The following is a 72,089-nucleotide window of genomic DNA, read 5'->3' on the forward strand; positions in this document are numbered from 1 at the left end:
TATGAGAAAACACAATCAATTCTTCTTGCAAAGCAGAATCTCTGATCTGCCTGGCTCGCCTGCACCTTCATGCAAACAGCTGTCATCTCTCCCTGGTGACAGCAATATCCATCTCCCTCTTTTCCTCCTTCTCCCATCTCTTCCCCATCCTGCAGCCAGGGTAACAATTATTATATCTAAATGCAATCTCTTACCCATGTCCCATGTTTAAAAGGCTTTGGAAGCTTGGCAATGTACTTCAAAGAAAATTTCCCCTTTTGACCAGGGTGTAGGGAGCCCTGCGCCATCTGGCCTCTGCCCACAGCTCCAACCCACTCAGGGACCCCCACCCCAACGCACACCCCCAATGCGCCCAGCACTCACTCTTGCGGCCTTCAGCTCAGTGCTTTTAGCTTGGCTCTCTCTTCACCCTTCAGGGCTCAGCCCAGATGTCACCTCTTCCGAGAGGCCTTCCCTGACTACCCAGGATGCCAGACTAACGATACAACACCTAGTTAAATCTGGATTTCAGGGAAAGAACAAACACTTTTTTTAGTGGAAGTCAGCCCCGGGTACTGCATGGAACATATGTATGCCAGAAATGTATTCCTTGTGTATCTGGAATTTAAACTGAACTGAGCATCCTTCAGTCTTACTTGCTAAAATCGGGCAACTCTGTCACCAGTCAAGCAGTTCCCTGAGTTATTCTCCGAGTGGCACGTTGCTTCCTCCCTTCACTCACCGCAGTCTTAGAGTGTGCATCAGTATGTATGTGTCCTTACTGGACTCCAAGCTCTTTAAAAGCAGGGCCTGTGTTCATTTGATTCACCAGTTTATACTTCACAATTAGCCCAGTGCCTAGCATATAATAGCAGCTCAATAAATGAATACACAAGTATGATTTTAGCTGACGAGTCAGCATCCTCTTTTTTAAAAAAAAAACAAACTTCCTCCCAGGTAATGTGGCAAGTTGTCACCTTTCAGAAAACACACTTCACAGACCAAAGCAGGAGCGTATGTAATCCTAATCGTTTAGCTCAGTAATTAGACCTTAATGTGACGAAATTCAGCTGACGCCGCACCGAAGAGACGAGGTGTTGAGTAACGCTAACACCACTTCGACACCTTTCCAAACGATGAAACCACGGGCAAAAATAAAATCGGAGGAGGGCAAGGATGAAGGGGTGTATGAAGGGGGACCCGCAGGGGCAGAGCGCTCAGGTCAGCCGTGCAGGGGGAGACGAGCAAAGACCGGTGTCAATAAACTAGAAAACGGAGAGCCGTCCCGCGCAAGGGCGCACCAGGAAGAAGCTGAAAATGCTGGACCACGGCAAAGACCGCAGGGACGCTTTGGCAAAGCAAGAGGTCATTAGAAAAAGCAAAAGTCAAATAAGTCATAAACCCCGCGCAGGAGTCCTGATAAATGTCACTTGTCACATCCGAAGGAAAGGCCGGCACGGGAAGACGCTGAGAGACAGAGAAGACAGTCTAGGCGAAGGGTTTCTTCGCTTTCAGAATTTGATGTGCTTGCTGGTTTTTAAAAGGAATGTGAGCACAGATGTTTGGAGACACCCATTTCCCTGGAGGGGCCGGCCCCTATTTGCATGCCCTCGCATAAAAATAAAACGCGCTAAACTCCTGGCCTATTTAACTGGAGCTTTGTGAGACGAGGCAGCAGGCATGCTCTCACTGAGCCGTGACGGCGTGGGATTTATTGTCAGATACTCGGAGTATTATTTCTGAAGTGTTCTTATCCTCGGAGGCCTTGGGGGCTGTTGGGTGGTTTCTGGGGTCCAGAGGTGGTTCCTTAACACCCATGCAGGGGTCTGACGGATGTGCATTTACAACCATTTAACCCTCGGAAGGATTTTTGCTCTAAGTCACCTGGAAGGAAGCGTTCATTGTAAAAGGAGGTGCAAGGCATATCCTAATTACATTACCCAAGATGAAACAGAAAGAGAGAATCTTAGAAGCAGCAAGAGAAAAGGAGACAGTTACCTACCAAGGAGTTCCCATAAGACTGTCAGCTGATTTCTCAAAAGAAACCTTGCAGGCACGGAAAGGCTGGAAGGAACTATTTGAAGTCATGAAAGGCAAGGACCTACATTCAACATTGCTCTATCCAGCAAAGCTATCACTTAGAATGGAAGGGCAGATAAAGTGCTTCCCAGATAAGGTCAAGTTAAAGGAGTTCATCATCACCAAGCCCTTATAATATGAAATGTTGAAGGAACTTATCTAAGAAAAAGAAGATAAAAAATATGAACAGTAAAATGACAACAACCTCACAACTATTAACAACCAAACCTAAAAAAAAATAAAAACAAAATAAGCAAATGACTACAACAGGAACAGAATCACAGAAATGGAGATCACATGGAGGGTTATCAGTGGGGAGTGGTAGGAGGAGAGAGGGGGAAAAGGTACAGAAAATAAGCAGCATAGATGGTAGGGAGAAAATAGGGGGAGGGCAAGTACGGGAAATGTAGAAGCTAAAGAACTTATGACACATGGACATGAACTAAGGGGGGGAATGTGGGTGGGAGGTGGTGTGCAAGGGGGAGGGGAATAAAGGGGGAAAAGTGAGACAACTAATAGCATAATCAATACAACATATTAAAAAATAAACAAAATAAAATGTTGTGCAAGAAAAATTTGTCGGACTCTTTTCCAGCCTGGAGCCTTCGTAAGTGCTGTTCCTTCCCTGTCACCAGGCTGTCTTCCCAGCCTTGGGCTCCTCGGGGAGGTCGCCGACTCAGGGAGGAGACTCCTCCACTTCACTGCCCCCAGCCGTCCACTCTTTTTCTCCTCAGGCTTACAATGACTCGCAATCACGGGCCAATGATTGTGTGTCCGATGTCGCCACATCCCCTGCCCTGGGAATCCCACGGGAACAAGAACGGTCCTCATCTTCACCGCTGGATTCTTGGAATCCAGCAGGTCACCCTGCTGGGCACACAGTGGGCCTGGTGCACACAGTGGGCCCAGAGACACTTGCTTCACAAGGGACTGCAAAATCCTAGGTGTAGGGGTGACTCCATGGAGCATTGATGAGGCTGACAAAGAAAATAGCTTTCAATTAGGAAACTCTAAGGTTAAATGTATAATAAATTTAGCCCTGGCAGGGTGGCTCAGTGTGTGGATCATCGTCCCACTCACCAAAAGGTGGAGAGCCTGATTCCTGGCCAGGGCACACACCTAGGTGCGGGTTTATGCCACTCGGGGCATATACGGGAGGCAACCAGTTGACGTTTCTCTCTCACATCGATGCTTCTCTCTCTTCCCTCCCTGCCCCCCCCCCCACGCACACAAGCATCAATAATCATATCCTTGGGTGAGGATTAAAGTAGAAGTTACAAAAAAATGTAAGTCTAATTACAAATTCACTGTAAAGAATTGTTCTTTATATCATTGTTCTAAACCCAATGAGTATTTCCAAATCAACATGATCATTTTTCCTGGGAACCTCAAAGACTCTAAAAACTCTTTGTGTTCATCCTCAGACCGGAAAGGTAGGCGATTCTCCACTTTTTAGAGTTGACTCATCACCCACTGAAAGACAAGCCCAAAATCTCTGAAACCTTGGCCTCCTCTGCTCTGACTCCCACCTGCCAGTGCGGAGACCTGGGGACTGCCTTCCAGCCCATCCCACGCCTCCGTCCGTCCAGCTCAGCCGTCTGACCACTGGAACGTACTTCCTGGGTGGGAACCAGACATCCTTGCTACTGTGAGGTTGTGAATTTAAAACAAATAAAATAAAAGCTACCTAAATAGTGTATCTTTTTAAATGACTTCCGTGAAAAAGAAGAAGCCACAGCCCCAAGTGGAGATGCAAGGCACTGTGGACACCGGGGAGTTACTGTCCTTTAGTAAGAGAACAAACACGATATCTGGTGCCGTCTTGACGAATGGTGCCTCGTCATCACAGAAGTGATTTTCTTCCTCTTTAGCGCGGCAGAGTATAATCCCCCAGCACGGAGGCTCTTCATTTTTCTTTCCCCCAGAGAAGCAGGAGTGATGATCGTGAATGATAAGCGAATTTGTCAGCATTTAGTGCAGCAAAGTCACTTCCACCCACCCCTGGGGGGGGGGGAGGGGCGGACCCCGCGTGCAGGCGGGAAGGGCTCTGCTGATGCCCAGGCCTCTGGCTCTGGGGAGGGGCCGAGGGGCCGTGGGTGTATTCTGTTGTCTATCCTGACCTCGCAAGAACATGATGGCTAATTTAATATATGCTAAAATATCAAAAAATCCCTCTAATTGAATAAATTCACTGAAAAGCTGCATAGGTTTAAATGGCCCTACGAGTCATTTACGAGAAAAGATTGATTTCTTTAAGAGGCTCCAGCTGCAACTTGCCTCGAGCATTGCACGAATTCTTCCGGGGAACTGATGACCATTTTCCCTTGTCAGTCTAGTTGAAAATGATACTTGGTAGTTCTATTTATCAGTGGGGAAAAACTTGTTTAAACACATTCAGAATGCTGCCCCTGTTTTTATTGAATCTAATCCTTCTGTTTCCCTTGTTAAGAAGGTTTTAATATAAACACAACCAAATTTGTTCTGTGTGAGCAGTGACAGCCCAGCAGCAACACGAAGAGCGCCAGAATAGCTCCGCCGTCATTCCCATTAGAAATGCAAAGCTGTTTATTTTTAGGACAGAATGATAATACCCAAGGAGATCAAAAGAACAGTGAGGGAGAACTCTGTTCACAATTAAAACGGACTCAGTTGAATTTCATAAGCTTAGACCTGAGGTTGCTCAGGACACAGAGCAAGCCTTAACTTTCTTTATGAACCCAGGTCTGTCCTGGCTCCCCCTAGGGAAGAGTTGATTGGCTTATCGGACTGGCCGGGGGCACAGAAATTACACTCGTTTCTTCCCAACCTGAGACACATGGAGCGGTCAGAAGACTGGAGACAAAAACAGTAACTTTATTAGAGATAATACTGGCCCTGGCTGGCATAGCTCAGTGGATTGAGCTTGGGCTGCAAACCAAAGTGTCGCAGGTTCGATTCCCAGTCAGGGCACATGCCTGGGTTGCAGGCCACTGCCCCCAGCAACCGCACATTGATGTTTCTCTCTCTCTCTCTCTCTCTCTCTCTCTCTCTCTCTCTCCCTTCCCTCTCTAAAAAAATAAATAAAATCTTTAAAAAATATTTATTTATTTTTAGAGAGGGAAGGGAGGAAGAAAGAGAGAAACATCAATGTGCGGTTGCTGGGGGTTATAGCCTGCAACCCAGGCATGTACCCTGGCTGGGAATCGAACCTGCGACACTTTGGTTCGCAGCCCATGCTCAATCCAGTGAGCTATGCCAGCCAGGGCTAAATAAATAAAATAAAATAAAAAATAACACTGAATTAGAGGGCGTGTCTTCCCCGTGTGTCTAGAGTGGCTTTCTTCGTCCTTCATCCTGAATTAGATGCAGCTGGCCCCTCGGTTGGGCGGCTCCAGCCAACTGGAGGTCCCCCTACAGATGCAGGGCCTGCCCACCAGCTCACTGCGTGACTGCAACACCCCAGAACCCACGCTCCCTGGGGACAGGCTGCTCGGCAGGATGCCCAGCTCCCTTGCTGAATCTGTCCGTCAGGGAAGCCACACCCCTCCTGCAGGGGAGGCTCAGATCGGAGCTGAAAGTGTTCCAGCTGCTTTTCCTTTCGGGAAGCAGGGTGAACACCGGAGACCTACACCGGCAGAAGCGAATGCTTGGTGAAATGGGGGAGAGATGTGGTTTTAAAATGACATGTCTTATGATCTGTACGGGCTTTGCTAGGGCTGGATTTCCAACCCTATTGTTATTGTAGCAGCCAGAGTATAACCGTTGGCAATAACCCTGCAACTAACTGAAATTCAGGTCATCACTTAGATCCACCTTTTGAATCTTCCTTCTGTGTCGATTAAATTATTGTCAAAGGCATTCCTTGATCAGACTTCTATGTGGACATTTGCTTTCCTCTTCTGTGTACTGACGTGATTTGGTATACTTTTTTTTGTAACCTGTTGCTGGGGCAACTCAGTAATTCTAAGCCTAGGCAACTATTTGAATCAGGACGCTGTTCTTTAGCGACCTTAATTGGCTGGAGAGAAAAGTCCTTGTTATGGTGCTTTCTATTCTGTTTTGGGTTTCAGAATTTCCGGATGTGTGACAAATATTACACAAAAGATCACTTTGATTTGGGCTTTCGGGCTCAGATCAAAGTCGCCATCATCAAACACTGAGGGAGAGGTGATGAAACCAGGCCGGGCTCTGCGTGGAGAAGGCAGGCGCGCGGGCGTCCAGCGGCGTTTGCCAGGGGCCCCCCTGAGAATCGGATCTGTGGGGGGGACACCTGGGTGCCGATGCTCTGCAGGCGACGCCTCCATGCTCTGGCCTTTGATTTTCATGCAGTTTATTCGATGCTGTCCTAGTGCTGGCTTCAGGTGAGCTGTGGTGGCTCAACACTGAGATACTAGAACTGTGAAAGACCTAAAGACCCCTCGAGGTGTAAAAGGCATTTTCTAAAAAAATATATAGGAGAGAAGGTAAAACCCCAGACCACTGAATTTTGTAGTCCTGGAGTTTCAGGGCTGGGGAGACTTCAGAGATCATCCAATCTGCCGCCCCCCCTAACCCACTTCCTCCTCTTACAGAGTGGAGGAACAGAAGCAAGCACGTCTAGGGACTCGAACAAAATGACCCAACTGGGGCAGGGCTAGAACTCAGGTTCTTCTGATTTTCTGTTTACCTTTATTTGTTGCTGCTTCTCAAATGTTGGAAACATTAAGCATATCCAAGAGTCAGTAGAAGGGAGTGTGCGTGCTCCTTGGTTACCTGTACTTAGTGTATAACGCCAGTTTGTTGGAAGATTTAAGGTAGGTCCGCAGCAAGTTGCAAACCCCATGTTCCAGCACAAAGCATGACTGGCCCTCGGTTCCAATAATTTTCTAGTTTTCATTTCTCTTCCCAGTACACTTCGTACTATAGCCACTGGACTCATCATCCAACCTCCACGGACGGATCCCAGCTCAAATCTGGCAAGTCCAGGTGAGAACTGGTCCGTGAATCTGCTCCCTTGCTTGAGTGGGCCCAGAACATAAATCCTTCCATTGGCCTCCACTGTTGAAGATTTATTTGTTTTAGGTGTCGTTTGGGGGGCCCTGGGGATTCCAGAGGAATGATTGGAAAGGTTTGGGCGTCAAATTTCAAAGCCTGAAAGTGAAAAGGTCAAAACAAGGGTGAGAAGGGGCGGGAGGCCCCCAGGAAGGAAGAGGCAAAGGCACCCTTCCTGCCTGCCACACAGGCTACTGAGAGTGCGTGCAGGTGACTGAAAACACCTAGGGGCATCCACAGTTGGATGAGATGTGGAAAGGCGTGAGGCGGTCTCCGTCTCCACCGGGCCTTCCAGGTTTCTGAAAAGCCCATCAGCATTGACATGGCAACTAAGAGCTGGACACCTGGGGAGCCACAGTCCCAGCTCCAGGGAGAGGAGGGCGGGAAAGGCCAAAGATGCCAACAAGAAACTCATGACAGCCCCAGAGGGGGAAAAGAAAAAAAAAACCCACCCAAAGAGGCCCAGGAAGAAAGACTTCGCCAGGTGGCACCACTTCAGTTTAATTAGACAAAGGCTTGAGGGGTGGGCTGCGAGGTCTGAAAGCAGAGACACCTGGGAGTGAAAGAGAAGGGGGAGGGTGGGGGCAAAGGTTGCGGAAAAACAAGCCACCTGGGACTCTGATTGAAACTCTCCCGCCAGAATAAGGTGTAAAGGAGGCAGGTCGAGGAGGCTGGCAGAAACCAGAGTGCAGAGCGGGGGAGGGAGGGGGCAGGTGCAGGGGGGTCCCCCCGAGTGCTGCCCACCCAACTGCCTGCTGTCAGGCGGGAGAGGTCACATGACCTGGGGATGACAAGGGGGGTGTTACCAAGAGAGTGTGCTCAGCTGGGATTCGCAAGGAGTAGATGTCAAATTAGGAGGCATGGCAGAAAGCAAAAGAGACTAACCTAAGAAATCTTTTTTCTTCCTTTTTTTTTTTTGCTATAAATGTTTATGGACAGTATGACTTCATCAGTCATGGCACATTTTTTTCTCTCCACTTTTTTTCTCTCGAAAATCTCTAACTTAGAGAAGACTTGGAAGAATAATACACTCTACACCCATACATCCTTCACTTTGATTTACAAATTAAAGATACCTTTGCTTTAGCTTTAGAGCGATGTCCCATTCCTGAGCCATTTTACAATAAGTTGCACACACCCAAGTGCTCCACTCCTGAGTACTTCAGCACGCACTTCCTGCTTTAGAGGCCGCTCTACTACGTGCCTGGGGCACTTAACATGAATTTTATTTAATCTATAGTTCATATTCACATTTCCCCCATACCTTGTTTGCTTTGAAAAAAATCCAGAATCCAAAATTCATGCAATACATTTGGTGATGTCTCATTAGATTATTTTAATTGAGGGCGGCCTCTTTTGTGTGTTTATTGCTTTTCAGGACAGTGATGTTTTTTAGGTTAACTGACCAGCATGCACTACACTCTAGATTTGTCTGGTTGCTTTCTCATGGTTAGAGTCCCACTACATAGCTCTGGCAAGAGTAATGCACAAGAGAGACTGTCTTTCCTGGGAGGAGGACGTACCTTAAAGGTAGGCTTCCGTCTCACCCACGTGCAGAAAATGCCACCATTGGAGTGGCATTAAGATGGTTCGTTTCTTTACAATTTTATGCTGATATCACAGTTTCTACCAAAAAAACCTTTTTTTTTTTTCAGTAGATGTTTTGGTCACACCCGGATCAATAAAATAGCTATTCAACATCCATTTATGAACTGAACACTGCATCCGCTGGTAAGATTCCAGGCAAAGGAATCAATCTGCTAAAGACACTGAATTCTAGGGCTGAGCTGTCCAAGTCACAGGGAACATGGGAAAAGCAGTCCCTGGACTGAAGTCTGTAAGGAATTGGCCATCAGAAACACGGCGGGCACGTTGCACCGGGCTCTGCGGCGGGAGCAGCATCCATCTTCCCGGGGAGCCTGGGTCACGGGGCTGCTGTGCGCGCGGCAGGGCCCCGCGGGCTCTGGACGCCAGATGCGGGAGTGGGAAAGCTGACAGTTTTGAAAATGGAAGAGCCCGGCTCCCACTCCCGGCCAGATGGTGCACCGCTCCCCTCACAGGCCAGCGGTGTCCTTGAGGCTCCCTGCATGTGACTTTCCACAGACAGATCCCCAAATCACAGAGAAAGTGTCTGAAGTCCTAAATCAGGTCACAAATATTCCTGAGACTGACCAAAAGATGTATCTTATTTAATTCCGAAAATGACTTGTGCATGTGATGAAAAATTCAAACAGACCAAAAAGGGTTTATTTAAAAATAAAAAAAGTTAATCTGTTTCCCAAGCAAATACCCAGTCCTATCCTTCAGAAATAACCACCGTCTTACACGTTCTTCCAGGAATGTTCCTGCAAACACACACGTACCCGGACATATTTTAATATGCAAATGCCTGGAGTACTCTGTATTTTCCCGATGTCTTTTCCTTCCCCATTAACCATGTGTTTTAAATATTTGTCCTATCAGCTTATATATAGAGCTCATGCTTGTTATGTACTGCACAGCATTATTCTATTAAATACCAAAACTCAACTGGTCACCAATTTCCAGCGTTTCATTATTATCAATAATGCCGTAGCCATCGTCATAGTAAGTACATGCTTGTACGCATCCCAAAACATTCGTCAGGTAAGTTCCTAGATTAAAATTGCTAGATCAGAATGGATACACATTTAAGACATTAATGGACAGCGTGCCCCCCGCAAAGAGCCTGCCTCGTTATTCTCCAAATGACGGGAGTACCTCGGTCCCCTTCTCTCAGCGAGCCTGTGCGTTAACAGCACTGAGCAATTTGACAGGTGAAATATGGTATCTTCTTTGTTTTTTCTAATGTGTAGATGTTTAAAAGGCTTTTGGGATTTCTTCTTCTGCCTGTTTATTGTTTAATGTTTTCCTAGTGGCTTGTCTTTTTTTTTTTTTTTAGATTTTATTTATTTATTTTTAGAGAGGGAAGGGAGGAAGATAGAGAGAGAGAGAGAGAAACATCAGTGTGCGGTTGCTGGGGGTCATGGCCTGCAACCCAGGCATGTACCCTCACTGGGAATCGAACCTGGGACGCTTTGGTTTGCAGCCCGCACTTAATCCACGGAGCTATACCAGCCAGGGCTGGCTTGTCTTCTTTTTATGGGTGTATTTAGACAGTTCATGTAACAAAAATTAGACCATGTCTGTCATACATGTTGCAATCTTTTGCCTATTTTATCACTTGCCCTTTGAGTTTATAGTATTTTTTGTTCCTCAAATGTTTTAAAAGTTTTATGTAGTCAAATACATCTTTTCCTTTATAGCATTTAGGTTTTATGACTGGAATGGAGAGGATTTCTCTGCTCTGAGGTAATTAGGAAACAAAACAGAATAAAACTCCCATATTTTTGGTACTTCTCCCACTTTATTTAAATTTTTAGTCCATGTAGAATTTGTTTTGGTATACAGAGTGAGGTGTGGATTGGAATTTGTATTTTTTCCAGATGGCATTCAGTTGCCTTAAGTCCATTTATTGATTGACCCATCTTTCCCCCGTTGCTTTGATGTTTGTTTTTCATCTTTTGAAGGTAATTATTCTCAATAAAGAGGCTAACTCAGACATCATTAAGTCCTGGTTTTGAAAAGCTGTCAGTTAGTTTATTCAATTTGGAAGCCACAAGAGGAAAAAATCCTTTTACATACAACTCTGACTCCATTCAGCGATTCGGAACTTCCTTTCCCTCCAAACTGAAGAACTCATGTATCATAAATATTGACAAGGGTTTCTCAGACAAAATTTACTTCCATTCATCTTTATTTCTTTTTTTAATATTTTATTTATTTATTTTCAGAGAGGGAAGGGAGGGAGAAAGAGAGAGAGAGAGAAACATCAATGTGCAGTTGCTGGGGGTCATGGCCTGCAACCCAGGCATGTGCCCTGACTGGGAATCGAACCTGCGACACTTTGGTTCGCAGACCATGCTCAAGCCACTGAGCTACGCCAGCCAGGGCCGTCTTTCATTTCTAAACGATATAGTCAGAATTCCACATGCAGAACGACAGGAAGTTCTGTGCGAGGCAGGAAAGGGAACAAAAACCAGGTGTATCGTGGCCTGTCATTCTTCAACAACTGTCCCTATTCCAGAGATCACTCTGGTTCTGTTTCTCAGTTTTGCTCAGGAGCATCTCCCAGGTTTCAGAATTGAACTCATGGATTAGCTAAAAGACGCACGGAGACACTGTGTGTGAGCTCATCCTCAGCCCTTTCCGAGACTGGACCGAGTCAGCACTCCTCGCGAGATAATCCCGGAGCAGCATCAGCTGGTGCTGCTATGATTAACCCGAGAGTCCTTCACTGGCGACTTCAGCTTCAACAGGCCTTTAAGAGATCCAAAATTGTTCCCTAAAAAAAGGGGGGGTGCAGGGCCTCCATGAGCCCTCCAGAGACACCAGTCACAGATCATGGCCCCATTTCTGTTTGTCCATCTTGTCCAATACTGTATCGCTAGAGTTTAGAGACGTGCTTTGCACATTGCAGGTGATCAATGTGTTGAGTGAAGGAAAGGAAGAGTGGATGGGTGGATATTGGGTTGGATCAATGGATGGATGGGAGGGCCCAAAGGAATCTTCACCAACTTCCAGGACACAGCAGCCACTGGTAATCGGTCAGTTAACACCCAAGATGGAACGCGTTTACCACGTTGTACTGAGGTTCTATTCCGGACTCATTCTCCCCGACTGTTCAGTGAGAGACACGTTAAATAAAGCACTTCAGTCAGAAAACGCCTATCTTGCTTCGTGTTCTCATGAAAATGAGTTACTTATTTTCGTATCACGATATAATTAAGAAAACTTGTTTTTCTATCTAGTTACCAGAAGACTCCTAATCAGAAGCTGATTGATGTACTCCCCATTTCAATTAGGCACCACTCAAGGTTTCTTTCTTTCTCATTAATTACAAATATAAGTCAAATTAGAATAGGAGCTCCTCCCTTCATCATGGACAATAGAGAGAGTTTTTATAATAACCACGACTGCACTACTTTAAAGTGCAGATAATTAAAATCTCAGCATGCTGCCACCCAACAGAAAAGTAAAACCTTCTTACACAGTATTTCAAGGAACCAGCCACTAAGCTCCTCCTTCTACTTCACTCTAGCGTGCATTTACTGAGGACCTGGCATGTGACACGTGACCCGCAAGTGGCAGAGAGCAAAGCGGGCAGCTATTTTGCTCTGGTCAGCGTGCGTCAGTGGAGCAGGGCACGTGCGCACGGAAACCGGTGTCTGCAGTAGGACAGGATACGCCCTCACTCAAATGAAGAAACGCAGTGAATGGAGAAGCTGGGTAAGCCCGCTTATCCGATTCAGGTCGACTGCCTGTAATTTGAGATGCACATTTATTTCTGCCTATTTCCCATTTACCCCGGCCATGGTTGTGGGGTAATCATTTCTCCTCTAGGTTCGACACCCAGTGCCTGCTGAAAATATAAACAAACGGTTATTTTATTCATTTTAAAGGGGACTCTGTTATAAGAAACTGTCACTGTTTATAATAGATATTGATAGTGACCATACAGGTCTTAATAACAATAATTTGGTCACTCATTCAATAAATGTTTGAGTACCAACTATACACCACGCACAGTGCTAGGCGTCAGTGTCGGGGCTACAATGACTAGGGGCGCAAACTCCTTTCCGGGAACTTTTGTATGTTTTTATACAATGACTATTAGACCCCTGAAGAAGGACAAATAAATGCATAAGATGGGGGTTGGCTGGAGGTCAGTGAAGGTCAGATAGGGGACTCTTGGTGGAAGGGAATGAGCAGGATTGGAACAAAAGTCAGAGGAAAACATTATTCATACAATGCTCCATCCCACGAAAAGATCTGAGGTGCCTGACAAAGATGCATACAGTTTGAAATGATTCAACACGTGAGTCGGGATCAGGAGAAACACAGATATTAATATAAAGGGTGGAGTAAACTGACCATTGAGAAATGCACACTGAAACGCATTGAATTATTCATTGAACCACTAGGCGCCAAACACAAGGGACTGCCGAACTGAGGAGCGACTTAGGCGGAGCCTGTTCAACCGGCAGGTTCACTCCACGAGTAGGAAGGACTTAGAGCAAAGACGGCTAAAAGGCATTCACACGACCACTGGGAGTCCATCAGAATCGACAGAAGGGAGAATCCCAGAGTTAAGGGGAAAAATATAATAGTAAACGCTAGGGAGTCTGTCATAACGTTGAAAGGTAAGGACCGTACAAAAGGTTAAAACAATATGCTAATATCCTAAAACAGTGCTATCTGTGCAACAGCCAATCAGCAGTAAGATGTGGGGCCCTGCCATGGTCCTGTGGCTGTAGACGGGAGAGGTGCTCTGATGTGTAAGGGACGCCCGTGAGCGGGTCACTGCTGCTCATGAGACCGATAAGAAAAAGGTTTAGTTCCAAGGAAGCCTGGCTTAGGCATCGATCAAAACACAAGAGCTGAAAGCGGTTAGAGAAAGAAGGCACCCGCAAAGAGGGAATGCCAGGATTGACTGGCCACCTGTCGGACAGCCCCTCGGCGCGGTGGGACTAAATCTTGTCCCATGCCTATGCCATGCTGGGACATTCTTCAAGGAGGCACCATAATAGGTGTCTAGGCTACAGCCAAGGTCACGTGGCGTGACCTGGAAGTGAGCAGCAAGCATCCCGGAGACAGCCAGGCTCCTTAGAATTTGGAGTTAGAATTCAGCCACTCCTGGCTGAAATCAGGTCTGAGCACCCAGGCGTCTCGATGAGACCGAGTGCCTTAGACAACCTCAGTTCTCAACCTCTGACAAGAAGCTCCCTTGCTCTGGGGGATTCACACACGAGGCCAACCTCCCCCACCCATCCTCTACCAGTGGCGAGGGGAAAAGCAAGCAAAAAGCCTCATGCTCCAACAGGACCGAAGTACCCTTCGAGGCCTAGGATCCCACAGGAGAGTCCTGGCACCCAGCTCAGAGTTGTCCCAGACTCTCAGAGTAAACCCCAGGCTCCCCCACACCCTTCCCCCAGGGTCGGCCCTGGGGTGCCCTGGGCCCGGCCTCCCTCTCTGGCCTGCTCCGCAGAGCACGGCGCTGCCGCTCCCAGAGGCTCCCTGCAGTAACTTCCCATGCTCACAGAAGAGCTCCAGTAAGCGCAGTTCTAATCAGTATTAATTCCAATCATTTTATTTCCAGTCTAGTCAAGTCCAAAGGACATCTTCATGCCATCTCGGCACAGCGACGTGCCCGGGGCAAGGAGAGAGCTTCATCTCTGGAGAAGACTGACCGCTCCATCTCAGACCACATCCTTTTCTAATTAAAATACATGGATTGTCTTCACAAACTCTTTCTGAATATTTCATGTGTTTTGAGCTTTCTTTGCTGCACATATCTTCACAGTGTGCCTATTATTCAAATGTTCCTAACAGATGGTCCCAAGTGCTACATATTACATAGCATTAAGCGAATAGCTTGGTAAACACATGAGTCAAGGATTAAAATATTTTACAGCTTATAAGTCATGAAAGATGTTCAATAACAGCACATTACTTTTTAAAAAACCCCTTTAAATGTAAACATAAAAACATGCAATGTGCTAGGGGACCTGTGAATGGTTTACGACAAACAAATTCTTTTCCTGCAAGAGGCGCTCACCCTGTGTGGTCTCAGAGAGCATCACCCGACTCGGTCTGAGGGTGGCAGCTGGTCCGCCTGTGAGCCCGGCCTCTCCTCTCCTCCAGGTTCTTTCTCTGCCATTCTTCCCCCCTCCCCGGCCCCCCAATTAACACACCTCCATCACTAGGAAAGGAGAGGGAATTCATAAGCCAACCTTGTTACTCTCTGGACTAACTTTAGCAAAATTCTGCTGAGAGAGGCTGAAACCACATCATTGGGGTTGAGGATTCTGAATCAGCTGCGGCTTTGAGGACCTGGAGCCCTTTTCATGACCCGCTGATGCTGGCCACGGACACTTCCACTGGGGGCATGCATGATGAGTGAAACAAAAAAAAATTTTAAAAACCCAAACCCAACAACTTTCACCAGCGTTCAGATGTCTTCGAATCCATTTTACGCTCTTCGAGTTCTCGCCACGATTCCACCGAGGAATAAAAGCTGTTAAATATTCCCCTGGTGGGTGTTCCTTCTCGCCACGCTCATTTGAAATTGTGTTACTTACCCTACTGTGGAATGGCCTGTTCCTAATCATTGGGTGTTTGTACTACGTGTGCAAGATCACGCGAGACTTTGAAATTTCACCCTAGATTTCCCCAGACAGGAGGGCTCGGCTCAGAATGTTTGTGAAAAGAATGTAACCCTTTGATGAACTGATTGCCCAGATGATCGTCGCTAGCCAAGTTGCAACGTGCCTGTTAAGGAAAACCTCTCACCTGACGTCACAAGTTGGCTTTGTTATATTAAGGCTCGTTACCCAACTTCACACGTATGTTCAAATCACTGTTCCCCCGCGTTCCATACATACCTGGCCACACTTTCTCTCCCCTCTTCTACACTTTCGTCTGTGGCCTCAGGAAAAGGGCTCTGGGTGGCTGGAAGAGATGCCCTCCTTCAGCCAACGTGGCACAGCAAAGTCCCAACATTCTGCAGTTGCACATTAAAGCCACACACAATCTCCCTTCTCAATCACGACGGCAAACCGTACAGCACAAACGAAACCCATCACGTCAACGGATCAGCAGTCCGCGCTGTGTATCCACTCTGCGTAACGCAGGGCACGTACCTTACGAACATTCTACCTCCATGAAGCCTCATCATGGAGATTAAGTTTCTCTAAGATACAAAATATTCATTAAAACACTGAAACAGCAAGGAAACTTACATTAAGTAAAAAAAGGGGGGGTCTATAAACTACATTGAGCCAAGAAAAAGAGGGGGGATCTCAACTTCAGGGGTTCTGCAATATGCATTTGACACCCCCGGAGGGCTTGTGCACAGGGCTCTGTGGGTCCTACCCCCCGAGTTTCTGACTTACTGGCTGTGGACCAGGGCCTGGGGATCTGCATTCTGACAAGTTCCCGGGTAATACCCACACTGCTGCCCGAGGCAACACTTGGCAGACCAGTGGTCTGCAGCATCTACCCTTCTTCAATCTGGCTCAAGTCAAAGAGTATGGTGGAATTTTAAATGGCTAATGTATCAAATCCAACTTCGGAATCACTGGCCACTACATTTTAAGGGAAAACCATTATTTTACAACCTAGAAAACTTACGGAAACACATCAACTTCAGGGGCTGGAAATGACCCTACAACACACGGGATCTGACCTCCGCAGGGCACAACACTGGTATTACAAGCTCAGCTGATCTTGGGGACACTAGTAGTTTTCATACCATTTTTACCGAAATGCAAGACCATCATAAATATTGAAAAAAAAATCATACCACAAAAAGGTAGGTAACCGATGCTGGGGTAACATTCAAGTGCCCTAACCACTGGACCGGGGGACTGGAGTTCAGATCACATACCTGTACGGTTCTCCCCCACCCCCAAAAGTGCCTTCACAGTCACGCCCAGGGACGGGCACACTGGAGAAAGTCTTTTTTTCCTCCTTCATTGTTGCAAGAACGTTTAACCTAAGATCTACACTCCTAACAGAATTTTAAGTGCGCAGTACAGCATGGTGGATTACAGGCACGGCGCTGGCGCTGCATGGTGGGTCCCGGGACTCAGGCATCTCGTGCAACCAAAGCTGTGTGCCCACTGAATAATTATTCCTCCTTCCCTCCCACACGCCAGGTTTGGGCTGTGCTTCTGTCTTATATCTCATACCCGCCACGCCCCCCCGCCCACCCCAGGTGCCCCTGGACCAAGCCAGTCTTTGAATAAACACACAGTCGTTTGCGGGAGAAGCACACCAGCACCCCGCTCTGAACTGTCCTTGCCACGAAGACCAGGAGGAGGAGAGTATGCCAGACAGCGCCTCAGCACCAGGGACTCACTGAAGATGAGATTGCAAACTGGTGGCCCTCTGATTTTTTGTGAAAAAAAAACATCAAGAATTAGTTGCTCACATTTGGAAATCGTATTTCACGTAAATATCTGTGGTTTCAGTTTCTCTACAAAGACCATGTTGAGCTGGCCCTGGCCTGGCCTTTATTCCCATATGGCCGCACAGCTGTTGCCCACTCTTGGTGAGAAAAATGGGCTCCCCGGATTGCCACTGTCCCCAGGAGTCCCTCCCCTTCCACCCCAGGCCTGCCTTCTCATCTGCCCTTACCTGCTTGGCCCGGGAAGCATCCGAGTTTGCAACCCCTGCTCCAAAAATAGAGGGTTTGCTGGGAATTGCAAACAACCTGTGGTCTCCGTCTCTCACACTGTCATGTCATTCACCAGCGTGTAATACAACGTAATGTTATAACAGTGACAGTCTTACTCTCATGTATTAAATAAATAAATCATTTGCAAACTTCGATACTAGTATTCGAACACACTGGGCCCTAGCTGACACGTGTCCATGATGCACCGTAACTGAAAACCTCTGATGGAGAAATTTGCTCTCGTGCTTCCCGGCACCAATTCTGACTTTGGTCTATGCCTCGCAAACGATGGAACCACTGACAACTTCGGAATCGGGCTGCAGGCTGTTCGGGGTGTCAGAGAGAGTCAAGTGCTTCTAGCTCACGTAATTATAGGTACGTAAAGATGGTGCTTATAAGCATTAACTCTGCCTGTCATACAAATGTGCGAGGATGACATTTGTGTCACCATGTGAAACTACTGGGGAGAGAAATGTAGAACGCTGGGCACCCAGGCCATAAATAAGCTGTGAAGAACCGGACAGAAACATTTCTGGGAAAGGCACTGTACTAAAACAAAACTTACATGAAAAATAGCCACTTTGCTTCAGTAATAACTCTCTACTTCCAAGTTCCTCCAAAACACCTTTGTCTCAGTAGACCAAGGGAAAATAAGCGTGTGTACCGGGAACAGGTAGGAAGGGGAATGATCCAGAAGTGTGCTGGGGCAAGTGAAAGGTTAAGTTCTACGGGTCCTCCAGGACTGAGAGCGACGGGAGGCTGGGAAGGCATCCTAGCCTGTAGAGAAATCTCTGGCTCCAAAGGCGTGTGACTGATGCCCAAGACTACGATGTAGGGATCCCATCTCAGAGCAGAGAATACAACCGCCTAATACACTGCCATGACCTGCCCCACCCCCATCCCAGGTCCTGAGATTCCCGCTTGCCTTGGATGGACGCGTGTGTACGTGGATGCTACATTGAGAAAACACTGGGCATAGGCCTTATATAAAGACTCACATTGTGTCATTTTCTACCAAACCACAGCTCCATCCCTATGAGGGGATATCCTATACAGAGGGCATTCACGCTGCTGTTGCGGAATGTCCACTCTAAGGCACTTAGACATTCGCCTCTCAGTGAGTTTGCAGAACTCTTCTCACAGTGAAGGAGTCCGTAGATCTTACAGAACACCCGCTGCGGTGCATCCAACAAGAGGAACCGCCAGGATTTGTAATGGACAAGGAGGACTCATGGACAAATGCCTATGCCACAGTGTTCTAAATGCAATAAGAAATTAGCCCTGGCTGGCGTAGCTCAGTGGATTGAGTGCGGGCTGCGAACCAAAGTGTCGCAGGTTCGATTCCCAGTCAGGGTACATGCCTGGGTTGCAGGCCATGACCCCCAGCAACCGCACACTGATGTTTCTATCTCCCTCCCTTCCCTCTCTAAAAATAAATAAATAAAATCTTAAAAAAAAAAGAAATTAGACAACTGAGTTAAGATTAAACACTTTAATCAACGATAATAAATCAATATATATTATATAAAAAGTCTGATTCATGCATCAGATTACATAAATTATATAATTGTCACATTATGCAATGCTTACATACTTTTGAGTTTGTACCTGCAAAAACGTATACAAGTTACTGGAGCATTTTACTTAGTAAGTGTAATACTCTTCAGTTATAAATAATGCTTATATCTTTCAAATACCTGCTAAATATATACATTTCTAGATCTGCAGCATTTTTTTTTTGTACCTCGAAATACAAACCATCTGGGAGCTTCAAAGACAAACAGGCCCAAAGGATCGTTTGTTACAGACTTCGATTCCATGGTAAGAGTGGGTTTTTTTGGCATAGAAATAAAATAAAACACCAACTCTAGCTCAATGCTTGGAGAGTTGCTACGCTACTTATCAAACACATCAGAAAACCCTTCAGATGCAGATTAATTAGTTAAGGTGCTACCTATTGCATATTAAATACTTCCAATAACTGCATGTGGATTAGGCAAGTTATAAATCTGCGAAAATGGGGGCTTTCAGCCGTGTGCTGACAGACCCTCACATCTGCCCTCACGAGCCAGCGGCGCTGCGATCCTTCACCTCCCACTTCAAAGAGGCCGAGGGAGCAAGCGTGCTTCATCCTTCACTTCCACACGCCCCAGCGACACCTAGCACATCGACGAGACACAGGAGTACACGGACATCAAAGTTTCCGCTTGGCTTACAAACCCAAGGTAGGTAGCTTTTCCTAGAAAGCTCCAGAGGCGAATAAAAGCTCTAGTGTAACAGGTACGGGATAGATTGAAGACAGTCCTTTTCTTTTCACATTCTCCTTGCGAAGGAACAAGCACCCTAATGGGGGTGGTGGGCGGGGGGGTGGTGAGCGAGGGCAGAGGGGGGAGGAAAGCAGGGCTGTCACTAATGAGCTGCGTTTTACTGAGGTTTCCAGCCACGAAACCCTTTTAAATACAAGGCAACATTTTCACAGCTGGAAAATTACGACGACATCTTCATTTACTGCCAAAAGCAATAGACGTGGTTATGTATAATCTATGGGTAGTACCACATTCGTGGGGGCATGGCAAAACCAGGCTCAGTGCAGAACACAGCAGCCAAAAGCAACACGTGAGCGTTTCTCGTGGATGGTGACGTGTCGCTCTATGTACAACGCTAAGACAGGCCCCGGGGGTCAGTGCACGAGGTGGAAGCTTAAGTGGAAGAACGGTATGTTCAGTATTTCCAACGCTGAGTTTTAAAGCTGGGAGGGGAACTGGTTGTAAAATAATAGAAATATTTTAATTACATCAACAGAAGTATATTAACTTAAGATAGACTTGAGATAAGCATCAATTCTGTGATTTTTTTTTAAAATCCTCTTACTGGTGGAAGTATTTTTGAGCGTGCATTTTTAAGCATAAATAAAGTCCATTTATACGCCTATAGTGCTGTGCATTATTTCATGAGTACCTATATTTTATTTCCATTTCTAAGCTACGAACAAAATACACCATTAATACTTAAAAGCTACATTTTGGAAAAACAAACTAAGGTGATCTTTCTGCCGTTTCTTCTACGATGCTAGGAAATAAACCTACTGTTTGCACTTCTGCTCAAACACGGGAAATACTGGTATGTTTACCGGAGAGCGGATTTTCACTTTCTGTTTTTCCGTTTGTTATATTGACAAACTATGAAAATATATGTAATATGTTGTGTTCCAGGTCATGAGTGAAACTTCATAAACATCCAATTAGAACATTTTTAGGCAGTGATAAATGCAGATTGAGTTTTCAATAGAATTCTTGTTTCAGGTTTAAAGATAAAAATATTGGGTCACTTATAACTAAATCCGCTCACATATGGAGAAATCTAATTCTTAACTATTTTTATACAAGCAAAGAATGTCTCCTTAAAAATGAATTTCCTCATAAAAAGGATAGCAGTTACTTGAACCATGCTTTCTAATGAGCTCTTTCACATAAAACATATCCCCAACACAAAACCAACATCTCCATTCATTCTATAAAGAGCAAATTTGGCCAAAGCAAATTAAAATATCTGCAAATAATCTGTCATACCATAAAAACACATGGATTTTGGTATTTTAAAAAAGTGTAAAACGAGCTTCAATCATACTAACAACAGAAAAAATAAATGCTAAGAATTTTTTAATATTTAATAAACATTAATTAAAAATGGCACCATTTTAAAAAATAATTATTAAGACTTCAAATGGGAAAATAAAACTCTACACCAGATTTTGAAGTTTATTAAAGAAATACGTAAGAAGGAAAAGTTGGTAAAGCTATTTTTCCTTCTCTATTTCTTCATTTTAAAAAATTATTTCTGTACTTGGGGAAAATTTTCATAATTTCAAAATGTATGCTCTTACAGGAAAACTAAAAAAACTCAGAAAATATAAATAACAAAGGACTTTAGCTTATACATTGAATATAAGCTTAGCCAAGTATTATATGATTCAAAACATTAAAATGCGCAAAACTATGATATCTGCTTTGTATTTAACTTTCAATGAAGTCTTAGTAGAGATACATATTAGATAAAAATGTACTTCATTAAAAGATTGAGAAATACATGTCTCCACACACAGGAATGCTTTTCATTTTAAGTTCAGAGGAGACAGATTCGGTGTTTCAAAGCAAGTATTTCATATGTTGAAGGTAAAAAGTAGTAATTAGTAATATTTTTATAACCAGTGTTCTTCACTTTAAATTTCAGACTAATATGGTACAAATACATAAAGACAATTCGTGGAAGCAATCAACATTTTGGGGGGGGGCAGACTGATTTAGAAAAGCCGACATATAATTTTGTGATAAATGAATTCTTTTTTAAAAGGGTCAGTGGAGAGTAATGTGCAACGCCATGCGAGCCAAGATCTCTTCTTCAGACTCCATCCTCCTTCAGTAACTTGTTATTTTGGTTCAAGACCCAAATGCAACCATCTGTTCTATTGTTTACGTAACTGGAAACCAAGCCTAATGCTTTATTCCCAGAGTTTCGCCCACTGCTTTGGATTATCAGGCATCAGATGATCCCGGACTCCCCCACCAAATTATCTTCAGCTTGAACTTCTTAATATTTTCTTTGCTAGTGATTTACAGGCCTTCAGAATCTCAACAAAACAAATTGCATTAGCTTATCTTCCGCTGAGAGCTTCAACGAAACTCAAATGTTAAGATAAAAAAAATGAATTCAAGAAATCCGTGCTGCTGTGACGTTAATCAAGTTAAAAAAGGACTTTGGAGCGTTACTTCTGGGTGGAGAGCAAACATCCAATGCAGGAGTGGCCCAGAGCAGCAGCTCCTTTTGAAACCGAGGTTCACACACACCGTCAAGAGTGACCGGGAGCAGCCGCTCCTGAACGAACCGTAACACTGTAGTAGTGATGGGGGCGTGCAACAGCACGCGCACGTTTTCAAGTTGAGAATCGGCATCCTAATTTTAGAGGCAACCAGTTGTTTTCGAATGTCCTAAAAACACATGTATACGTGAGGTATATGCACGTATTTTATACACAAATATACGTGAACTTATATTCACGTACATATGTATGTATATAAAATATGAACTTTTTTTTTTTAAGTAGTGTGTATCGTGAGCAGTATTCCTGCAGCTGAATTGTCTACACATTGGATGCTGGGAAACCAACCGCAGTACCAATTCTCACATCTCAGCGGATGAGAAATCTTTTCCTGAGGAGTAGGTCATGTACCTTTGAAGACGTCCCTAGGCCCATGGGGGATTCATGGGCTGGTTCCAGCACCTAAGGGAGACCTAAGGAACTGCTTACTGATCGAGAATCTGGCCCATTTTCACTTTTAAACTTTAAAAGTTTAAATGACGTAGCTCACTTCAAAGGTCACGCTTGCTAAGTCCCTGCTGGTATTTGCAGGTAAAACAATTTTTCACAATGGAGAAGAGCATGTAATGAAACCTGGAGGTGTAGCAGTCTCTTTCGGTAACAAGTCTTTCTTTTTTTTTTTTTCCCGTCCTTTGCTTTCTTTCTCTTTCTTCCCTTCTCCCTCCCTGCCCCCCCCCCACGCCCCAACTATAAAGCATGGTACAACTGGCTTCCTAACTGTTGGAGAATTTGCCAGCCCTCCTGGACGGCTCGTAGGGCACTCTGAGAATGCTGGGCGTCTCCTCCATCACCCTCACCAGGAGGTTGTCGATGTAGTCCTCGAGTTCCCGGATGTGGGTGTCCTTCCTCCGCAGGAGCTCTTTGTGCTTCACCAGCTCCTGGAGCACCTCCTCATAGGTCAGGCTGCGGTACCCCGCCGTGGCGTCAAAAGGGTTGCTGTCCTGGAACAGGATACAGGGTGTCACTTCAGTAGACACAGTATCAGGGACAAAATCGGAATCATTTTGAACTTCAACTTTCGGTTTTTCGAGCCCTGGTCAGGTGTCCCCTCTATCCCTGGTCAAGTGCCCGCTCTATCCCTGGTCAAGTGTCCCCCTATCCCTGGTCAAGTGTCCCTCTATCCCTGGCCGGAGCCAACGTGCCAGTGCACAGGACGGCGGGTCTGAGCCGAGGCAGGCACGGGCCAGACATGCCCAAGTCTTCATTATGGCTCTGAACTCTCCTACAACCCTTTGCTACAATGCAGGCAACGTCCTAAAACAAGGATGTACCTTGTTTTGCAATGTACAATGCAAGGACGTAAAACAATTGACGTACAACGTAAGATTACGATACGACGTTCTATAATAAATATATCTAAAAATCCCCTAAAGATCTCTGAGAATTAACTTGGAGGAACTACAGAAAGCTACTGAAAACGACACATTTGGATATCAGTTCTCATGAAATCACTCCCGTTGAACTGTCATTTAATGTTATGCCTTTTGATTGGAGAAGGTTACAAGCAGCAGCAATACCAAATCGGCTTCTTGCTGTGAAATGCTGAAGGCATTCAGAATTAAATCAACGGGCTTCCTTATAAGAAGCTCCCGTGGGAGTGACTTCTGCTTTAATTCAGAGGCAAACTGCTTTTTCTCCCTCGAGTACCTAGTTCATTTCCTCCTCATAGTACTAATACCTATATATCTTATTTCCCTTTTTGCCCTGGTTATCAGGAAACTCGGAGTTCAACTCTGATAATGATATTTAGGATTAGTATATCTACATTGTCTTCCATGTCACTATTGGCTTATTTTGTAAAATTTATTCTATTGATGAATTTTTTTATGTAAACATAAACAAAAAAGAAAGAAAAAGGCACTGATTTAATTCATGTTCATTACACATTTTAACATTAAAAATATATTTCTTGGGCCCTGGCTGGCGTAGCTCAGTGGATTGAGCACGGGCTGCAAACCAAAGTGTCGCAGGTTGGATTCCCAGTCAGGGCACATGCCTGGGTTGCAGGCCATGGCCCCCAGCAACCGCACATTGATGTTTCTCTCTCTCTCTCTTTCTCCCTCCCTTCCCTCTCTAAAAATAAATAAATAAAGTCTTTAAAAAATATATATATATTTCTTGGGAATGTGCTAAAAATAAAGACATCTATTTACAGTAATATAGTAATTAGGTTTTTCAATATGTAAAATATAATGGCCAAATATAAAGTAGCATGTTAATGCCTTTTCATATGCAGTTCTATTATTAAACTCAACAACTTAGAATGGTTTTCATCACTTTCTTTCAAAACATTTCCATTTGGCTTTAAGGAAAATAACCTAAAATACTGAGGAAACTGCTCTTACTCTTTCAGACTAAACGTATCTACTCCAAACAGCAGGGGACGGAGAACAGGAACCAATGAATGCAGAAAAGCCATTTTTCTTCCTTTCTTTAAAAATAGGGATTAAATGTGTCTTTACTCATTTTCAGGATCTACTCTAATTTGCTATGTGTCGGGAAGTTTTCGCGAGTGGAGCCAAGGTGTAACTTTCTGTCCTCTCCTGCCCCAGGCGCCGCGCACGGCTTTGCCGGCACCAAAGCTCAGGCTGGGGCCCAGACAACAGGGCGTTGCTCGGGTCATCAAACCACACTTTCTTCTCCGGGACAAGGAAAAAAATTCAGGGCGGAGAACCATTTCCACCCCCACAGGATCTCTCCGGTTTTCTGGAGAAGCCACAGCCTGCCCTTAGCAGAAACGCTTAACGGGCATCTCAAACGGTGGGCTCTGTGTGTTCAAAGAGAGAAACGAGGTTGCGGGCATAGTGACAAACAGGTCATGGGTGGAGTATGCGGCTGGAAACTGCGGTTCAGGACGGGGAGCAGAGGCAGACCATCAGGGACGGTCAATGCCATTATGAAGGACCTGTAGACCTACTGCTGTGGGGGAAAGGAGGGCACTGAAGGTCTCCAAAGACAAGAAGGAAATGTTTAAAGCTAAGTTCCAGGAAAATTAAAATGGCAGCAGTGGGTAGAATCATTTGGAGGGGCTGAGGTCAGTTATAAAGCTGCTGAAATATTACAGAGGGGACTTAGTAAGAGCCTCCACCAGATTGACAGAATGGAGGGAGAGAGCGCTGGAGGAAGTGAGTTTAAATTCTGTAATACGTATTTGTGAAAACTTACTTTGTTTCAGCATTAGAAACTGGGAACAGACACAACTTTATGTGTTGTATTTATTACCTTTGTCCCTGAAAACATTCCAGAATGTTGCTCTGCAACAATTAAAGGACGGTTTTGGACACAGTGTGACTTTTACTTTTTATTCTCTTCTCTCTCAGATCAATTAATCCTTTTAAAGATTAATGCTCAATACACATACTCTCTCCTGTGTTTAATTGGTCATGAGTAGTTTAGAGATATAAACATTATTATAATTCCTTAACCACATTCTTATTAAATAATTGTAATATTAAGCAGGTTTCTACAGAAAAGGTAAGACATACAATACAGGTAAGTATATCTTTTAAATTTATTAAAAATAAGCTGAAGTGTCTCACTTTAACCTGAACAATTCTGCACAAGTTTGAGCCAGAAACCAACCCAGGCTTCGCTTTCCTTATCTGATAAATGAGCTCGCCTCCAAGGTCCCTTGTAACTCTAAAGTCTCCTTGTCTACGAGCAGAGTTTTCTCAGCTGCACTTCAGGAGAGTGGCACCATCCAACTGATTCAGTTTCCTTCTTCTAATAAAACATTTCACGAAAAATAGGGATTCTTGTGAGAATTGTAGGGACTGATGTCATTAAACTAAATGGGATTCATTACTGATCGGTTGACTTGTATGGTTTTCTCTTAACATAAGAATAGCACATATGAGTCTCACTGATCTTCATCAAATTATACATATATGAACTGACTTCTCCAAACTAAAGTACTCGATGGACACAGAAAATCACTTGAGCACTACATGCCGGCACTACCAGAAAACACAGCTAGAAAAACTTGACCATTTCTCTAGAGACAATGAGGAAGAAAGATGTTTAAAAAATCTTATTTTGACATCACCTAAATTTAATGCCATGATATAAATCAATTCAGCAAGTTAATCTCAAAATAATCCATTATTATCCTGGAATATTGTTTGACACTTTACAGTCACAATTTAAAATATACAGATCCATTATTTGGCTTATTTTTTCCCCTACAACTGTCTAATACTTACATATTAGACATAAGTATTATTGTGTCTATACTATTATAGATAGATTTCCTGAAAATACATTTCTGACCTTTTCAATAAATTTTCCATTTGTCCTTTTATGTGAAAATTTTACCCCAAATTTCTGCATCAAGTTTCTAGGCAGAAAAACATCTTAGAAACACATGTACTATAAACTAAATTCTGAAAAAGAATATAATATAATTAAAAACAGTTTTATGCTTAGTTCCAGATTTTACCCCATATTTGGAAATCATGTAAACCTTTTAATATTAGACAAGAGATTTTTAAATTAATAAACATCTATCCTTGTTTACTGACATGATTCTAAATAAAATAATAAAGATTAATATCAATTAATATATACAACAGAAAACTAAAACATTGTCCGGTCACGAAAAATTATTTTGCTTAAAGAGGGAAACTCTCAGGCAAATGTAAAAATTGATTTTTTTCAAAAGATTTTTTTTTAATACTATTATTGGAAAAACATCTAAAATTGAGAAATTTCCAAACTGGTAAAGACTCCAAAAACCTACAGGGGGATTCCTAAGTTCTCAGCATTTTCCCCTCCAGCCTTTTCGACAGCACATATGTTTTTAAGATGTCTTGCCACACTGACATGTAATGTACATTTTTCTTCTCTCTTCCCCTTTCACGACCGACCCTTTTCCATTCATACCCAACCTCTGTTAAAAATTTTCATATGCAGGAACAAGAAATTAGGGAGAGAATAGTGGAATTATTACAAGAAGTTTCCTAATCAGAACTTTAAATAACACAGTTGTGCAGAAGCCTTTGAGTGCGACCAGGGATCTGTTGTTACTTTATACACAGCCTAGCCCCTTACTTACATCAGGAAATGGATATGTTTTTTACAATATTTAAATTGGAACAAAAGCAAATTATCAGGACTCAAAATAACTGAAGATTTAAAGAAAGGTTGTCCTGGCAACCAAATATTGGTGGGGCCATAGCTGACATCCCAGGCAACTGGAGGGGAGCGGGAGAGAGATAAGATGAAGGCTTGGCATTCTGTGATCATCTCATTATTGTTCTAATGAGGAACTTTGCTCTGGGAATATCATCTCAGCTACTTTCACATCTTTTGTCCTGCTCCCTTCATCTCCCTTTCAGTTCTTAATTAGGCCTTAAAGAGCTCGCGCTGCCCTTTCAACTGGCTACTGCTCCTGCTTAAACACGGCGCTCTCGCCGACAGGTGTTGGCACCAGCCTGCAAGACACACGAACTTAATTACAAAGTACTATGTCCAGGAGGGGGGAAAAAATAACTTGCTGGATGGCTATTATGGGAGAACTTAATGTAAATTACTTCAAACATCTTATGATCTTCACCATAAAAATCGTTCAAATACTTTTCCTCGAAAACGATCGGCATGAGGATGAGCTTTCTGCTCTTAATTGTATCTTGCAGTAAATTAACAACACCTAGTAATCCTTTAACTGTCATTTAGAGGAGTTAGTATTCCGGAGAAAAATAATCACACATCAAGGATGCTTTTATCACCTTTAAATCCTTTAACTAAAACAATTTTCACATTTTTATTTCTTTAAAGAATTCTAAGCATGCTTTTATAGAAATAAATTACAAGATTTGGAAAAGTACATTTACAAGCACATAGAAATTGTAATTAAGGTTACTTAATAAACAATCGCTGCACATTAAATCGATTTTTTGATGTTGCATTTTGTTTGAGATTAAGTAATCGCCTGATAGAATTCATTTTACTATCTGATCAAAGGCTGACTTCATACATTCTGACATTTCTCGCCAGACTGCCATATTATAAAGACTGGAGTATTTATGAAACAGAAAAACTTACAAATCATTTACATAAAGCAGCAAAAACACAATACAAAGTCCTCTGCTTCTATGTTTTCGACAATTTTAAAGAAAGAACTACATTTAGAATGGTTTCTACACCACCATGGTTTATTTTGGGCATATCTCATTATAGAAAATTGTGGCATCTTATTGCTTTAAAAAATTCTTATTATACATCTGGATCGCACACTTTAAGGACAGATGGTTCAAACAGCAACTGCCAGCATCTTGGAATAAAGGCTCTATTTCTGTTATTCAGTGAGAGTTTGGTTTTCTACCAAGAACATGTGCCCAAGTTTTTGTAAAGTAACCTCTTCCCTAGGTTTCATATATTTAGAACTGACTGAAGATGCAATGGAACTCTGAACAGACACAAAACTGGGTTTCAAATAACAACAAAAAAAAGTCGAGCTATCTGCACAAGCCCTGCCAAAGATGTGCGTTAACGTAGCCGGTGGCTAGCGAGCCTGTGAGCATACACGGTTTTGTCCTGGCTAGCCAGGTGAGTGTCCGACAGGTTCTTTCAAACACTTTCATGGTTAGCCGGATCTCTTGCCAGGATGCTTTTCTTACTGTTGAATATTCCCAAACGGTTTTAGTCTTTCTTCAGTCTTTGTCCCAGTAACAACAACAACAATGTTCGTTTTCTCCACATGCTCTTATTTTATAACTATAATTTTGACCTTGACACACAGCTTCCCTATTTATCTGAAAAGAGTCTGCAAACAAAATGCGTAAACTCTAAGCAGTCATCAATTCTAATTCCGTTTACCTGAACTTCCAGAAATTGTACAGAAGTCACACCCTATCATACGTTAAAAATAAAGACTCAATGTTGCTTTTCTTCTTTCTCCTCCAATCATCACACTAAGCTATCACCTGCAGGTAACCGGAGGGTTCAAGGAGATGGAGGCCCTTTTAGAAACGGGGGCCAGGCAGAAGGCTTACCGGGATTTTCCTGAGGTCTTCACTGCTTGTCAGGTTCGTAGGAAAACTGAGCAACAAAAGACAAACATAAATGTTAAAAATGCACCATAGTCCACGTGGGAGGAAACATAAAAACAGAGCATTGTTAACCGACATTTCAGTAACAATTTCTAAAGTCCTAAATCACTCATCTGAGTGAAACTTTATCCAGGATTTAGAAGAAAACCAGTATCTACTCAACATTCTAAAGCCACTACAATTTTTAAACTTTGACGAAAAACCCCTCAGTTATTATCAGAACTGAAGAACTGTACCTCTAACTATGTAGTTTCTGAATAGCTTTAAAACAGAAGCATTTTACCCATGGAGCAATTTCATAAAACCCTGTTTTGTAACGTTATTATTCATTTTGCATGCACACACTCACCTTAGGCCTCTTGATATAAAACGATGGAGAATAAATTTAAGTTGGAAAGACTGTAGCATAAAAGAGTTAAGGTTCTTCAAAAGATTCAACAGGTATTAGAAAAATTACCTTTTAAACATTAGCCTATCAATGAGAATGCATTCACAGTGGTCAGAACCATCTCTGCAATGAATGTGATTTCTAAGTAGCTGGTCTTCAAAACTCAAACACCCAAATGGACCAAAAAAAAAAAAAAATGGATTTCCTCTACACAAGAGAGTAAGAAAACATCACAGCTGAGGGCTGTAATCATTTTCCTCTCCGAAACATGTCCATTAGGAGGAGGGCCGCGACCAAAGAGCAGCTAAACTTCAAAGCCATCTGATGAGTAAATATTTCATCGTTGCGATTCAAGTTTAATTTTTACCCCGCACTTAAGAGTATCAGCCATTATAACCTCCTCAAAGCATTTCTGTCCTAGGAACCTTTTTATACCTCCCCCAAAGACTTCACAGTAAAATATTTTTTTACATTATCTGTGCTTTATCAGCTGAATAATTGGAATCCTTTGAAGAAATTCACTTTTAAAACTTCTGACTGTGCACACAAAAATCTGGACACTAGATAGGATGTCTGGAAAATAATCTATTATTGCAGGTACACGTCCCAAGCTGTAAATCTATGAAGCATACACGCCACGTACAACCACCTCAAAAGAATCTCTCTCCTATCCAAGGCTTCATGTGTTACGACTAAGATTTGTAGTGCTGGCTTCCTGAACTGGTGGCTGACCTCTTCTAGCTAAGACGCCTAGGCACACATTTAGTGCTTCGGTATAGCTGGGTGCCGCGGCAGAAGAGAATGAAACATGTTTTAGATACCTCGAATGCACTATTTATAGGCGCAGGCAGCTGACACACATTCTCACTTCCTGTGTCTCACCACCGCTTTCACTGTGTTCTGTACGGTCCCGGGCTAGATCGCTGTACCAGCAAGGTCTCAGGAGCCAGACAAAAACAGTGGCTTCAAAGGAAACAACAAAAACAAAACCCGAAAAGGCACGATCACAGGGTACACCTCGCCTCGGCCCGGGGCGCCCGGGGAGCAGCTGCGCACACACGTGGTTCCCATCCCCTCGGGTTCTCGACCCGGGCGGTCAGCACCAGGGTCCGGCGGGACCAATCTCTCCTCTCGCCATTATCTCACGCTCGCCGTCTTCCCACAGCCAAGGAACACGTTCTGCCGCATCTCCCCCCATCTGACCGGGATAATCTCCAGGACAAAGTGCCTGACACTCGGGTGTCACAGACACCACGGCGGTTACAGGCAGAGGAAGTGTGGAGGGTCCTGGTAGCAGGAAGTGTGGATGCAAATCCTGGTTCTGCCCTGTGCTTGCTGCGTGACCTCGAGCGAGTTCCTTAACTTGCACTGTCTGGGCTCCTTCATCTGCAAAGCGGGGATGGCAACAGGATCGACCATGTGAGACGACAGTGAAGACTAAATTAGTTCATGCATGGTGGACAGCAGATAGCACGGGTTCAATCATTTATTTTATGTAATCAACATTTACAAAGCACTTAGACTGTTCGAAGCATTTTCCCCAAATTAACTCATTTCATCCTCATGACCCTTGAAGTAGGTAAGTAAGATCTTCATTTCCAGAATAAGGAGCGAGAGCCATGAAGCGGCGTGGTAGCCTGCGTGTGGTCATCCCGTTGGTGATGGTGGGGGTGTCTGGCTCTGGCATCTGTCCTCCAGCCTGTGACACGCAGCCCCGGACCCGTCCTTGCACGTAGTGAGCACGGGCTGCACTGCGAAGCCGTGAACACACAGGACACATGGATTAATCAGAAAGTGCGCCTCCCCTCACGGGGGGCAAGCACACGGCCAGGCTGCACTCGGGGGAGGTCGGGACGACACTCTTGAGAGTGAGATGTTCTGACCACTTGGAGGAAGAAGCACCCCACCACGGCGACTGGCCGAGGAAAAGGCAGGGTTCTCAATGGCATGAAGGATCCGCTGGCAGGCCAGAGACAGAGGACGCTGGAGATGCAGGGCACGGCCTGGGCCTGCCCGACAGCGGTGTCACTGCCGGACAGCAGAGACTGGAACCCACGGCGGCCGTGGGGAAGCAGCCGGGAAGGGTTCTGATGCCGAGATGAGGCCCTCGCACCTACTCGCAGAGCAACAGGCAACTCCTTCGCACTTTCCATCTTCTTCCGGGACGTTCTGTAAAGGTCTCCTGTGCGGCAGCATAACCCCCCCCCCCCCCCCCCCCTTGGAGACCAGTATTATCACTGTGTACATTTCATTGTGTCCGGGGAAGAAACGGTTGAACTAAGAACTAGAGATGCTAGTATTGTATTTACATTGATAAGGGTTTTTCAGAAACAGACATTTAGGACAAAGATTTTATCAAAGTCATAGAAGTTACGGCATCCAATTGCTGTAGCCTCTGGAGCTAAAGTGAGACTCAGTAACGACCTGAAACATGTCTGGGGTCCCTTCAGAGAGGTGGCACTGGGAAGGTGGCAGTGGCAGGGGTTTACAAGCGCGAGGGACGCGGCAGAGCCCCTCTGGGTCCCGGCCTGAGTGCAATCGGAGCCCTCTGCCGCTGGCGCAGTCCCCAGCCGTCTCTGCTGTGGACAGGGCCATTGTGTGGGGCATTGTCTGAACTCTAAAGGCAGAACCCTCCCTCGTGGGTCGGCTTTCCAGTGGCACCCAGACGTGTCAGACACACGACAGACTCACTCATTCACAGCGGCTTTTTTGATCTGTCCTTGTGGGGGAAGAAAGAGTTAACTGAACTGGATTGAATTAGCTTGGTGAAAAATAAAATGTCTCTATTTATCGAAGTGTGGCACCAATTTGTGATATCTTTTCCTTTGGACCGCTCCTCACCTCACACAAGATACTGAATAATACAGCCCGACTGCTCAGCTGAGCTGCTGACAGGTGAAGGAACACGGTGTTTTCAATCAGGCAGAAAATGAACTTGGACATGTTCACACTGAAAAAAGTAACTTTAAACTTCAGAATTAAAAAAAAAATTATTTTAGAAATCAGAACTGAAGGAGTTTGGGGGTGGCAGGGGATTTTAAAGTAATGATGAAGCTGTTACAAATATTTTAAATTCATATTTTTAAAAGTTTCTTAAACTAATACATTACCTTAACAGTCTCTAGTTTTTAAATAAAAGCTTATTTTTATTGTAACATTCCAATTTTAAATAGTTTTTCTAAGTAAATTCTTACTTTAAATTTTGAGATGAATAGTATTCGAACATATCTTAAGGAATCACTAGTATCTCTCCTAGAACATCACTTACTGATTTATTTTGTAGAATGAATAATGAGTAAAGAAATAAGTAAACTGGTAAGAACCTCAAAGTGTCCCTTAATTTCTGCTATGAACTAATCTCCTATCGACACGATGCTACACGGTGATCAAAATGACCACAGCAGAAATCACTCACACATTGAGCAATCGTCAGAATTTTCTCATCGTCCTTCCTCGTCTCTTCTTAAAACATAAACAGATTCTTTCGGGGCGAGAATACCTAAGACTGGGAAGGGACTCACGAGAGCGGAAAAAAAAGTAGGAGGTGCTTGTCAAGATAAAAATAAAAACCCGCAGAAGAACAAAGATCTATTAAAACTGCTTAACTGTCTTGTTCGTGTTAAGACACTGCAAACTGCAAATTCTCGGCTCTGGGATTTTACGTCTTTCAACGGGAGAGACGCTGGAAGCTCTTTTGAAGGCATGGACACAGTAGTATTATTGCATCTTCCGTAAGATCTCCTTCTAGGCCCCATGAGCGCTGACGTTATGAAGGTAAGTCCATTCTGGCCTACGACTTGATCCACTTTGCGTTTACCAAGTGGATTCAAGCTCTCTGAAGACTCCCACCTGGCTGGGGGTCCACAGGGGAAGGAGCGGGCGGCAGAGGAGTAACGCTCTGAGACGCCATTCATTCCCTATGTGTGTGGGGAATATGTCCAACTTTAAACTATCGCAGAAGAGCTTCTGACATTAATTATGTTCAAAGGGGAGTAGCCCATTGATCTCCTTGCTTCACTGAGAGAGCGGGCTCCAGAGACCTGGGCCTTGACTTTGGTGACAAATGCAGCTGGGGGGAGGGTATAAACAGAGCTGTGACACAACATAACAAAACCTTTAATGAGTCTGAAAAGGGGGGAGATGCCCCATTTACAGTAAAGCAAGGGCAAAAAAAAAAAAAAGACACTAGGCCTCACAACAACTGATATTTATTGGACTTTAACCGCGGTACCTACCACGTGCCTTTCTGGGCACTTGAACTCACTTAATCCTTGTAACTTCCCTAGGAGGTGAGTGTTGTTTTCATCCCCATTTACAGAAGAGGAAACGGGCACAGAGGAGGGGAGCAGCTGACGCCGGGTAACACAGGTGCTGAGTGAGCCAGAGACAAAGAAAGGCAACCCGACTCCACGGCCCAAGCTGGGAGCCACAGCCCGCACCTCTTCCACACAGGTGTTCCAACCTGTTCAGTCCAGTCCTACTGTGGGCTGGTTTCAGGGAGTCCGATACAATCTGCTAGGAATTCTTCTGCACAGAAATGACTAAGAAAAGTGCAAGGCTTAGATCATTCTATAGAGATAGAATAAAGGCTGAAATGCAGGAGGTGTTGAAATAACAGTGCCCATTATTTTGTTTGCCCTTCCTGCTCCCTCCCTGCACCCCAAGGAGGGTGCATCACCTGGGCACCCCTGCTTTGGCTTCCATTTACGCTCAGAAGGAAGGAGAGACAGAGTCCCCTGCCCTACTTTGCTCTGGCCCTCCCTGCCAGGGCACAGCATTAGCCGTAGCTTCTCTACAAACAGCCAGAGCTGCAGCTACAGCTGCTCCCTCACGCCTAAGCACGGCAGTCCCACCCAGACGCCACTGGTCCCCAGGGCCATCTGCCCCTCGCCCTCACCACCCCCCTGCAAGCAATCTCTTTCCTAAACTTTCTCCAATGGTCCATTTTGAGTGTATCACGTGTCTCCTGCTGGGACTCGAACTGACACAAGTATGTACAATAAATGCTGTCAACTATTCACTTTAAAATAGTTTAGGACAAAGGTTTATATTTATCTAATAAAAACCAGAGAAAAACAGTAGGTCACAATTATTCACATGAATTATCTACACTCTTTTTCCCCTCGACTTGGGGCTTACGCTCTGTACCTAGTTTTTTAGCACTTTTTTTTGTTTCCAACTTAGAATTGCATTATTAAAGACTACTCCTGCGTAAAGTGACATGTACTTGAACAAATACCACCTCATATTTACATACTGTCTTACTATTTGCAACACGGTTTCACAAACAGAATTTCTCTACACATGTTTTCAAAGGAATGGTAACCAAAAAGGCTTTATACTACTACAAAGGTGGACACAAGTCATTACACATTTGTCGAAACTCACGGAAAATACAAGAACCCTAATGTAGACTACGGACTTTGCAGAATTACGATGTGTCAGTCAGTATAGGTCCATCGGTGGTGACAAGTGCCACTCTAGTGGGGGATGTCGGTCACGGGGGAGGCTATGCGTTTTGGGGAGCAGAAATATATGGGAAATCTCTGTACCTTCCGCTCAATTTCGCTGTGACCTAAAACTGCTCTAAAAATTTCTTTTTCGTGAAGTTTGCCTTTTGTGTATCTTAATCCCTGGATTCCCTGCCCCTGTCTTCTGTAAACTACTGGAAGGAATATTTCCCTCGTCTTTTCGGTCCTAGCATGTTACAGTACTTAGAGCATCATAGCACATGCTTAAGAAATGTGTGGGGAACACATTAATAGCCAGGGCCTACTACACATTAGTAAAAACAAACTTAATAGTTGACTGAGTAAATCAAGGGTGGGCTGATACAAGTTTCAGCAGTAGGACATAAAGTCCCCAAAGAGGAGAGGAAATCACATTTTCCAAGTAATGAAGATTACTTATTATATCTAGGCCTGACAGTATATTAGTGGAATTGTTTCAGTTCTTTTTAAGATAGGAAGAATTGTTCTGATACAACTGCCAGGAGGCAGCGAAGTAAGTTTCAAACCGGTGACTTCCAATAAACCCAGTCCAACCAGCCAGGGTAGGTAGCATTTCACCAACCAGCTGCACCGGTTTCGACCTCTGCCCACAGTACAGGTTAACTTGAGATTTTTCTGGAAAATGCCAAAATAGTTTACGCCATAGAAATTCAACAGAGACGAACGGAGTTAGAGGAGTTTAAAGAAATGGTCTTGAATGACCTTCTTTACAAAAACCCAGATAAGTGACGTCTCCAAAGAGAACTTCCACTAGTAAATACAACAGCCTTCAGCAAGTCTGAACCAGGTTGATTACGCACGCGGGTGGGGCTGAAGAGGCAAGGTGCGACCCGTACTGCTTTTTCTCCCCTGTCTTTTTTGGGGGGATGGGGGGGTAGGAAGAAGCATTCAGTGCCAAATCAAATTAATGATATCAGAGATGAAAGTACTACATTATCTCTCTTGGGCCTGGGCAAGCATGCTAAATACGTGAATAGCAAAATAGAGCCTAATACAACAGGTCTACCAGGATTACCAGTGATTTACGTATTAACGTTCTCACAGGGTAACTCCCGTGGGATGTCACCGGCACGACGACTGAGACTGTGGCCAGTGACCCCAGAGGGCATGGACAGCACACTCGGACCTAGCTTAGTGTCCGTCATAAACAATAATAAACACGTTGTTGAAAAAGCCCCAAAACGGAACAATTCGAAGATATGTATGAAATTAAAGCATGTTTCATTAAGAATACTATATTCAATCGAGTTTAACTTACTATTGTCCTCTGGAGAATAAAAGAAATAAATATTTCAAATATAGTCAATCATTAGGGATTCTGGTCAAGATGGTGGCATAGACATGGCTCGCCTCCTCCCACAACCACATCAAAATTACAACTAAAATACAGGACCACCATCAGAACCAGCAGAAAGTGTTGAATGGAAGTCTGACAACTACGGAATTAAAGAACCCACATCCATCTGGACTGGTAGGAGGGGCTGGTCCCTCACCTGCAAGTGGTGGATAAAGACAGGGAGGGATATGTCGGGGACAAGGAGACCCAACCCCACACCAAACCCCCAGCCCAGGGTTCTGTGCCAGGAAGGTAAGTCCCTGCGACTTCTGGCTGCAAACACCAGCCGGGACTGAGTTGGAGGAAGTAACTTCTGGAGCCCCAAGCAGTTCCTCTTAAAGAACCCACACACCAACTCACCTACTCAGACTCGCTCCCTCTGAGCTCCAGCACTGGGCTGGCAGCTGGAAAGGCACCAGCGGTACGTAGAGAGAAACTGAAGTGTCTGGCATCAAGGTGAGTGGAGGCCACTTTTCCTGTTCTAAACCCTCCCCCCCCAGAACTGGCAAGCTGGTGCCATATCTGAGACTCCATCAATCTGGCTAACGCTGTTTGATCTGCCTTGGAGATCCCCAGAGACTCTGCACCATCCAACTTTTCCATATGAATGGCTGGTCTTGACTCATGCTTCACAACTTCCTAAATCTTCTCAGAGAAGCAACAGCTGGCCTCAGTGAACCCCAGCCTAGATTCACAACTTGGCTTTGCCTGGGAATCTCCAAGCCCAGCACAAGTAGCAGCCATCTCAGATTGCTTTGTAGCTCAGGCAGGGTGGTCCCAGTCAAAACACAGGTGGGGGCTGGTCTTGGCCTGCACCACCTGGGAAACCTCAGGGCCAGTGCACACAGTGGAGAGCTAGAGACCATGTCAGAGCACCACCACCCTGCCCCTGCAGAGCTGATCCTCCACGGAGGGCAGGGGTTGGTGGTTACAGCCAATCCTTGCAGCTGACTGGCCTGGGCACATCCCTCCCACTGATCTACCAGCAACAACCAAGGCTCAACTATATGAGGAGGGTGTACTCAGCCCACACAAAGGGTGCACCTCAAGTACCCGGCGGGGGGGCAAGCGGAGGCTGTGCCACTGGACCCTACAGGACACCTACTACATTAGGCCACATCACCAAGACACAGAGTCAAAACAGCTCTACCTAATACACAGAAACAAACACGAGGAAGCTGCCAAAACAAAGAGACAAAGAAACATGGCCCAAATGAAGAAACAGATCAAAATTCCGGAAAAAGAGACAAACAATATGGAGATAAGCAATCTATTAGATGCAGAGTTTAAAACACTGGTTATAAGGATGCTCAGGGAACTTAGTAAGGACCTCAATAGCATAAAACAAATCCAGTCAGAAATGAAGGATGCACCAATTAAAATAAAGAACAGTTTGCAGGGAAATACGGTAGAGCAGATAAAGTTCAGAATCAAATCAATGATTTGCAACATAAGGAAGCAAAAAGCAACCAATCAGAACAAGAAGAAGAATCCAAAAAAAATGAGGATAGTATAAGCAGCCTCTAGAACAACTTCAAGAAGCCCAACATTCACATCATAGGGGTGCCAGAAGGAGAAAAGAGAGAGCAAGAAATTGGAAATCTACCTGAAAAAATAAGGAAAGAAAACTTCCCTAGTTTGGTGAAGGAAACAGACATGCAAGTCCAGGAAGCACAGAGAATCCCAAACAACATGGATGCAAAGAGGCCCACTCCGAGACACATCATAATTAAACTGCCAAAGGTTAAAGAAAAGAGAGCATCTTAAAACAGCAATAGGAAAGAAGTTAGTTATGCAAAAGGAGGTTCCCATAAGACTTTCAGCTCATTTTTCAAAGGCAACTTTGCAGGCTAGAAGGGATTGGCAAGAAATATTCAAAGTCATGAAAAGCAGGACCTACCGCCAAGACTGCTCTACCCAGCAAAGCTATCATTTAGAATCAAAGGGCAGATAAAGAGCTTCCCAGACAAGAAAAAACGAAAGGAGTTCATCATCACCAAACCATGATTATATGAAATGTTAAAGGAACTTATTTAAGAAAAAGGTCAAAATCATGAACAATAAAATGGCAAAAAATACAAATCTATCCACAATTGAATCTAAAAAACAAACTATGCAAACAAGAACAGAGACAGAATCATGGGTACAGAGAACGTTTTGATGGTTGCCAAATGGGAGGGGGAGGGGGAAATAAAAAGGGGAAGGGGTTAAGAAGTACAAGTAGGCAGTTACAGAATAGGCCTGGGGGTGTAAAGCACAGTGCAGGAAATGGAGCAGCCAAAGAGCTTACATGCATGACCCATGGACGTGTATAATGGTGTGGGGATTGCCTGTGGGAATGGGGGGTGCTCGGTGGAGGGGGTAAAAGAGGAAAAAATCAGGACAACTGTAACAGCACAATAACAAAATATAATTAAAAAATAAACAGATAACATAATTCTTTGTATTAAATTTCTTTAAAATACAGTCAAACGATTCACAAACTATCCAGTGTAAGGTAAGCACTATGAATCCCAACAGCTCTCCGTTTCTTTAAAACCGAGCTTCTCAAACACATCTCTCTTTAGCGCCCTAATGCAGGAGAATACATCTAGCAACAAGCACAGAATGTCCGTGACACCTCAAACTGAAGTTACAAATTCAGGCAGACTTTTGCACTTCACTCATATTTCTTTCTCTTGATATAAAAAGACCCTTTTCTCCCTAAATCTTTAGGGATACCGTCACTCTGAGAAGTTGTGTTTACCCTGTTGCTCTGAGCGGACCCTGGTCCACTGCCTGCTTTATACCCACTAGAGTCTATGTGGGGTTGGAGAGTGTGTGTGTGTGTATGTGTGTGTGGGGGGGGGGGGTGCAGTGAACATCAAGATCTGTTTATTTTAGAAGCGAACAGTCAAACTGGAAAGGAGTGATGAGAACGAGACCGCAGGCCCCCTGGACGGCCAGACCCGGCACAGGCTCTGTCTCTCTGGGTGACCCGGGCCAACTGGCCTCGTCCCGTGGGGAAAGAAGGAGCACAGCCTGGCGCGGCAAGTTGGCCCTGGGTCGCTCTGGACTAGGCACCAAAGGGTAGACGGCCCGCAACGCCCTTGGCCAAGAGTGCCCCTAGCTGGCTCTGCAACTGAGACAAGGCCAAGTTCCGGAGACGACACTAGGGTGCCCTCTTTAACCACTAAGCTCAGCCACGTGAGTTTAGGAAAGAGGCGTCATGCTTTAAGTCAAAGTCAAAGCTTAGGAACGTACCAGTCACTGGCCTTACTCGTGCTATGCAAGAATTTCTGAACGGAGGATTTTACCGCAGTATTGAGTATAATGCCTTTGCCACGAACAGTAACAAAATAAATGTTCTCCTTAATACAGGAAATACTTTTACTTAATCTCAATGTAGTTTAGTTTATTTCATCAAAGACTATTACTGAACATACATCTTGAAAGAAACCAGAAAATCTATCAAGTTTGTTTCGGGCCAAATGTATGTCCTTTATTGGTCAGGAAAAAACAGGAGCTCCTAAATTCCACGTGTATTTAGTATTTTCAGAGTTGAGGGTGTACTGCTAATTAGAAAGATTCTCACTGAACTCCCGAGGGTTCTGGGGATGCTACGTGACAGAGTCCCAGAGACAGCCACCGTTTCCGGGCTCACCGTGTGGCTGACACTCCGCTCCGCACGGTCCTCTCTGCTCCTGCAGGACGCCAAGGTCGCTGTCCCCTGTAACGGCTGGAAAACAACGAACAGCTGGAAAACAAGGTCGCTGTCCCCTTAGAAAGGTTAATGCAAGGTCACACAGCTATTCCGAGGACTCAAATCCAGACCTAAGTCCCAAACCTGAAAACTTGTAATTCTCCTTTCAGAATATTCTATGACTACACACATATATTTTCTTCATGGTCTGCTGCAAAACCCTTGGGTAAAAGTTAACTACAGCCTCTGAATCAAATATTAGATTCTGCTCAGTATGATTTCCATTTTTAATTTATTTGGGGCATGTCATGTCTTTAAAAAGAAAACAATTGAGATGAAACAAATATGATGTGCACCTCGAGAAAACAAAACACGTGATCAACCTGGACACCCCGACTGCCGCTGCCCCAGGCCCCGCAACAAGGTGGTCTCAGTGCGGAGCCGCTGCGGGGCCCTCCCCTAATTGGCTCCTCGGTAGCCGGAGCAGCGAGCAGAGGCTTCCTCGGGGAATGGCAGCCGGGAGGGCACAGCGCCCGACTCCAACTAGGGACGGGAGGGTGAGATTTCTCAGGAGTTGGTGAAGAGCTAATGGTGGGAGTTCAGAGTCACTACTTAGAAAAGCTTCCTCCAAAATGCATCTCACACTTTTAACGTTTTCCTGCTCTTTAGTTCGCCAACAATCTCTCGTAATCATTCCCCAATAAAATCACCTTCCATGGTCAAGGACGAGCTCAAAGGCCTCTTCCCTAAAGGAGCATTTCCCACATTCTAGCAAACGGTCCCTCCACCTCCCCACAGCAAGCACCGTGGTCAACACGGCCCACTCCGCCTGGATTTCGGGTCACTGCTCACATGCCCCTCTGCGCAGCTCCTGTGGCTACCAGTCCTCTCCGAATCCCTTCTTCGGGCCCCCACCCCAGCCCCGGTGGAGCTGACCACACATGTTTGCTCAAACAACTTTAAAAACCGGCAACGTGGACTAAGTTTTATTCTGGGCCTAGCTGATTCATGTAATTGCTATTTAAGCAGTATTAGCATTTTTGTCAGAAAGAGTTCTAGGCTTAAAAATATATATAAAATACATTAAAACATTTTATTCGATGTATATTATTTAACAATAATACATGTTTATATACATTTAATATTTATACAATTATATTAGGTTGTAATTATTTTATAATATAATGCTGTATTACATTTAACACATCAAATCAAAGAGCAATAATTTATCCTTAAAGTTTAAGTTCAAGGAGACAAATGTCTGGACCCTAACATTCTTAGAAACTAGACAAATGCATTAAAAAAGTCATTTCATAATCAGGTTAATTGCCTGATTTTCTATCGCCAGCAACCATTTAAAACACCCTGCCCACAGGTAATGCCACTCCCATACATTAAACATACAGAAACAGTGCCTGTTTTCCGAAAGTTGAAGCTTCGTTGTCATGAAAAACAGTAACGACAAGTAATGTGGTCACAGTGACCCCAAAGGAGCTGTTCTCAACATAAAAGCAGGAGGCCTGGAAACAACGTGTCCACGGAAGAAGCGAGAGTCACTCCCTTCTTGAGAAACTAACAAAGGTGTCCAACAGGGGATCTGGTAAAGCCAAAGCCACCAGAGAGACATACATGTAGTAATCACAATGCTACAGTGAACAAACTTTACATGTATTGAATCCATAAGCAATTACAGAACTTTGCATTCTTGTGTTCAAAGAAGCCCAAGTGTGTTTCAAGGATTTAAAACCACACTCTTAAGAGCTACTTTACCATGTTGATACTAACTTGCCTGTCTTGTCAACTCCATACACATAATTTCCCTTCTCTGAAATAAATCTCTAAACAAGATAGCATCTCGTTAAAAACAAAAACAAAAACTCAAACATCTCCATTAAAACGAAGCTGCCAAGTTCGGTTCTGAGACTCCAGACCTGACATTACTACAATGGTTCTCCCAATGCTGTGTTTCATCCAATGCAGGGCACAGACCGAAGACACATCATTGGGATGACCCTCACTGTTTCTTTTCCAACCCCCTACACACACACACACACACACACACACACACAAGAATGGTTAAGCCCTGTCTGTTTCAGCCCCGAAAAGTTTGTCAGAGAGGTTCTCTTCCATCCTCGCCGCCAAGTAACCCGTCAGCTGTCAGCTCAGCCATCACACTCACTTCCTAACTGCGTTTCCTGCCCTGAGTCCTTCTCCTCTCCTCTCCACTCCTGTCCCCAGCAGATGCCCCGCGCCACAGGGCTATCTGCGTAAGATGGTCCTTCGATCGTATTACAATCCAATTTAAAAACCTCTTATGGTTCCCCAATGCCTGTAGCATGTCCAGTCCTTAGCACAGAATTCAGACCTAATATTTACATGCCTGCTTCTACATGCTCTAAGAGCAGGAGTTATATCTTCATAACCTCTGATTTCCACGCATACAGTAAATTTCCAAAAGTAATGAAAGTGAAAATATCACTCGATCGCCAGATCTGAAGTGCGGAAAAAAGTCACATTGCGGGACAGAAGTGGCCACCCCGTGGGAGCAGGGGAATGCAGGGGGAGACCCGCACGGGCGTCGCTTCCGTTCTTAATCCTCAATCCTGATAGCGTACGCCATGTTTGTAATGAAGGTTTGCTGACTGTCGGAGTTTTCTGAACCAAAACTCAATTCGCACCCCAACAACTTCAAACGTACACAGGCGACAGACCAAATGCTTGAAACTGGGCGTATCAAGTCCCAGCCTCGAAGGCACCCTGGAAGCATGGCTGAAGGGATCTGTGAGCGAGGGGAAGAACCAAAGCGGTGAGGGGCAGTCTACTCTCTGGCCGGGGTCCCAGCAGCCTTCCAGGGGATGAGAAAGGTCAACGTGGAAGAGGCAAGACGCCAGAGATGGAAAAACAAACAGAACAGGAAGTGTCCGAAACAATTTAGAATCATATCATTTAGTCTCTCCAATGTATTGTCCTCAAAATACACCTGTTGTTCACCAGTGACAACGAACAAAGATTATAAATCTCCACATAACACACTTTCCTGTTTGTTGGATCTTACAAGGAAATAATCCTCTCAAATTCTATATGGAAAGTTAAACCAAAAAAAAAATATCACACATTGATTTACAAAAACTAGTGCACCGGGGTCACTGGAAGATAATTTTCATGCTTCCCTATCAGAAGCCTCGAGAGGACTCCCGTACCGGATCTTGTGTTTGATCCTATCATAGCAACCTGTTCTCTTTAACTATCGGACTCACTATGTGTTAGCCTGTGTCCAGTGCCTAAGAGCGCGTTAATTACCTAAACTATATCTCCATAGGTCTTGTTAATTACCCGTCTCCTGTCTCAGAGGACCTTGTTAATAACTTGTACAGTCTCTCTAAAGAGGTCCTAACAACACATTAAAATTAAAGATGCTTTTCTTTTAGCACCTGTCAAGTGCTGTAAATTGAGAAATTTTCACATCAGTTTATTAGCCTACAGTAGGTTTCATGGATTTGTTTTTTGGGGTTTTTTTTTGGCTTGTTTTCTTCTCTCGCAGAGTCTTTCTGGATCTCAATCTCCCAGCTCAAAATAATAACTTAGCTAAGTTTGTCTTTTTGTCACAGAGCTTTTTTTTGTTTTCAATTTTGAAGTCTATAAATATCAATTTGCATTAGTGAGTTAGCAAAAGGATGGCATGGTTGGTATCTGCAAATTAACCCATTGGGAAATGGACCAATTAATGAGAGCTATTATAATGAGTATTAGGATGACAAAGGGTAAGAAAGTTTCGAGTAGTCTCTGCGGAGTTGAGCCCAAAGTTCTAGTTAGTGGGAACTAATCACACTGCGTATTCCATGTTCCCAGCCACTGTTTCACGGGACGCATTCTGTTAATCCCCGGGCGCTAATGGATCGATGGGGCTAAACATCATCCCCAAAGTTTTTGTTTTCTACCTCATGAACGAGGGTATAAATTTTCAGCTGTGTAAAAGATTTATGGCCTGCCATGAATACCAGGCAAATTATCTTCAACACTAAACAAATATGAACAAAAAGCATTGCTATTAAAATAAGCCTTATGTGTGTTGAGGTTTACTATGCCAAAGAGAGGCCTTTAAACTTACATGAGAAAAAAAATCTCCATAAGGAGCATGATATAAATGGAAGTTTTAAAACTAAGAATAGGATCTTTTCTTTAGGGTCATTTACTGTAGCTTTTAAAATTAAAACGTGAGCCTACAGTAAACAGTCTATCATTTTTTATGCACGTGTTATTATAACTTCATAATAATGATTACACGCTTTTAAGCCTATGGTAATTTTTTTGATTTGGGGAAAATGAGAAACACATTTAAATATACAGCACAGGTACCCAATTTTTGTCACTTCAAAGAGAGGTATGATACAAGCACAGGCAGGAAGTGACTGGCGAGGGCAAGAACGGAGGGAGGCAGGGGAGCAGGGCAACCTGATCCCAACGGTCAAAGGCATATCTGTCGTGAAGAATTATACAATATCAGTGATAAATAATATTTGACCTTGGACACTATTTCTGTACTGCCTTAAAAAGTAAATGATCGGCCCAAGTTCACTGGCTAAGTAGAAGACACGTTCTTTCAAGCAAACACTGCAAATGGAGACGTATGCATATATGCTCTTCATGAAATCAATGATACTAAGTATATCTAGTGTTATAAAATACTATGAAACACTCAATTAAGTTATCACAGAGTGACTGAGCGTTCACTGCGTGGTCCTCACAACTACAACGAGGCAGAAACGAATGCAGGGAGAGCATGTTCTTTGCACAGGTCATAAACAGAAGCATGCCCCGCCCCAAATTCTCGGGCAAAAACATGGCTGGTAACTTCCAGCTCTCCCATGAACTCCTCTGACATCAAACATGAGCTCATCACACAGAGTATGCTTATGTTATTGGTTACATTATTTAAATTTCAGAATAAGAAATGCACAACCAACTTGCTCCCTATATGAATGAATTCCCTAACTAGGCAGAGTTCTTCTGTCCTACCTGCATCCTGAGAAATAATTCACCCGCAGATGCCATCGGTATTTAATAGACATTTCTGCCTGGTCTTCAATGCCCACTATAATTAGATGTTTCTGAGCTACTCGGCCAAATCTCGTATTCCTCTCCACACCTGTTTCCGTCATTCGTCATTCTGGTCTTCTTACCATGCCCTCGACCTTCGTTAGGGTCCTGTAAGTAAAGCTAATGTGACTCAGTTTCTAGTCAACCACAAGTATACAAACACAACTCCTGAGTCCTACTCATCAATAAGTACTTACCAAACCCCTATGCAATAAATGATTTAATTTAGATTGGCAATGTTTAAACCATCTGAGAATCAGTGGGAAGTTTTAAAAATGTTGATTTTTATTTCAGGCCCATTCTCTAAAAATTCTAATTCAGCCTGAGTTAGGACCCAACAAATCATAGCTTTTTAAAAAGTCCCCAGGAGTCCCTGATGCCTCATGCCGAGGACGGGCACGGACCCAGATCCAGGTTCTGTGGGGCACTGAAGGAGACCCGGCGCCCCTGGGAAGCTCACATACCCTAGAGAGGGGCACTAAGACCCAAACACAACCAACAGGGCGTGGCAAATGCGTTCTTTTGTGTCAGCAGAAACCCAAAGAAGGGAAATGTCACACTATTAATCAAGAGAGCAGTGCAGAGTTTTTAGCGTCAAGGGTAGACAGGCTTAGGACACACCGGTGGGATGAGGGTCCATTCTAGCACCGAGCTAGAGAATGGGGATGGGGAGTCTTGCCAAGGCCTCCAGGTGGGGAGCTAAGGAGATTAACTCACCAGAAACAGAGAGACAGGGAATGGTAAAAGAAAAGTTGTACAGTTAAGAAAAGCCTAAAATATAGTAAGTCTTACAAAGCTGAAGGAAGGGTTTGGATTTGGTATCGCAAATGAGTGGTTCTTGGCTTTTGTCGAACTGGGCTTTCTTAAACAGAACCAGAGGGCCCTGACCTGGGTGGCTCACTGGGCTGGGTGTCAGCCTGCAAAGCAAAAGGTCGCTCGCTGGTTTGCTTGCCCGGGGTCAGGGCACAGACCTGGGTTGCAGGCTTGGTCCCCGGTCATGGCACATGCAAGAGGCAATCAATCGATGTTTCTCTGTCACATCAATGTTTCTCTACCTTTCTCCCTCCCTTCCCCTCTCTCTAAAAATAAATAAAATAAATCTAAAAAAAATCCCCCACACAGTAGAACAAAAGGTACTATGGCCCCTATGCCCTAAGTGCTAAACAATAATCATGCTAAGTGCTATAATAAATAAACAAAAATTTCAGTAATTTAATACTTTGAGAATCCATCATTCAGACGAAGTTCAAGGATCAGTTGGTATCCGTATTCAGTTAGGTGGCCTCAGGTTGTTCCTATCCTAGGAATCTTCTCAAAGGTCTCCCTCCACTCAGCTAGTACAGAGTTCAGCAAACTAGTTCTGTGATACTTTGGCTTTGCAGGTCATAGCCTGTACTCCTTGGCGAGCACAAAACTACCATAAACAAATAGGCAGGCTGTGCACCAACAAAATTTTATTTACAGAAACAGGCAGCAAGCCAGACTGGACCCCCAGGTTTAGGATATGGAGGAAGAAAGACTGTGGCATTGAAAACGGCATAACACACATCTAGGTGTATTTGTTTTTGGAAAACTGTATACTGCTGACGTGAAAAAGCACGGCTTTGCACATTGTGGGGTGAGCCACACAGCAAATTCGTTGATTCTGGTGATGCTAAACTACCTGTGATTTATAACTGAAAACCAAGAACAGAAGCCATTTTAAAACGCAAACAACCCCAACCAGTAAAACAATGATCATTTCAACTACACGTCCATGTACCTTTGTGTGTGGCAGCAGTTTTGCAGCATGCCAAGTGTTAGCATCCAGACTTCTTACAACCGGCATCTGCGGCAAACACAGAACTGCGTACTCACCACCCCCAACCCCGCTTCCGCTGAGTCAGAGCTGCTCTGCGTGTCTCAGCCGGCCGCACCGAAGTTGGGGTACGGCTGAGCTCTGGCCGATGGGACATATGGGAAGCGCTGCACACCACCACCAGGCCTGGCTTACTCAGACATGTCCCGCGTGGGACCCTCCACTCTCTGTCCCCGCCGCGTGGCCCTGGAGGCCATGCATTAAATGGGAGCGTCCCAGGGGGGAGGAGCCTGGCTCCCGAACTTCTGTGTGGAGCCAAGCACCCACTCCTCTCACCCCCATCTCCGTGAAGGAGGCTGTGACAACCATAAGCCTGTCCTGTAATAAGCCCCCGGCATCTGGGGTTGTTTATTACAGTTGATAACCTATTCTAACTAATACAGAGTTCCTAATAAACTCCAGAAATGTGCTATTTAGGGTATGAATATTAAATTTTAACAGTCCTTTAAAACTCACTCAGATTTTCCATAATGTTTTGCTGCACATAAAAATGCACACATCTGCCTTCATGGATCTGTTCTCGGTCTATCGGAAAGACGCCCACAGCCCACGCTGAGCCGGAGGCAGGAGACTGCGGAAGTGGAAGGAGCCTTTTAGGAAATCAGTCAGTTCTTCTGTGGTCACTGGTTAAAACATGTTTCTCCACCACCTACCACCTACCAAGCATCATGCTGGAGATGAAGGGCAGAAAGATGAATGAAGTGCAGGCGCTATATTCAAGCTGATTGTGGCAGTGGGAGGAGAGAGAGTGACGGGGCTCCCGGCAAGTAATGGGGTGCCATGGGAAGTAAGCGGGGTAAGAAAGAGCTGTGGCACAGCATCAGCCTCCGTCCCCAGAGAAGAAGGGGTTGGGGGTTCAAAGAGGGGCCTGGAAGAGGACAGAGACTGAGAAGTAGCAACTTTGGGAAGAGCATTTCAAAGAGCCCCGCTCTCTGTGGAAGTCACCCCATGAAACCCTAACTCGCTTCCTTCATCAGTTCCATGCGAGGCAGGGAGGTCCCCCCCAGGAACAGAAGCAAAAGGCAGAGTCCCTGTGGTTTACAGGGCGGTTTCTTCGGGTGGACTTGACTGACACTGAGGAATAAAAACTCGAACGTCTAAGTAAGGAAGCGTTCCTCAGCAGTCTAGAGTGTCCTGGCATAACGGAACCTCTCCTGTTGTCACCGTGCACACCACCACGCACGCAGAGGGCAGGGACAGTCCCCGGGCACCGGCAGCCCCCGCTGAGCCAGCGGACCCCCGGAGACAGAGCCCAGTTCCACAGCGTCCCGTCGCGCCCTCGACTCTGTTCAGCGTCCTCGCCACCTCCAGCCACGGGAGTCCAGGGAACTGCGTGGGGAGGTCTGTGAAGCACGACTGGAAAACAATAATAATCCCCAGCACACGTCCCGTGATGCCACTCTGTAGCTGCAACAGCGCAGTCGGGCTGGACGTGGGTGCGAGAACTCTGAAATGCCCCGTCGAACGGAGGGCAGACTGGCAGCGTGAACAGGGGTGCTGTTACCTACAGATGAAGCTGCCTCCGTGCACCATCGTCCCAAGTCCCACTCAGGAAGGAGCCGCTTTCCCAGGACGGGACCGCACTCTCTCTCCCCACCCCAGCCCCAGGCCATCTTATTAATTAGAGCTCCTTTATGGCAAATGCCTTAAGTTCACCACTAAGGGGGTTTATGACACAGTAAGAAAGAGGAGCCTCCAAGAATCTACACGTGTTTCTGTCCTTGTCATTTCTGGCATCTCACAGAATATGAAGATGAAAGAATATTAAAAAACACAGTCTTGAGATTTAAAAATCTATTGTTTTTTTACATGCTTGCTATCATTTTATACATATAACATGAAACAGCTCTAACTTTGAGAGAAAATGCATTGATATTGAAATAACCCAAAATGATGCTTAAATCTCACAAAATGTCATGCTCACTTTTAGAATCCATGACAGTCCGTGTAAACAGCCCAAGTACAGGGCAATTAAAGGTTTGAGGATATCTATTTTTCCATACGCTGTCATAATTTAAAAACATTATTTCCCTACCATTTCCCATTTTCTCTGACTCTAAAGTAATATAAATTACCCAGTCTCTAAGTGACCACAGTCTCCTTCCAAACAAGTTCAATGCAGGAGGGGAAAAAAGAACATGGGTTCCTACTCACTACGCCTATAACTTAGGAATGAATGCAGCATGCCAAGGACACTATATAAACCCCAAAATAAAACATTTCAGAATGGCGTATCAAAACTATGGACTCCTTAAAACATTAATGCCATGAGATAAAAATGTACGGTACTTTGGAGTGCAGTCTGCAGAGAAAACTGACCGATCCTTTCTAGAGCCACAGCACATCCCATTCACTGCTAAGGGAAAACCGAAGAAGCGCTCCCCCTCTGAAAGGTTTAAGTGCAAGTTGTAACACACCATCAGGTCACCGGAGAGGTGGGAGGGCGCAGCCTAAAGGGCGGCTGTTAGTACCGAACTCCATGTTTACAGCGGGACAAGACAAAACCCTGTTTTTAAATACAATGGGACGTGACGGCAATAACACAGAATGGCAGCTGCCATTTTGGGGGTTCCCCGTTTGGGGCCTGGCTTTGTACCTTGTACTGAACTTATCATTTATCGTCACCCAATCCCACCAAGTAGGAATTACGTCCCTTGTGTCAAGGGTGGAGATGCTGAGGCGGACAGAGGCCACAGGGCTGCTGAGCCAGCGCGCCCACCAGTCTGTACCTATCACTGCCTCGAGGAAAAACTTGTGTGTCACACGGCAAATACGCTGCCACGCGCTTCTGGGATAACTGCTTAAGACCGCAATAAAATCATCTTTTCCTTTGTTTGAGGTTTCCTTAATTGGCTACTCCACTGTTCACTTCTGCAAAATCCATAATGTTAAAGGCATACAGTTCCAACCTGCACTAAGGAATAAGAAAAGTATTACTATACACATAACTGAGAACGAAGATTTTGAAAACCTTTATCATCATAGTGATTATGTCTATGACTATACGTCATTATACAGATATTCTTTGATGTATTTATAGCACCCACAAGGGTCCCTGAGGGTACCCACAAGGGTCCAATAAACATTCACAAGTAAAATTAGTTCTACACTGCCATTTGATAAGGAGAGTTAACATCTATTATGGAAACCATGAATACCCAGGCCAGTATTTCCTAAAGAACAGCCCACGGGCTGCTATTGGTCCGTTAGCCCTCTCCCGACAGCCTGCAAGCTGACTCCTGGGAGATAACACGTGGAAACACAACTCGTCTCCCCAGCTTCTGGCTTCCCTGACCAGCCACCGGGGATCCCCTCATCACCTCTCCTGTAAAGCCCTTCTCGCCATCAGTTCCGGTGAGCGTCTGGCTCACCTAGGTACACATACAGGGTCCGGCACAGGGAACGCCCCTTTCTTACTGCACAAACATCTTTTATTACAAAATCACAAGTCCTGTAACATAACAGTATCCCGCTCAAGCACACCATATGACATTTTAGGTGAAATGTTCAAATTAAAATCATAAATTATGACACCCACATTATTACCCTACCAACCACCCTCAAACAGGCGTTATTTCTGCTGAACCCTGTAGACCAGGGCAGGGATTAAGACTCTGTCGTCCTTCTAAGATAAAAAGTTCAAGTCCGCCCTGGCTGGCGTAGCTCAGTGGATTGAGCGCGAGCCATGAACCAAAGTGTCACAGGTTCGATTCCCAGTCAGGGCACATGCCTGGGTTGCGGGCCATGACCCCCAGCATTGATGTTTCTCTCTCTCTCTCTCTCCCCCTCCCTTCCCTCTCTAAAAATAAATAAATAAAATCTTAAAAAAAAAAAAAAAGTTCAAGTCCAAAGATGTATGCAACACTGTCTGACTCCATCGTTAACTAAAAAATAAGAGTTTTTTTCAAGTAAAACAAAAAAAAATTAGAATATTCAAGTATTTTTAAAAGCGGTATTTGATGCTTTCAAGTACAACATTTTTCAAAACAGCATAGCTTTCCCCCTGTCAGGCTTACCTTGAAGATGGCATTATATGGGAGGCCCTGAATTTTGCTGTAAACGGATTAGTTGACTCGTAATCAAAATAGTCCTGCCGGTGCTCACTAAATGCATTCGGGGATTTCAAGTCGCAGGGGCTGCCGGCCGCCCCGTTGTTGAGTTTGTCGGACCGCCTGCTGTCCTTCTTCCCCGTCACCCGCTCAAACAGGCTCACCTTCTCCCTTTTCTCTCTCTTGTTCTCCTTTCTTGCTTCCACGGATTTCGAAAATAAAGTCACGTTGCTGTCCCAGGGTTCGCTACTTTCTTCGAATGGGTTTTTCTTCCTTGGCAGTGTTGCAAATTTCTGGGGTAATGAGGCAGTCACATTGGTAAATGGGTCACTTTGTCTCCCGAAAGACGACTCGCCTTCCTCCACGCTGCTGTCGGGCTGGGTCATTTTGGAAGTATCAAAGCTTAATGTTCTTCTGTGCGGGGACTTGAGGCTTCCTGCAAACAATTTTGTAGGCAGTACACAATCAGCGACACGTCACATCACACGAACTGGCACATTCTGTGTGCGTGCTGCTGCTGCTTTTAGAACGAGAGCAATTAGCTACTTAAAGATTTAACCTCTACAATCATCAAAGAAAACAATCCTAAAAAGCTAAGGGATAGCACTCTGAAGTATCAGGCCAATAATAATTAGTAGACTGCTAGAAACAAGCACATAAACAAACTCTCATGTCAAAACTAGAGGTTCTGCTAGGCACGCCAGTGCAATAGATTCTCAAAGACTTTTTTTCATCATTAGCATTACACTGACTTTCTTACAATACTTCTGAATGTGGGTCTTTTCCCAGGAACTTTCTGATTAAACAAAATATTCATTCATGCTTCAGCTTTGCAGACGGAAGCAACAGCAGGAAAAAAAAATGAGGCCGGGCCATGAGAAGTGACCGAGACTCACTTTTATTATCATCCAATAATATAAATACAATGCTGAATGCAGGCAGGCTCCGCCTTTAATACTCCTAACAATGTTATTGGATCCCTGAATTTAGAAAATACTATTAAGAAACTGTCATTTTTATTTTCTAATTTTGGAAGTTGAACTGTAAAGATTGTAAAGGGTGTCTTGGGCCACTGAGGACACAAGCAGAAGAAGATGCATCACTCACCGCTTTCTGGAACCGCTCCAAAGGAGTCCACCTGGCGGCTGAGAAGATGCGTGTGACCGACGGGGCCAGACTTGAGCTTCTCGGAAGACACGTGGGTCCCGGTTAAGTCAGACATCGAATGTGCTGAGGAGAGTCGCTGAGGACCCAGAAGGAAAGGCTTTTTCGGTTTGGATTTCATCTGTATCTCACCGCTCGAAAACTCAGAATTGGCATCAGTCAGGTGAGAACTTGGAATGATGGCAGAAGACGTGTCCGAAAACGTCCCATCGTTTTTCCTCCCTTTCACCTTGTCTTTCAGTTTCGCAAAGGGAGACCTGGTCTTGTCCTTCATGGACAAGTCAAACATGCTTGCCGTCATGTTGTTCCTCATGAATTGAATATTGACCTTTATCTCTCCCCTGTTTTTGGCTCTTTTTCCTTGTTTGGATTCTAAGCTAAACCACCTTAAAGAGAAGGAGAAACTGGGCTGTAACATGTGATGAAGAGAGGACACCAAGCTTTGCTACATACAAACGGCTTCCTAGGTAAAGCGCTGGCACCCGAGGGCGATCTGTGCACGGGATGAGCACGTGCCGGCCAGAGTACTTCCGCTCTCACTCACTGCTTCATTCTCAAAAACTTACCGCTGCCTCTGGGATGGGACAAGTACTAAGGAAATGGGTCTGCAGTAAGTTTGAAAAGGTTTTCAGATAATGTTTTCTTGCATGATTTGCAAATCATTCACATCAAAAATCCTTACCAATGAGGGCTATTTATTATGTTTCCATCTGGGATAAAGGTTGCTAATTGTCTAAAAATGTTTTTTAAAGTGAAATGATACTGAAGCACAGATTCCGAAAGAATTCATCAATACAAACTATTATGGGGCACTATGAAATGATGTCTATATTTTTAATAAAGTAGTAAATATTTAGCTCCATCCCAAAGTTTCTTCTGTGAAAACTATTAAAAGAGTTTTGTTAATATTGGAGACCACTACATATAGTTTACTAATTATAAAAATTGCATATCATGTAATTTAGATTAATATAAAATGGGTCAAAGCCTTTTCCAGAATAAAAAGTGCAACATGAATTAACTGTAGAAAGTGACAAATAGTAATAAATCTTAGAGTTTTCAAAAAAAAGTGTAAATGCTTCCTGTTACCTTTGTTTCATTTACTGTTGCTACAGTGACAATACTGAACAAAAATTATTTTAATAGGAGCCAAATCTCATGATCTTAGTCCTTTTGCTGTATGACATTGCCCACTGTTAAATGATGTATAAGAAACAAAGTTTATTTTGCTTTTCTTCATAGTATTTTTATCCATGAGAAAGTCTCCAGTTGTCAGTGTTACAAGTGGTCATTCCATAGGGCAAACAGCCAAAAAAAAAAAAGAAAAAAGAACAAGAAAACCCAAAAAACAAAAACCACCCTGCAAAACCAAGCCTAGGAGACAGTTTCTCCAATGTTTTCACATTACTTAACAATGAAGCATAATATCCATTCCTGCAGATGAGTTATTATTTTAATATAGCTCGAATCAAGGGTAACAAATTTTCTTAGCTACAAAGGAACTCAGATCTAATTTTACATTAGTTCTTGCCCTCATTTGTTACCAACAGGATACGCCAGAAGGAGGTACATTTACTATATATCACATGGGAGACTGGTCCACAGGTCTTCCCAGGCAGGAGGAAAAACAGGCAGGCGACAATACACATGTCAGCTGCACCTCAGCGAGTAACACTCTAAAGAAGTATTTTCCTGATTAATTTGGAGCAATTCTATCAAGTAAGATCTAGCTGCATCAAAACAAGCAACTTTTTTTTTTAAAAAAAGAGAATATTTTAGAATAGAAAGCATTAACTTGATTTACTCTAAACTGAGAACATCCTTTATCTGCGGCAAATGGTGAGATCTACAGAAGCAGAGACTAGAAGTGACAGTGATAAACTCTGTGGAACAGAAACACGAACTTGAGGACTCGAAAAATCTGGAAATGAAACAAGGTTATACACCCAATTATAAACTTAGTTTTGAAAAACAGAGCCATTTTCAACGGGTGAGGAATACCTCTGATGAGTGTGTACTACAGAAATATTCTGTGACATCTCAGGCTTTACAGAAAATAGATGAATACACTTTGTACCCAAAACAAAACAAAACAAACAAACAAATAAAACCTAGGCCTGTAGGGTTTCCATGTGTATAACAAATCAAAGCAAATCAGGAGAAAAACAAACAAACCAATAACCCAATAAATGGAAGGGGATGAAGGTAATCAAAATTCACAGAATTTTACAAATAAGACCAACTACATCATATACTTTAACCTTCTGATTTCAGAGATGAGGAAAATGAGGCACAGATAATATAAGGAATATCCAATGTCAGTTTAAAGTCAATAAGAAAAATATCCAAAGTTGATGGATAACATCTGCGTGAAAACAGAAGTCCTTTCGTATGTGATGAACCAAACATGGTAATACTAGTAAATGCGTAGCTGCTCATCTACCACAGGACACTATTTATTTAATCAGGAGACGAGACAGCCAGAGAGGAAGGCCATGCAGGTTTTCTGCTGCCAGAGTGTAAGGCCCATGAAGATAGTTTCCCTCGCGCTAAATAAATGTTAACTGAATTATTTCTAGAACTGGATCCTTAAAACCACCAAGCTACAATACACTGTGGGTGCATGTGGTGTGTTTTGCATTGTTTTGTTTTTGGCGGGGAACACTAAAAACTTAGATGAGCTTTATAGAATAAAGCAAGTCAGTGCTTGACTACAAACTGTAAATACAGTATTTTACCACCCTCCTCCCACTCACCCCCCCCAAAAAAAACCTGCAAAGAACTTTAAATATACTAATTTAAACTACAGGCATGACAAATAGCTTAGCGGTCTTGTTCTGAAAGTGATGTAACAGGGAAGTCTTAATGAGACCTTCAAAAATCATCCCAGAGATAAAACTTGTTTTCCCAGGCTTCCAAAAGATAAAATGAAGACGTAGCATTTGGGGCTTAGTGGATTAATGCTGATTTTTTTTTTTCACCTCTTGAGGGTTGGGTTGAAACTATATACGGCCTCTGTTCCATTTTTAGTGGGCACACACAGGTCCATGTTCAAAAACCACCACACATGTGGGAGCTATTCCCAAGCAATTGGCGCTGTGTGGTCAGAAACGGGACAAGATTGGCGGAAAGGGTGCCAGAGGCCAGGACGCAGGTGCACCGCAGAGACGCACACAAAAGTCCTAAAATCGGCATGTGCTTGAGTCATACCTAACTCTAGGGACTCTGATTGTTATTACTTTTCATGAGCATTAAAAAAAAAATCAACATCATCCACTTCTGTTGTAAAAAAAAATTTTTCTAAATCAATAGACATTACATAACAGCATGAACAACTTTACCACTCTATTATTAAACATTGTATTATTTCCTTAAATCTCACGCCAGAACCACCCATTAAAGGGGGAGATTACAGAAGTTCCCTTTCTAGGCTCCACTCACAGTGTCCCGGTTCAGGCCCCTTTCCCTGCTTCTTCAAAGGAAAAAAAAAAAAAGGTACTTAATTGAAAGGTATAAAAATAAGTTAAATAATAGTTTTAGCTGTCACACTTCTTTGCCTATCATGACACAACTGGAAGACAGGCTGTAAATACCTGTCTTCAGTGTCAAGAATAAAAAGTGTCACACCCAGCAGTTGCACGGGACTTCCAGCTCAGCTGGTAACCTTCGTCATTCACGCGGCTTTTCCCCAAAGCACTTGGGAATATGCTGACGAGGTTCAGCAACGTGCAGAATATTAAATGTCTCTCTTGCAATACACCAGTGGCTCAAGTCTGTCCCTCACTGTGCTACATATGCACAGCTGTGCCACAAAAGGAAACTATTAAATATATTGAAAAACTAGAAATATTACCTATAAAGATACCTCATCAAATATGTGGTCCCCACTTATCCACAAAGAAAGAAAATGGGAGGCATTTAATAGCATGAAAATCATTCTGAAAGCAATAACATCGCCAGGGCTGCTGATAACATTTTAAAGCACTCGCCCCACAAAAGTTCTAACCAATTTTACATAGTAGCCAAGAGAGAATTTCTACAGGGAGTCTACAGTGTCACTGTTTACAGCCAAACGTATTGTAACTGTGATGTTGACAACAACAAGGAGTAAAACAAGAGGAAACCTGAAAAGCTTACTTGGTCCTCAGAATCCCCGGGTTCACAGCTGGGCCTGCTTTCACATGGAGAATTCGCATTTCAGAGAGGGCCTGTGATGCCTCCCTCCTTACCACTGAAAGTACTGGCAGCGCAGCATGAAAGCTGAAGTTGCAATGTACTTGAAAGTTTACATTCAGAACACTCTGAACATTATATATTAAATGACACCTGAAACTGGTGATGTGAACCAAATTTTTGATAATTATCCATTTGCAATTTAAATCTGAAGAACTCCTCAGAGGAAACTGAATACCACTGTGGATCTCAAGCAATTTCATTGAAATCACTGATATATATTCAACCTACACTTTTTAAAACCCTTTTCGTTCCTTTTTCTCACAGTATTTTCATGTCCTTAACTAGTCTAAATATTTACCATTGTTTGTCTTACATTCCTAGTATTTCTTATCTCTCTACCCTTTTGCCCTACACATTAAAACTTAGGTAAAGATCTAATGGAAAACTTTTTTCTTAAATGAAAATTAAAACTCCAGTCATGAGAAGTTTGCAGAAAGACACACATAGGAAAAAAAACAAGAGGTGGTTGTTTGAAAATATAAGAAATTAGCATAAATGTCAAGAAAGTTATCATTATCAAAAAAGTTTCTAAAAGGGTAACTAAATTTCAGTTATGAATGAAACAAACAGCAAAGCTATTTTGGAAATTTCAATTCCTCTTATAAATTCAACCTATATTTTTCTCTCATCAATAATGTTCTCTCAGACCAGAAAAATTATGTTTAAGGAAGAGATAAGTACACCTATCTCTGAAAACGTTCTATTTTTCCATGTAACGTCCCAGTATTAACTTATAGGACGGTTTCCAAGTTTAGAATGTATCTGTCTTAAGCTAAAAGGTCGTATTTTAAAAGCCATGTTTTCACTGAAGACGTCATTACATCGTTTCATCACAAGAATGTAATCACTGTCTAAATCTGACAGCTTTTAATGTGGTCTAAACACATTAGCTTTGTAGAGCTAATTCCAAAGTAATACACCAGCTCCGATGTATTTTAAATTCCAAGGGAAACGTTAGTGTGTTCAAGGTTGAGGATGTTTGTACACACTTATGAAACTTTTTTTCTTTAAACATCTTTAGATTCCATCAGGACGTCCTTACCCTGAAAAATGGCTGCACTCAAATAAAGGCCACTGTGTTTGCAATGTTGAGATGACATAATGAGCTCTAAATCTGGTAATTCGTCTTTTAACAGCTTCAGAGATCAACGTATATAGCACATTATATTGGCAGATTTAGTTTTCTGCTATTCCATTTCCTGGAAAACTGTTATGTTTAAAGACAACTTACACTCCGCGTTTTAGCTGGTCGACCCTGTGCTCCAGTCTTGTAATAAGTAACGAAACAATGTTAATTTACTTAAAACCCAGTACGAAACATTCAATTCTTTAAGATGAACACCTCGAACAAATGAGAGTAAGGGACCATTCAAGACTCCATTTTAAAAATGTTTCTCCACAAGGGCTATTTTTACTTCGAAGTCATGCAAATATGGTGCTTAAAACTGGGTCATATTTCAGTCCGAACACCAATGCCCCGGGTATACACATAATTTCCAAGAACAGAAAATCCATAAATAAGATATAGTTAAGCTCCCCCAAATTAAAAGTAAATTACATAACTTACTCTGTTTTCCTTCTTTGTTTGTCCTCAAAGATGTCATTGAGATTGACTGCCACCTGCCCTAAAAACTTATCCAGCCCCACCAGGGACCTGTGCATAACTACGAGGAAAAGAATGTACTTGTCTGGATTGCCCTGCATTAGCAAGCCGGGGAGCTCAAAGGAGGCCTCTTCCTTCCAGACTGGCTCAAGGGTTTTCTCAGCTACGGAGGTGGAGTACTTTTCCTTGCCCAGCTGAATGATAGTGTATGTGTCATTGGTGCCACTTTTGCCTTTTGGCTTAAGACCTTTGGCTTGGAGCACTGTGACCTGCACGTGGGTTGGAAACCACTTCTGGGCTTGCTCGGACAGCATCATTCCGTCCCTCTCTGCACCCAAGTCCCCCAGCTCAGGCAGTGCCCCTCCCGGAGGGAGAACCTGGTCCCCAATCACTGCATCCTAAGGACACTTAACGGAGATGGGCAATCTCACAGCTGCCCAACTTGCCTAAGGCTGATGTCCAAGGGCCTCACGGGGGCAGCCCGGGGACACGGCTGCTCTGGGGGTCCCCTTTCTTCAAAAGCACAGGGACCCACCATCACCTGGCCGCGCCGTCCCGGGCCCCGCGCCCGCACCTTCACGCTCCCCCGGCCCTAGGGACAAGCCGTCGGCGGCGTGCGGCTCCGGGCCTGCGGGAAGGTGAGGCCTGGCCGCCACGGCCCTGGCGGACTGCTGCGGAGTGGGAGGGCGCCCCCCGCCCTGCAGACTAGAGCTCGTCCGCCAAATTCGCAGCCCCCGGCCTCTCGCCCGCCTCCTCCTATCCAGGCTGCCCTCGCCTCCTCCGCGCCTCCCGCCCGCCCTCCGCTAGCCCGCCGGCCCGGCCCCTCCTCCCGACCCCGGTAATACGAACCGCCGGCGGCTCGCGCGGCCTCGCTCCCACTCGCAAACCTCTCCCTCCACCTCCCACTCGCCTCGGCTCCTCCTCCGGGCGGGGGCGGGTCGCCTGGGGGTGGAGTGGGACCTGGGGCAAGGGCGGGGGATGCGGCTGCCTAGGCGCCGGCAGGCCACCGGCTGCAGGGCGGCGGGCACCGGGCTCGGCCTGTTGGGGTCCTGGGCTCCTAGCTCCGTGCAGGTAGCGGCGGCGGCGGCGGCGGCAGCACCCGCAGCGGCACTTCCGGGTTGTTCATCTCCATGTTGATTTCGGGAATGCAACGGGGCGGGGCGAGGCGGGGCGGGGCCTCCGGGTCAGAGGTCAGCACCGCCTTGGTTGCCGTGGCGACCGAGGGCGCGCGACGCGAGCTCCTTTCCGAGGCCAGATGCTCCTCGGTAGGGCGTGCGTCCCCTGTTCTGGCCTGGCTCAGCTCTGGGTTCTGGGGACGTGGGTGCCTAGAGCGGCCGGCGGGGGACGGCTCCTGAGAGAGGGCAGTCAAGCCCCGGGGCCTGCCCGATGTAGGGAGAGGCCCGATTTCAGTCTTTGGAAGCTGTCTTTGCTACGTCCTAGATGCCCTGTGCTTGGCACGGAGCGGGCGTTCGACAAATAGTAATGGAATGCATCCCTCTCCTTCACTGCCCCTTAGAAAACACAGTTTTCTCAACCCCTTATCCCCTCTTCTTTTGAAAAAAAAAAAGAGAAGGCTATTAATTGACTGAAATGGTACCCCCTACTCCCCCAAGAAAAGGGAGAGAGGGAAGCAGGTAAGATTCCAAAACACAGGTATGAATAAAGGTCGCTGAAGGCACTGGGCTGGAGTCACAGGACCTGTTTCCGACCCCTGAGCCTCACTTAGTTGCTTCAAGGGTAAGAAAACTCATGTCTAAGACTCCATCACGACTCTATGGACTCAATGTCAAAAGGACCCCTTGGGACGCCTGCAGTCCGGTAGACTATCCAACTTCGGAAGCCACGCCCAGAGACCTTCCTGGTCACATACCATCAGCTGAGAAAAGCAAACAGCCTCCTTCACCAAAGGCACAGACAATTGCCTTAGCTGGTGGTCCTGAGGGCAACACCTGATGCACCCCGGTGCTGTCGGAACGAAAGGGGCTTTGTTAAGAGAAGGAAATGGGAATATGTTAACACTGCCCTTTTTCTGCACTTGCCTGATCTAGTGGGAGAAACATGGTAATAGCTGATAAGTCAGGAGCCTTGCTTGATGTCCTGGCTCTGCCAGAAATTCAGTACAGAGCTCGCGATAGGCACTTAGTATCCTGAGGCAAGGAATTTAGAACCTGGGAGATTCCATTCCCTTGGCCATAAGTTGTTGATAAAATAGCTATTACAGAGTTTAGAGAAGTATTCTGAGATAATGTACATTTGCTAGCATAGTGTGGCGCATAATTCTAAAGCTCGCTGTGCCCCATCTATTTCTCACTTACAAGAGACTTCTTAATACTACCTTTATTGTTTTTATTTCCATCCATGTCTTATTTTCCCAAGGGAAGTCTCAGTTCTTTGGACTGCCTTATGTATGCATCATGGAACATGATTGCATAGTGCCTACCGTGCGGTGGGCACTCAATATGTTAAATGACTTAATGCTTTTTCTTTCCTTTTATTACTAATTTTGAGAGTAGAACAATATGATAAATGCACATATATTTTTCCAACTTAAAATGGCCATAAAGTGTAAGATATCATGTATATTATTTTCAGGCAAGATTTAAAACTTTTCCATTTGAGAGAGACATTAAGTTTTCCATGGTTTTTTAGTGTCCTTGTGCTTACAGGTCACTAGCCACAGCACTTAAACCTCTAAAACCCAAGGGTCTTTTCATGAAATATATTGTATATTGCATGTAGGTATGTGAGGGACCAGTATACAGGGCAGGGCAAAAGTAGGTTTACAGTTGTTCATATGGAAAAGAATGCAATAATTCATAAATAATAATATAAGAATAGCAGCCCTGGCTGGCGTAGCTGAGTGGATTGAGCGTGGGCTGTGAACCAAAGCGTTGCAGGCTCGATTCCCAGTCAGGCCACATACCTGGGTTGTAGGCCACAGCCCCCAGCAACCGCACATTGATGCTTCTCTCCCTCTCTCCCTCTCTCTCTCTCTCTCTCTCTCTCTCTCCCTCCCTTCCCTTTCTAAAAGTAAATAAATAAAATCTTAAAAAAATAAACTGTGTGTTTCATGTACTCACAACCATAACCTACTTTTGTCCCACCCTGTATTTGTGACAGAAAAGTAATCATAGAGTTTAAAACCTTGGGATTGGGGGATAACATCACACATTATATAAACCTTATGGAAGGGAGATACTTCCCTGACTCTAAAGGATGACACCAAGGACCTCAAAGACCACCCAGATCCCAGCACATTTTTCAGGGACCCACTGACACTTGCTAGTATCTATAGATTCCCTGTCATTTGTCAGAAACTAATTTTTTCAGTGCTGCTTACACACAGTGGCCGGCGTGAGTTCTATGTGAAATAGGCACTCCAAAAATAGACAATGGATTAATTTACCACCAAGATCTTCAAGAAACCAAACTGGAGATGGTATCTGGAATGAAAAGACCTGATTTTAAGCCATTCTAATGAGAGTTTACTATCAAATGTATAAAAGGAGGCAGAATTTTTCATCTCTAAGAGACAATATGTAAAGGCCATCTACAGAAAACAGAAAAAAATCATCATACTGTGAATATAGCATCTGGATCCCAGAGTGGGCAGTTGTCAACTTTAAGTTTCCCAAAGAAAAATATTCTTTAGGAATTTTTAATTTGTAGAGAGTGCGCTGGAATACTCATGGTGGAATGTCAACCAACATCCCCAGAGAGAAATTATTTGATACCTGAAAGTTACAAAACCAAAATTCAGTTGAGAATTTTTATAAATTGCATTTTGCAAGTCTTCACATCTCAATTGGTTGTAATTAAAAAAAATAGACAATTATAATAGTGGATGTGTGTTTCTAAAGTGCTCAAATTGTTTTGGGAAGCCTTATTAATAATGATAAACTTGTTTACAAGTATCATTTCACTCATCTGTGAAATATAGCCATCTCTAGGGTGGAAGTTGGCAGAGGGAGCTCCCAGCAATGCAATAATGTACTCCAGCGCAATTTAGGGAATACTCTGAAGGCAAGAGCCGAACAACTGGAATTACTAACATCTATTCCTGTAACACCTACATTTCTTTTGAGGTTTCCTGAGACCTGGTAGAGCCAAAATTATTTAGTTTGACTGTCTGGCAAGATCAGGAGTTATGACTTAATGTTTGTAAACCAGAAAAAGAAAATAGTATACTTTTGCCCTGAAGAAGCAAACAAACATACAAAGAAAAATGAACTAAACCGAATTCAGGATGGTGTTATAAAAGTGAAGTGATTTCCTATAAGACAGTGTTTTTTATTTTTTGATTATTTGTATTAAGAGAGTTACAGACAGGTCAGCTGGGTCACATATATTACTGGCTCGCAGTGAAAAATAATGGCAATTACATTAGGCCTGGGATGTAAGTGGTTCTGAGGAAATGTTTATTGTCATACCGTTTTAAAACTTCTTACTAATTTTAAGATACACACGGACAATAATTTTAACAAGGAAGAAGGTCTGCATACATAAGGACACCATAACCAGAATTGAACACAATCACGTTGTATTATTATGCTATGACTAATGATACTTCCGGAAACGTTTGGTATAATTCTAAATTCAAGGGCTTGGGGAAATAATACATCTTAAAGGAGGAAAAATGGTGAAATTTCTGATTTTTAAAGAGTTACAATGTCTGATGCAATAAACAAGAACAATGTGAGTGGAAGTTAAAAATAATCACTATTCCCCAGTAGTGGAGGATTTCACAGATGAAAATATCTGTATAGCACTTGCACCTTCCAGTAAAGTCTCAGAAGGAGACTTATTTATTCCAAGCACTGTGTGAGAATGTTTTTCCTTTGGGCATCAGCATCTCTAAACTCATCACCTGGAAACCTACTGTAGGAGAATGATGAAGCTCTTAGTGTTTAAATAACCCACGAGGTCAACCGTGTTAACACTACCGTGTACAATATTAATTATTTTCCAGTTGGAGGTTAAAAGACACAAAGGCAGCACGAAGCTCTCCCAAAGTATCATTATAATCTTCCAACTCCAGATACACACACATTCACATCAAATATATATACAATTCAAATATATATAAAATTTATACAGATATACATAGGGAAAAACTCTAGAGTTATGTTAGAGATATGCACATAGATTAATGTCCACATCACCATTAAAAAGTTAAAGTATTTGGCAAATGGATTTGAAATGATAATTGCAATAAACCAGTATTTGGGGTGGGGGGTAGGTGATCATCTTGTTTTTGTCACTGACCTGATTAATCTGTCTCGTGGGCGGTGTATGGACACAGTTGGTCCTGCACAAGCAGCGTGCTGTACAGTCCTATAGAGAGCTCTAGTCAACAGCCTGGGACTCAATCCCAATTCTGCCTATTACTAGCTACATATGTTCAGGGAAATGACTTTCCTGCTTTGGGTCTCTGTTTCTCCATCTGTAAAATGAGAGTCTCTAATGGGAACCACTAAAGCATTCTCTAACATTTAACAACCCTAAGTAGTATATCCACAACACAGAGAAGCAAATTGCATTATAATTGCCTAATTGAATGTGGTCAATATACTAAAGCAGATTCCTTTTTTATGTGATTTATTAATGAAGAGTCCTCTAATTGGGAAGAAAAAGTCCTTAAGACATCCTGAGAGCGCTTCCTCCCAAAGATCATCACAGTAAGGAAGTAAATATATCTCTTATTTAATAGACCCTGCATGAGGAAATCGACACTAACAGCTTGATTAGGAAGAAATTACATGTAAGTGCAATTGGTTTTGAAAGGCCTTAAACTTTCCACTTGTAGTAATAACTATAACTTCTACTCATATTATTTGTAGCTTTTTCAGGCTATGAAAAGATGCCGAGGAGGGTAAGAATTTATGGAGCAGAACACTGTTTTGCACATAAGAATGTTTTGTGTAGATGTCTTTTAATTTCTTCTTTACGGTATCATAATATGATGTGCGATTTTTGTTTTCTCAACAAAATCCATGTGTGTTAATGCACAGAATATGAACTGATTTACTTTCATTGTTGTACAAAGTCTGTCCAGAAAAAGTCCAGCCATTGTTAACATAATGGGAATGGTTTGTGCAACATCAATATTAACCTGGCAGCCAAGGAGAGAGGACTGGAATGTGTATGCGTGAACAATGACGACTTCACTGTACCAGTCAGTGGGGGCGGTAGACGTCATTGAGTGAGCGTGTGTACTGTGTGGCCGTCACATTCAAAATGACTGAGCAAGTAGAACAACAAATCTGCACCATTTTTGCGTGAAGCTTGAACATTCCTCCGTGGAAACTATGCAGATGCTTCCGAAGGCCGCAGCTATGGGCAACGTGATGGACAGTTTCACTGCAACAAAGCACCCACTTATGCATCACATCTCGTGCAGATTTGTTTGGCAAAACAAGCAAACCACCCAAGTGACTCAGACCCCCTACAGCCCAGATTTGGTGCCCTGCAACTTCTGGCTTTTCCCCAAACTAAAATCACCTTTGAAAGGGAAGAGATTTCAGACCATTGATGAGATTCAGAAAAATACGACGGGGCAGCTGATATCAATTGGGAGAACCCTGTGAGGTCCCACGTTGCTTACTTTGAAGGCGACTGAGATGCCACTGCCCTATGCACAAGGGTTCTTGTATCTTGCGTCTTCCTCAATAAATGTCTCTATTACATGGCTGGCTACCTTCTGGCCAGGCTTTGCATGGTATTGGGTCAGATGAACTGAGTCCCATTTGATCTTTTCTGCTTCAAAGGGGTGTTTAAGTTGTTTCTAATTTTCACCACCATAAACAATGCTGTGGAAATATCCACATGTATCCCCTATGCACATGTGCAGATCATTCTCTTTTTGTAATCATGCTTCTCTTGACAACTGACCGTGAAATTAGTGGAAGTCTGTGAATGACAGCGTGGAAGCCAATGGGCCTGAGCAGCCGAAGGCCTGTTGCTGGTTCTGGCTGTGTACCTAACTAAGCAGCTGTGGGCCCGACAAGTCGTAACCTTTCTGTGCCTCTGAGGCCCCTTCCGGCTCCAGAATTCTCAAAGTTCTTCGTACATATATCCATATATATAATATGGATATAATGTATAATGTACATGATATAATAACATCATAAATTATATATATACACAGTATATAATATATAATATAATGTATTACATTTATGTAATATAAAATAATATATAATGCATTCATGTATATAGATATAATTTGTTTCTATATATTGAGTTGGCCAAAAAGTCCATTTAGTTTCTTCCATAAAATAGAAGACATATTTTTCATTTTCACCAATATCTTTGTTGGTCTGGATATTTTACGTATGTTGGCCATCTCCCACTTGGTTTTTAGTGGGTAGAGGCCAAGGGTGCTGCTAAACATCTTCCAATGCATAAGACAGCAAAGAATTATTTGGTCAAAATTCAGTAGTACCAAGAAAACTTCGCAAATCACTTCTGACGCTTTTGGTCAGTCACATCTTCATACATGGTACAAATCTTTTTTTGTATTTCAGTTGCATTTTTACCTTTCTTGAAATAAGAAAGCATTATCACCAAAATGTTGCATATTTTCTTTTTTCTTCAACATTAAAATGGTTACTAAAAATTCACCAGTTTTAATAAGTTTTTTTAATGCGTGCTGACATGACAGCTGTCACGATACAATCTAATGAAATCATTTCAAATGAAGTTAAAGACAACTAAGCGCTACTAGAGCCATCATATGGAAAAAACTAAATGGATTTTTGGCCCACTCAATAGAATACAGTAAATTTATATGTGTAGAATTACACATATATAAAGCAGCGCTGATTGTTATTGGAGAAAGGTTTTGTGAATATTTACATGTTTATCTTCAAATTGCAATTGCCTCATCATCCTGAGTCTTTCCAAAATATTCTAGAACATTGCTCCTTGTATGGATCTATAACAAGGACTGGGAGATTTTGACTATTGCTGAAAGAAATGTTTATCAGAGTCTGTAGATGTATCCTTATACTTTGTAAACATCTGCTAATATTTTTCATGTTCAGTTATCATCCAAGATGGAGAATCCTTTAAACAAATAATAAAGGGTTAGAATTGTAATATTTCTGAAACTAATGCATATGATCATTTGGAGAGCATTAGACTGGTGCGCAGCTGGCAAAAACATTTGGTGGTGGTGTTTTTCCCCCTACGTGAGATCTAGTGTTCTATCTTTCTACTTATTTAATCTATGCTAAACAAAGTAGAGGATTTTAAAGTTTTTTTGTTATATTGGTGTTTGATGTAAAGGTGGTGGGGGGGGGGGGAAGATGGCATTTTGAGGGGGTAGATCCAACTCTTTTTGTCCCAAGGTCAGGTTTGAAACTGTTTCTTCTAAGCAGTTTCAACTAGTCTGGACAATGTTTTAATCCATCTGAATATTTGATAAGAAAAATATTTTTGGCTTAGAACTGGGTGCTTATCTTTCATACGGTCTGGATTGGATCACCTTCAGAGCATGTACAGGTTATGATATAGGGAATGGCTGTCATGACCCTGTATTAGAATCATTTTCTAGTTATTGGAATAACCACTGATCATCTACACAGCCAAGATTAAGCATAGGATGTGTCTTGGCGATGTAGACCCAGAAGAAATACCCACTTCCAGGAAGTGCAGTAGTGTAGTGGAGGGAGCATGGAGCATCTATGACCCTGAGCAACTTAAATTCTTCCTCAGCAAAATAACAGCACTTACATTTCTTCTCTAAACTTGGAATCTCAGATTCCCCAGGATGCCTTCCCAATAGACTCCCATCAATGAACACCTGTGCTTCACTGCGGTGGTTTATCAGGAGGTTTGTCTGCAGGAGGACAAGGTATGAACTGTGTAATGTGTGCCTATAACTGGGCGCTTGGAACCTGAGGCCTCAAGAAAAATTAACGAAGTTTTTCGAAAGCTTGTGTCCTGGGTATGAAGTGCGTTGTATGAATTTCTAAGTTAAAGCTTTGCCTGAATCACCTGTGTGGTTTCGGGGGATTTTGGTTTCCTTTCCGGCGCTTGGACGCTGCTGCAAAGGCATGGAACAGACTGGATTCGTGCACGCGGGGCCTGGTGCACAGGTGCCCCAGGAAAGAAGGGGTCTGTGTTTTCTAACACGGGACTTCCTCTAAGGAGCCCGGAAAGAGACCCTCACTGGACGGTCACTGACTGCCCGTGCGCGGATGGGTTTTAGCCCTTGGGCACTAACTACCCGAGTGACCTTGAGCAAATCATGTCAACTCTAAATTCAGGGTCGCTCATCGGCAACATGAGTTGCTGGGAGCATTCAGTGCGGGGTCAGGTAAAGCGCAGGGGAGCCGGCTCCCAGGAAGTCGTGGCGGTTGGGTGGATGGTGCAATTCCGCTTCTCTCTGCAGCTGCGCTCCTCGGGTCTGAGGGTTCTTGTGGGCTGTTCTTCCCCAAGGCGTTAAGGATCGGCGGATGCAGTAGATGCCTCGCTAGGCCAGCCCGTGAGAGCCAGCAAGTTCAGACCCCGAGTTATTTTTGTTTAGACACGTTCCCTAAACAAAAATTAAAATAACTCAATAATATTCCAAACCTTAATTTGCAATAGAATAATGACTTTTCAAAGTATCAAGTTAACAACTTTTTTAAAATTTATTTATTTATTTATTTATTAGAGAGGGAAGGGAGGGAGAAAGAGAGAGAGAGAAACATCAATGTGCAGTTGCTGGGGGTCATGGCCTGCAACCCAGGCATGTGCCCTGACTGGGAATCGAACCTGCGATGCTTTGGTTCACAGCCCGCGCTCAGTCCACTGAGCTACGCCAGCCAGGGATCAAGTTAATAACTGTATAAGAATTAATCAACTTCTTCAGTTGCAGAATAATAATAAGAGATTCCCTAAATTATAAACCTTCTATCGCTGCAAGCGGCTGAGTTAAAAACTTAAGCAATCAATACAAAATAAAATGTTAAAGAGAGAAACTTGAAGCATGGATCATACCTCAAATAATATTTTAATGTACTGGATTTCCTTTAGGAAGAGAATTGTGGTGAATTTTTTAAAAAAACAGGACATCCTTTGGTATACCTGGTCACATAAATATTCGGTGACTAATCAGTGTTTTCTCACTCCCGTGTACCACTCTGACTTCAAACATGTTACCTGGTTTCAATATTATTAAATAATAGCTAACATTTGCTGATTGCTCACCTCATGCTAATTTTTTTAATTTCATAATTTCATTCCGTTTGGAAGAGATTCAGCTCAGCCAACACGGACACTCCCATTGCCTTTTTCCCATCACACGGAAGGAAGGAAGGTTTCGTGGTGGACTCTCCCCCTCAGGCGTTGCTCACACAGGGACGAGGCGGGAGACCTGGAAACCAAATCCCTCCTCTCCTTTGAACAACTCTTGTCCTTCAATTGCCTCTAAGCACGATCATAGCATCCTCGACACAATCCCCGAGTCTTACACCGCTTTAGTGGAAGTGCAGAGACGAGCCGAAGGCAGGTGATCTGTTTTGCAGCTCACGGCAGACTCGCGGAAACAGGGGTCTCAACCGTGGGGTTCGGCGCCCACAGCTGCACAGAGGACTGAGATGCATCTCCGCACCTTTGGCATCGCTGGGCTCTCTGCAGTCTGTCTCCTGTGGCGAACGTTCGGCTCCCACTCAGAAGATCAAGGCTCCCCCGCCACCTCAACCTACCGATCGTGTTTATTACAAATTTGCTGGAGAGTATAACATAATACGTGGAAAAGCATTGTGTAAAATGTAAAGTACTTTACAAATATGAAATTTTATCATGGTCTTTAGGCTTGTATAATGCACACTTTTTTGCCCACATTTTTGAGGGAAAATAAGGAAGCTCGCTATACATAAGTAGTGCTAATTCCACATCTCTCTATATACATATATGTTTTTAATTATTTTATTTATGCTTATGCATTAAAGGTGTAACTCCAGAAAGCAATAATAATATCCATAGGCAAAAATAATAACCTGGAATACAATCATTGGTTTTATTTCTAAATATTAATAAATAATTGAATTTAAAAATTAAAATGAAAGATAATTTTCCTCAAAGCTTGGGCCAAAAATGTGGGTGCACATTATACACGGGAGCACATTATATGGTATTAAATGTGTTTCTCTTAACATTCATACTTTTTCCTCTAGCATCAATGATTGCTTAAAATGGTGAGCTGAACAAGATTGAAAAGCAAGAAAGTTCTAGTTGACTGTCATTCAAACTATGTCAAATCCAATTAAACTTTGCAGCATAGTGAACACATAAAGAATAAATAAGAACTTGATAGCCAAGTGGAGAAATACATACGATGGGTCAAAGCTGACTGACTATCCCGGGACAGGATATACCATGTGAAGAGGTGATTTTCCGAGGGGAGGGGGGGCAGAAGGAGTTTGAAAGGAGCAGAGGGGGTCAGATGCATGGTGACGGAAAGAGACTAGACTTTGGGTGATAAGCACACAATGTGATATACAGATGATGTCTTATAGAGTCGTAAACTTAAAACTCATATAATGATATTAACTAGTATCACCCCCCCCAAAATTTAATTTAAACAGGCAGAAAAAAAGAGAGATAATTGTTAAGTTGATTGTGGAATGAAACACCCAGTGCATTCCTGGGAAAACATACCTTAAGAAGCTCATGTGATTGTAAGGTTGACAATCTGCTGATAATAATTTCCGTGTTTCTCATTGCTAACATGCCCAGCAGTCTATGACCTTGCTCCTGGTTTCAGGCAGCAGTTTTGCCATTTTAAGGTGGACAGTAGGGAAAAGGATAACAAAGGGCAAAGTTGGTGCAATGAATAAAGAATTTTGAGCCCTGGCTGGTATGGCTCAGTAGATTAAGCATCAGTCTGTGAACCAAAGAGTCGCCAGTTCGATTCCCAGTTCAATTCCCAGTTCGATTCCCAGCACATCCCTGGGTTGCAGGCCAGGCCCCCTGCAGGGGGGGAGGTGTGTGTGAGAGGTAACCACATATTGACGTTTCTCTCCCTCTCTTTCTCCCTTCCTTCCCCTTTCTAAAAATAAATAAATAAGTAAAATCTTTTACAAAAGAATTTTGAAAGAATGCAGCTGATAAAAGATCTGAACTCGACAAAGATTTCACTGCTCAGGGAGAAGGGGGGGAAACAGGGGACTGGCGAAGTTCGAGATTGTCAGATATTTTTGAGGGTCTTCAAGACCTTTCTTCTCCCTTCCCTCCTCGCTGAGCATGGAAATTGGGCAACTTGTTCACAGAGCCTCCAGCTTGATTCGGGCATCCAATTATTTATCACTTGTATGTTCTCAGGAGGGACCTTCAAGGTGAGCAAGTGCCGTGCACCGAGCTGGCCAGGGGGGCTCTGGGCAAAGAAGGTCGCAGGCAACCCCCTGAGCCTCCTGTCGTCAGAGAGGCACCAGAAAAACCCCTCAGAATGTCATCTTCCCCTGAAAGGTGTGCAGATGACTAAGAAACCACCGGTGGACTTAAGGGATTCCTCGTGTGAGGGTTGGGAAGATTTACTGTACGTGGATCAAGGACCAGGGACCAACCATGGCGTGGTTCAAATTTCAGTGTCGTGCTTCCTTTAAGAACAAAAATGCATCCTACTTCTCCGCTTAGATGAAATCAAGTGTTCGAAATCACTACATGTTAGCTCTTCTGTGTGATTGGAGTGCATGTTACTCCAAGTATTTCTTTCTGTATTCCATTTATGTTTGTCCATGTTTTCCTTTCAGTTGTTAGAGTAATAATGGCTGCAAATTATAATTGCTAATATTCTCTAGAGGAGAAGGCTTTTAAATCACCTTCCAGCATTAATACCTATTAAAAGAAACTGAGTTGCATTTGGAATTTCCTGGATTCTTCTGTTTGTCATGCAAATATTCAGTTCTGCTCTTTTTATGATAATATGAAATAAAGTAGTTTCTCATAGTAACATTGTAAATCATTTGCTTTCTATTACATGCAGCTGGTTTTGTTACTGTAATGATTTTCTGTGAGTGCATATTGTAGAACACATAAGATGCAATGTGATATTCCTTTATTCAGAATTTATATGCAATTATTGCTTGCCCAGAAATAATGAGACAATTTGGAAATATACTTATTTATTGTGTAATGCATTTCTTTTTATTATGTGTCTACATTCAGAGGGAAAAAGTCTAAATTTCTAAAAGTGACATGCTATCTCTTGGTTTCTATAGACTGGAGTGTTCATTGCACTAAAATTCAGAATCAAAATCAGAAACAGCTGAGGTAGTTCCTCGGGTGCCTTCCTTCAGCGTATTCAAAAGAATATAGGATGAACGGTAAGAATTAAGTAAACCACAAATTATTCTGGAGTGTCTGGTTTATATTATACATAAATTTTTCACTGCTGGTTATTTTTTCAAAAATATTGCCTGTATTTTTGATATTCATGCCTGTGATCTAATGTAAAGTATGTCCTACCATTTTAATGTATTGTTTATTCATAATTACATTTTTTATTACACTCATATGCTATAAATATTTCTCATTATGCTCTTTTGGATCTCCCCCAAATAGCCCTAGTCTCTAAGACACGTCTGGAAAATGTTATTAAGAGCGCTATCTGCCCCTTCACATTGGCACGGAAGTGATTTCACACCTTGAACACAGCCTAGCCACGTCAGCAATGAGGCATCCATTTCTAAGACACCAAATTAAAGATTATATATTAAGAAGCAACAACAACAACAAAAAAGTCCAGACAGTGTCCCTCTGGTATCAAAATTGTCTTTCTTATTAGTCTAGACGAGAATTTTTAAATTCTTGATGATAAATTTGTATTAGTTTGTAGTTGGATGAAATCGAAATTGGTTCATTTTTGGTTTGGAAGTCCAAATGTTTGTGAACCGTTTCTTATACACTTAAACACTGTACATGTATT

At 43.5% G+C, this 72,089-nt stretch overlaps 1 protein-coding gene and 2 long non-coding RNA genes across 3 annotated transcripts; 2 read left to right on the top strand and 1 right to left on the bottom strand.

Annotated features, from left to right (window-relative positions):
• Nucleotides 1-18,803: 18,803 nt before the first annotated feature.
• On the bottom strand, nt 18,804-59,280 carry RAB11FIP2 (RAB11 family interacting protein 2). The gene is made up of 5 exons (XM_028514174.2): nt 58,139-59,280; nt 52,279-52,721; nt 51,139-51,607; nt 29,195-29,240; nt 18,804-23,143 (listed from the first exon to the last, which is right to left on the bottom strand). The coding sequence occupies exons 1-5, from the start codon at nt 58,489-58,491 to the stop codon at nt 22,916-22,918; spliced, it is 1,539 nt and encodes a 512-aa protein (XP_028369975.1). The 5' UTR covers nt 58,492-59,280; the 3' UTR covers nt 18,804-22,915.
• LOC118500917 lies at nt 35,962-43,697 on the top strand. The gene is made up of 3 exons (XR_004903502.1): nt 35,962-35,972; nt 40,742-40,744; nt 43,045-43,697. It is a non-coding gene; the product is annotated as an uncharacterized LOC118500917 (long non-coding RNA).
• Nucleotides 50,601-51,025, top strand: LOC118500916. The gene is made up of 2 exons (XR_004903501.1): nt 50,601-50,765; nt 50,968-51,025. It is a non-coding gene; the product is annotated as an uncharacterized LOC118500916 (long non-coding RNA).
• Nucleotides 59,281-72,089: the final 12,809 nt, after the last annotated feature.

This window comes from Phyllostomus discolor, chromosome 5 (assembly GCF_004126475.2).
Source record: "Phyllostomus discolor isolate MPI-MPIP mPhyDis1 chromosome 5, mPhyDis1.pri.v3, whole genome shotgun sequence".
Classification (NCBI taxonomy): Eukaryota; Metazoa; Chordata; class Mammalia; order Chiroptera; family Phyllostomidae; genus Phyllostomus; species Phyllostomus discolor.

Coding starts and splice junctions, on each gene's coding strand:
- RAB11FIP2 (XM_028514174.2), bottom strand. CDS start 58,491: ATGATGCTGTCCGAGCAAGCCCAGAAGTGGTTTCCAACCCACGTGCAG. Junction 52,722..58,138: donor AAACAAAGAAGGAAAACAGA/GTAAGTTATGTA, acceptor CTTCTCTTTAAG/GTGGTTTAGCTTAGAATCCA. Junction 23,144..29,194: donor AAGACCTCAGGAAAATCCCG/GTAAGCCTTCTG, acceptor ATCCTGTTCCAG/GACAGCAACCCTTTTGACGC.